Genomic DNA, 72,089 nt, shown 5'->3' with positions numbered 1-72,089 from the left:
AGGTTGGAAAAGACTTCTAGGATCATCGAGTCCAACCTATCACCTAACCCTTCTCATTAACTCACCCATGCCACTAGGTGCCTCAGCCAGCCTCCTCTTAAACACCTCCAGGGATGGTGACTCCACCACCATCCCAGGCAGCCCATTCCAATGCCAATCACCCTTGCTGTGAAGAATTTAATCCTAACATCCAGCCTAATCCTGCCCTGGCACATTTTGAGACTGTGTCCTCTTGTTCTGTGACTGGGTGCCTGGGATAAGAGACCAACCCCACCTGGCCATAACCTCCTTTCAGCACCACCATGGCTGTTAAATCATGTCCTGAAGTGCAACGTCCATGTTTCTTGAATGCTTCTGGGCGTGGTGGGGATGTTCTGCCAGCAACCTGGGCAGCCTGTGCCAATCTCTGACCACTCTTACAGTAAAGAAAACTTTCCTAATATCCAATCTAAACCTCCCCTGGCATCAATTTAGGTCATTTCCTCTCATTCTGTCATCTGATACTAGGGACATCAACACCTACCTAACTACAACCTCCCTTCAAGGGAGTTGTAGAGTGCAATGAGGTCTCCCCTCAGCTTCCTCTTCTCCAGACTAAACAGTCATAGAATAAGTCAGGGTTGGAAGGGACTGCAACGATCAGCCAGTTCCAAACCCCCTGCCATGGCCAGGGACACCTCACACTAGATCAGGCTGGCCACAGGCTCATCCAGCCTGGCCTTAAACACCTCCACCACCTCCCTGGGCAACCCATTCCAGGCTCTCACCACCCTCATGCTGAACAATTTCTTCCTAACATTCAGGCTGAATCTCCCCATTTCCATCTTTGTTCCATTCCCCCCAGTCCTATCACTACCTGACAGCCTAAAGACTCCAACCACCACTCCCTCATGTTGCTCCTCACAATGCCTCTTCTCCAGACCCTTTGTCAGCTATGTTAACCTTCTCTAGACATGCTCCAGCATCTCAATGTCCTTCTTGGAGCCCAAAACTGAGCCCAGCATTTGAGGTGTGGCCTCACCAGTGCCCAGAACAGTGGCACAATCACTTTTCTACTCCTGCTGGCTGCACTGTTGCTGATCCAGGTCAGGATGCTGTTGGCTTTCTTGGCCCCCTGAGCACTCTGCTGTAGTTACTACATGGCTATAGCAGTCTAAAATTACAACCTTCCTTCACCAACTTTACAATCAACTCCAACCCATTCCTCATGGTGGTTAACAGCTTTATGCTAATACAGAGATGAGAAAATAAACTGGGAACTAACATTTACAACAAGGTGTCATTACTCACAGGGCTAGGACCAGTGCTAAAACACAGGTGGCTGATCATACATATGGCACTGCTCTGAGGGCAATGAAACCCAAGGGCCTTGCTCTTTTAGAGCTGAGACACATCAGACACAGATATGTGACCCAAAGGGAGTGACTTCAGCTCTAGAGCCACGGCTTAAGTAGTCTTACACTAAATACATCTGCTCTGTGAGCTCATTATAGGTAAGATGGAAAACCTTTGGGGGGGGGGGTTGGTCTCTTTCGTTTTAAATCAAGTCAGTAATGACTTTGTCACTGCTAGGACTTGCTGCATATGCAGGATTCAAGCATGCAGTTGACATTCTGCCCCGGGTTCAGCCCTGCGATCCAGTCTGCCGCATGTCAGCCGAGCTGCAGTGACTGCTGCCAGCCCTTAGCAAGTGCAGACTGAAATGACTGAGGTGGGACAGGTTTTGTTTGAAGTGCAGTCATATTTCCTGCTCTTGCAGCTCAGAAAGCTAGCCACAGCCTGGGCTGCAGCAAGAGAAGTGTGGGCAGCAGAGTGAGGGAAGTGATCCTCCCCCTCTGCTCCCCTCTGGTGAGACCTCACCTGGAGTACTGTGTCCAGTTCTGGAGCCATTGTTACAAGAGGGCTATGGATGTGCTGGAAGGTGTCCAGAGAAGGGCCACAAGGATGAGCAAAGGGCTGAAGTTGTTCTGCTGTGAGGAGAGACTGAGGGAGTTGGGGCTGTGCAGTCTGGAGAGGAGAAGGTTTTGAGGTGACCTTATTGTGGCTTATTGTGTCGCCCTATGAGGAGAGGCTGAGGGAGCTGGGATTGTTTAGCCTGGAGAAGAGGAGGCTCAGGGGTGACCTTATTGCTGTCTACAACTACCTGAGGGGTAGTTGTGGCCAGGAGGAGGTTGCTCTCTTCTCTCAGGTGGCCAGCACCAGAACGAGAGGACACAGCCTCAGGCTGTGCCAGGGGAGATTTAGGCTGGAGGTGAGGAGAAAGTTCTTCACTGAGAGAGTCATTGGACACTGGAATGGGCTGCCCGGAGAGGTGGTGGAGTCGCTGTCCCTGGAGCTGTTCAAGGCAAGGTTGGATGTGGCACTTGGTGCCATGGTCTAGCCTTGAGCTCTGTGGTGGAGGGTTGGACTTGATGATCTGTGAGGTCTCTTCCAACCCTGATGATACTATGATATGATACTATGATACTCCCTGGGCAGCCCATTCCAATGCCAATCACTCCCTCTAAGCATGGTGTAGAACATCCTATAACACTCTGCTTGTCCTCATGAGCTGTTTTACACTAGAGAGCACTACGCAGACATGCTGAAAGCAGGAGAGTTTTGTCTGGCTACTGCTCATTAATGACACTAAGTGCTGTCAGGCAATACATTTGCTCACTGCTGTCAAGCTAATGTTAGCAGATGACCTCCCACCTACCTGGCTGGCTCTATCCTGTCTCTCAAAACTGTCTGCTTGCTGTTTACTTCCACCCAGGACAGCAGCAAATTGAACACTGTCACAAATAGAACAGAGATGCCTCCTCTTTTGCTCAGCTTCCCCCCCTCCAGAAATGCTGGTGGTATAAGGGTTAAGAGGCTGATAACAAAGTAGTGGTGCTGAATCCTTCAGTCACAAAAGTGTCCTTCGAGATCACCTATCTCCATAGGTTACACTGTCATTATAAGCAACTGCATTTACACAGTAGGGGAATTTAAGTGGGAAATGTGACACTGCTAGTAAAAACCTGAACTGGAACAAAAATTACCCAGGAAAGAAGCACCTTAAACCTTTCATTTCAAAGACTCTGTGCTAAGCCTGAAGAGAGCAAATAATGAGCAATGAAAGGAGTCTTTGTTATGCTGCGATTTCAAAGCTCTGCCAAAATGTCAAATAATCCATTTAATCAATCAGAAAATTAAAGAATGTGATAAATTCCCAAGGCAGCTCGAGGTTTTAGCTGTGCCAAGTAATTCAGCTACTGCATAAAGCTTATGTCACAATAGCAATTACTTAATAAGTCATTTTTGTCTAACAGTGTTGATGTAAAAGCACCATTTAGTTTTCAAATCATTTGCAGCTGGGCTCTTGCTGGAATAGAGCATGTGATACCTCAGGAGGTGTTTACATCTGTTGCTTCAAGCACTGCTTTAATTTAATTTTTATCACGCTATATCCCTCAGAAAAAAAAGTTCCTATTATCCCAACCACACTAAGGAACTGAAGGCTTAAAATGAGTGCTCATGAGATCAAGCGTGAAAAGGGAAATGCTGTCTGTTGATTCACATGCAAGACTCATTAGGTGCCTTGAACATCAAAAGCATTTCAAATAGACTTCTATACCTATCTATATCAATCTAGCTAGCTACCTACCTATCTATCTATTGATCTATCTACCTACCTACATACCTATCTACCTATGTATCTATCTACGTATCTATCTATCTACCTACCTTCCTATCTATCTATCTATCTATCTATCTATCTACCTACCTTCCTATCTATCTATCTACCTACCTACTTACTTATCTATCTACCTACCTATGTATCTATCTATCTACTTACCTATGTATCTATCTATCTACTTACCTATCTACCTACCTACGTATCTATCTGTCTACCTACCTACCTTCCTTCCTTCCTATCTACCTATCTATGTATCTACCTTCCTATTTACCTACCTACCTTCCTATCTATCTACCTACCCACCTACCTATCTATGTATCTACCTTCCTATTCACCTACCTACCTACCTATATACCTACTTTCCTATCTATCTATATATCTATCTACCTACCTTCCTATCTACCTACCTACCTTCCTACCTATCTATCTTTCTATCTACCTACCCACCTACCTATCTATCTATCTTTCTACCTACCCACCTACCTATCTATCTATCTATCTTGCTATCTACCTACCCACCTACCTATCTATCTATCTATCTACTTACCTATCTAATTGTGATGGTTTGAAAGTTACCTGCCCCTCCACTCTTATGAAATCACCCAGACTAGAGTCAGCCGAGCTGGAAGTTAAGGAATGAAGCTTTCTATTCACAGCTTAGCAAATTATAAGCAGATACTTACAACATTTACAGCTATGTACAGAAATATACAAGTTAAAAAGTAATACAGAAACACAACAGCCTTCCCAGAAATCAGAGTCCCCAGGAGGGGGCTGCTCCCAACCAGGCTTCCACCTTCTTTTCACCCTTCTACCTTATCCCAGAGTTTGCCTTATGGTCAAGGTGAGTTTGGAGGATGGGCAAGGAGGGTTAGAAGCAGAATTACTTGGGTTACACAGCAAAGACCTGGGGAGAAAAAGCAGAGACACTGACTCCAACAATTAGAGGCTCTCACACACACTCTCTTATGTATGTTTCTGTTCTTGTTTTCATACATCTCAGCAAGCCTATGAGTGAAGTAGTCATCACCACTGTTTTCTTTTCACAGCCTACAATCTAATTTTTCTCACTAAGATATTCCAGTTAGCCTGAAACTAGCACAATAAGGTTTACATTTTAAACTTAGTGATTTATTTCAGGATAGAATTTGACACTCTTGAGTGTCCTGGGTTACCATGAATCAAATTAAATAAATTGAAACCATGTTGCACTCAACATATTTTACATCACAGACTCTCTCCTATCCCTCTCAAAGGAGGAATTTGACAGACTGCTTACCAATGTGGGGCTTTCGCTTCCAACAAGCCTAAGAAAATTGCAGATCCATTTTGTTAATGTGAAATTAAATACAAATCTTTCATTAAATTAAGAAGTTGAGTGTTTACAGAATCATAGACTCAAACAGGTTGGAAGAGAACTCCAAGATCATCCAGTCCAATCTAGCACCCAGCCCTATCCAGTCAACTAGACCATGGCACTACATTCCTTGTCCAGTCTGTTCCTGAACACCTCCAGGCACAGTGACTCCACCACCTCCCTGGGCAGCCCATTCCAATGCCAATCACTCTCTCTGGCAACAACTTTCTCCTAACATCCAGCCAAGACCTCCCCCTGCACAACTTGAGACTGTGTCCCCTTGTTCTGTTGCTGATTGCTGGGAGTAGAGACTGACCCCCACCTGGCTTTAGCCTGCCTTTAGGTAGTTATAGACAGCAATGATGTCACCCTTGAGCCTTCTCTTCTCCAGGTTGCATACTCCCAGCTCCCTCAGCCTCTCATTTAGATGCACTCATTCAAAAAACTTGAGAATGTTCATGTCTGCCCAGATGATTCACAACTACTTAATAAAAACCACAGAATCACAGAAACATCCAGGCTAGAAAAGACTCTCAGGATCACTAAGTCCAAACTATAACCCTACTCTACAAGATTCATCCAGTCCAACCTATCCCCCAGCTCTATCCAGTCAACTAGACCATGGCACTAAGTGCCTCGTCCAGTCTGTTCTTGAACACCTCCAGGGACAGTGATTCACCACCTCTCTGGGCAGCCCATTCCAATGGCAAATCACCCTCTCTGTGAAGATCTTCCTCCTAACATCCAGCCTATGATTCTATGATTCACCTTAAAACCATATCCCTATGCACCACATCAAGTGGCACCACATTCAATGACAAAGCTCAGCTTAAATTTAATAGGCCTTGATTTTAAATCTATGTCTTTTAGATTCAGGTTTATTGTCCACACATTTGCATAGAGATTTCCAGGAATGTCTGCTGAGTTCAACTCCTGTGTCTGCTGGAAAAGTATGGACAATACCTTTAGGGGCTTTTCTTCCTTTTAAACCCTGAAATGCAAGAATCATAAACTCTATCAAATATACACCTACACTTCAGTTCTTAAAGAAGAAAAAAGAAAAAAAAGGCATTCAGCACAGCAAACAAAGCCTGACCTGCACTCATGACAGCAGGTGGTGAGTGTTTTTGTGATCCTGGAGCCTATTAGCATGATCTCCTTCAGTGGCTGGATGAATAGAGACTTTCAGAAGCCAATGCTGAGTTTCACAAAGGATTCTGTGCAGAGGAGGGCTGGAATGGTTCCAGAGCTATGTAGCTTTTACTAACCCACTGATATTTTCTTTGGCTCCTCATCACCGCTGCCTGCTTACTCCTCCCTGTCCCCCTGCATTGTATTCCTGGTTTGATCTCATTTCCTATGGACAAAGACTGCAATGAAACTGTCCTGCATAAAGCTAATGAAATCAGCCCTAAAGTGGAGAGCTCCTCACTGTGATTTGGTCTTGCACTTAACAGAAAATTCTGCAGAGAATTCAAGGACTTTGGCCAAAGAGTAAGGCCCAAATTTTTATCAGTTCTGAGTGCTTCTAGTGTCCACATTGTTTGACACCACAGCATGTCCTCACAGCTCCCTTTCTAATACCCTTCAGGAGCAGAGCTACTTCCAGGGATGAAGAACCAAGGAGACACCCTCCCTGTTGTGGGAATAAGTATCCTAGAAAGCAGGAAGCTTCTTTACTGAGCAGGTGGTCAGGCACTGGAAGGGGCTGCTCAGGGAGGTGCTGAAGTCTTTGTCCCTGGAGGTGTTTAAAAGGAGAGTGGATGTGGTGCTTGAGGCTATGGTCTGGTGACGAAGGATGCTGGGGTGAAAGTTGGACTGGCTGATCCTGGTGATCCTTTCCAGCCCTAGCGAATCACAGTGATTAGATGTGCTGAGGGATTTGGTTTAGACAAGGACTTGTCAGTGTGGTCTAGGCTGGATGTTAGGAGGAAGTTCTTCACAGAGAGAGCAATTTGCCATTGGAATGGGCTGCCCAGGCAGGTGGTGGAGGCACCGTCCCTGGAGGTGTTCGAGAAAAGACTGGATGAGCACTTAGTGCCATAGTCTAGCTGACTGGATAGGGATGAGTGATAGGTTGGACTGGATGAGCTTGGAGGTCTCTTTCAACCTGGTTGATTCTATAATCCAGTCCAACCTTCATCCCAGCATCCTTAATCACTAGACTGTAGCCTCACACACCACATCTCTCTCTCTCTGTGTACAGATCCTTCCATCCTCAATCCCCTCTCAAACTAAAAGAACACCTCAGCTTCTTGTTTCATAATGCAGTACTTATATCCACAACTCAAAGCAGGGTTGTGGATGATCCATTAACTGATTGTCACATCAGCAAGGCAATGGTAGTGCTAGAATCTTAGAATCACAGAATCAACCAGGTTGGAAGAGACCTCCAAGATCATCCAGTCCAACCTAGCACCCAGCCCTAGCCAGTCAACTACACAATAGCACCAAGTGCCTCACCCAGTCTTTTCTTGAACATTTCCAGGGACAGCCTCCAGAAACAGCCTTAGCAATTTTATATGTATACAGCTGTGCCAAACCTCTCTTATTCCTCCTGTGGTATGACCCATCCAACAGTTCATAGAATTATAGAATTGTCAGGGTTGGAAGGCATCTCAAGGATCATCCAGTTCCAACCCCCTCGCCATGGGCAGGGACACTTCACACTAGATCAGGCTGTCTAGAGCCTCATCCAGCCTGGCTTTAAACACCTCCAGGGATGAGGTTTCCACCATCTCCCTGAGCAACCTGTTTCAGTGTCTCACCACCCTCATGCTGATGAGCTTCTTCCTAATGTCCAATCTGAATATACTTACTTCTAGTATTCCTCCCAGTCCTATCACTACTGACACCCTAAAAAGTCCCTCACCAGCTTTTTTTGTAGCCCCCCTCCAGGTACTGGAAGGCCACAATAAGGTCTCCTTGGAGCCCTCTCTTCTTCAGACAAAGCCTTTCTTACACTCAGATCGAATTGCTATAATTTATTCTCCATGAAGCTACTCTTGAAGACTATTTTAGTACATTACCTCCAGCAGAAAATGGAATCAAAGAATCAACTAGATTGGAAGAGACCTCTAAGATCATCCAGGCCAACCTAGCACCCCGTCCTGCCCAATCTTGGGAAACATCACACTTGTTTTCAGAGATCTGCACTCTTTCACAGGTGACCTAAGTTGTTTGCACTCCCTTAGAAAGACTTACAACATCCTACTTGGATCTGAGACTGCCAAGAGGTTGCTTCTGCTGCAAGCTGCTGTGTACATTTGCTGGTTTGAGGCTAACTGGAATATCTTCATGAGAGAATTTAGATCATTTGCTGTGGAAAGAAAATAACAGTGATGTCTATATTACCCATTCATCCTGCTGGGACATATAAAAGCAAAGACACAAAGATAAGGCAGTCTCTGCCTGGCTGTTTGTTGCCATGTTAACTCTTTTGCCTGAACCTGCACATTTCCAGCTAATCATTCTGCTTCTGACACCCCTTGCTGACCTTTCCAGAACACCCTGCATGTAAGAGAGATTCTGAGATAAGGAAAAGGGTGGAAAAAAGGTGGAGGGGTGGTTGGGAGCCCCTTTTGGGCAGCCTGACTGCTGGAAGGGGTCTTGTATTTCTTTATTACTTTTACCTTGTATATTACAGTATCTAGTTGTAAATATCTGCAAGAGATTGTAAATCTATGCTTGTTAATTGTGCTAAGCTGTAAGCATAAAGCTTCATTCCTGAACTTCCAGCTGGCTAGGTTAGTCTGGTTAACCTAATCTGGGGGGGAGAACTCCAAAAGCACGGTACACTACCCGAGACAGCATTTTGAAGGCATGAGTAGGATATCATAGAATCAACCAGGTTGGAAGAGACCTCCAAGATCAGCCAGGCCAACCTAGCACCCAGCCCTAGCCAGTCAACTAGACCATGGCACTAAGTGCCTCATCCAGGCTTGTCTTGAACACCTCCGGGGATGGCAACTCCAGCACCTCCCTGGGCAGCCCATTCCAATGCCAATCACTCTCTCTGCCAGCAACTTCCTTCTAACATCCAGCCTAGACTTCCCTCAGCACAACTTGGGGCTGTGTCCCCTTGTTCTGTTGCTGGTTGTCTGAGAGAAGAGACCAACCCCCACCTGGCTACAGCCTCCCTTCAGGTAGTAGACTTGCTCTTGACTCAGGCTGTTAAGAAACCAACAATGCATACAGTGTGGATAGTTACAAAATATTAGTGGCACCTCTAACATTTCATGTCTGTGACAAGACCTTGCCTCTTCTTTCTCTGCTGACAAGTGACTAAACTTTGAGCACACATTCCCTTGCTTTTTGTTCCAATTGGCACTGACAAGTAAAATAGTCTCTTTTGACGTTGTGGCAAGGTGTCGCTTCAAATGGTGAGTGTCAAGTTCTCAGCACACATAATTCAAAGAGGTATTTCTGATGTCAGGTTGCAGGATTTAGAAGAAAGCAGACCAAAAGAAAAAATCAAAAGGGAAATAAACAGATCAGCTCCTCTCTGGAAGCAGAGGGAAAGAAAAATGACTAGGATAGAAATCATGGAATTGCAGGACCTTAGGGGTTGGAAGGGACCTCCAGAGATCATCAAGTCCAACCTCCCTGCCTAGGCAAAATCCCCTAGGGTAGTTGGCACAGGAACACATCCAGGTGGGTTTGGAAAGTCTCCAGGGAAGGAGATTCCACAACCACTGGGCAGCCTGCTTTAGGTCTCCGTCACCCTCACTGTGAAAGAGTTTCTCCTCATGTCGAGGTGAAACCTTTTCTATTCCTGTTTGTAGCTGTTGTTCCTTGGCTTATTGCTGCTGACCAGCAAGAAGAGATTGGCTCCAGCCACTTGACACCCACCCTCTGGAAGAGATGACTGAGATCTCCTCTGTCTTCTCCAGACTAAACAGCTCCAGGGCTCTCAGTCTCTTTCCATAGGGGAGATGCTCAAGTCCCCCAGTCATCCTCGTGGTTCTCCACTGGACTCTCTCCAGCAGGTCCCTATCTCTCCTGAACTAGGGAGTCCAAAACCAGTCACAATATTCCAAGTGTGGTCTCCCCAGGGCAGAGTAGAAGAGGAGAAGAACCTCCCTAGCCTTGCTGGCCACACTTTTCCTGATGCAGCCCAGGATGCCACAAGGGCACACTGCTGGTGCATGCAGAACTTGCTGTCCACCAGGCCTCCAAGTTCTTTCTCTACAGAGCTGCTTTCCAGCAGGGCAGCCCCAAAGCATTTTCTTTAGGAAAGGGACCTACCTACACCCTCTGCAGATGAATTACTACTACAAGGGGAAAAAAAATAACTAACAGTGTTTCCTCCAGTAACAAAAGCAAAAAGACATACATGTGTTTAAGGTGTGACCACTCCACGATGGGTCATTGCTCACTAACTCCTGGATTGAATGCTGATGGCACTTGGAGTTTACAAAGTGAGTGGAGTTCTATCAGCAGAGGTGATGTGAAGAAAGGTATCAAAGTGCAGCAGCTCTGTTAGGCTGTTCCAGTGCCTGGTGTACAGGGATGTATTTACTTCCCACGTCCTCTCAGGGGATTCTAACTCTCTCTATATACATTTCAGGACACCACTTTGTGACTTTGATTTGGAAAACCAGATCTAGGCAGTTTCAAAAAGCCACACTTAAAATGTCACTCTTACCTTGTATCTCATAAGGCAAATGAGACAAAGTTATCCAGATGAAAGCTCCTACAGGTTTGCTGACAGACCTTGGTGTGGCAGAGATGAACCTGACTCCACTCCAGGGTCTGCTCTCCACAGACGCGAAGCAATGCAGCTGTGTTAGCATGACACAGAGCCAAGTTGTAGAATCAACCAGGTTGGAAGAGACATCCAAGCTCTGCCAGGCCAACCTAGCACCCAGCTCTGTCCAACCAACCAGACCATGGCACTAAGTGCCTCATCCAGGCTTTGCTTCAATACCTCCAAGGACGGCAACTCCACCAGACACGACCTCTAGAGATCATCAACTCCAACCCCCCTGCCAGAGTGCGATCACCTAGGGCAGGCCAGGGCAGTGTCCAGTGGGTTTTGAAAGTCTCTAGAGAAGGAGATACCAAACTATTTTGTTAAAACATAAAGAAGAAAACACTTTGCTTTATAATGTATGACTTAGACTAGGCAAGCATTGGAATAGGTTGCCCAGAGAGGTGGTGGAATCATGATTTCTGCAGGTGTTCAAGAAAGGTGTGGGCATGGCACTTTGGGACATGGTTTAATGGCCATGGTGGGGTTGGGCTGATTGTTGGACTCAATGTTCTTAGAGACCTTTTCCAACCAAAGTAACTCTATCATTCTATAAGAGGAGCCTGAAATTATGCCAAAGAATCATAGAATCACAGAATCAACTAGCTTGGAAGAGACCTCCAAGATCATCCAGTCCAACCTAGCACCCAGCCCTAGCCAGTCAACTGGACCATGGCACTAAGTGCTTCATCCAGTCTTTTCTTGAACACCTCAAGGGATGGTGTCTCCATCATTGGACCAAGCCAGGATCTACCATATCTGTAAGAGCAACTAAGATTGAAATATTTGGCACACACAAAGTCTGTGAGTTGAATCAAAGTTAAACTCTCATTGTGCTGTTTGGTTGAATGCAGGAATTTTAAACTATAGTATAGAATAGAATAGAATCAACCAGGTTGGAAGAGACCTCCAAGATCATCCAGGCCAACCTAGCACCCAGCCCTGGCCAAGCAACCAGACCATGGTACTAGGTGCCTCATCGAGGCTTTGCTTCAACACCTCCAGGGATGGCAACTCCACCACCTCCCTGGGCAGCCCATTCCAATGCCAATCACTCTTCTCTCTGCCAACAACTTCCTCCTAACATCCAGCCTAGACCTCCCCTGGTGCGACTTGAGACTGTGTCCCCTTGTTCTGTTGCTGCTTGCCTGGCAGCAGAGACCAAACCCACCTGGCTACAACCTCCTTTCAGGTAGTTGTAGACAGCAATGAGGTCACTCCTGAGCCTCCTATGGGAGGCTCCTGCCTTGTTATTGCTGGGGCTTTTCACCAGAAGATGACTCCATTTGCAATACTGAGAAAACACTTTTTTTCAGTAGGCAAGAAAGAAACAAGACCTGAAAGAAATAATAAAGGAGTCAAAGTACTAAAGAACCAAGAGTGTTTTATTGACAGATGCTTCAGAGAAAGGATACAGAAATAAAACCATGAGTAGTTGCATCAGAGCTAATAACGATCCCCAAAATATTCCCAAAGGAAAACTGGTGCCCAAGAAAGAAGCAAAACAGAGCAGTAAGGCAATGTGTGGGAATGGCAGCATTGTAAGGAAATAGTCAGAACTTGTTTTCTGCCCCCCAACACTGCAACCTTTATCTCAGTTCCAGAGACAGAATAGAAATATTACTCACTTCCAAAAAGACACAGAAGCAGGGAGAAATATTCTCTTTTAATGCCCAGATCATCTCTCAGATTTGCTCTCAAGCATGGAAATAAAGAGTTCAGACCACTTGCTAACAGGGTAGGCCTTGCTTTGATGCCTTCTTAATGTTCAGGCAGCGAGAAGTTCGTTGGCTCTTTTATTAGTGCCTTTTGGCAGGTGTTTATTTGCTACATTCAATTCTCAGCTCAGCGTTTCATATACAGTGTTAATCTTTGGCAGCAAATGAAAGATGTATGAACGAGTGGGCCACTGACCATGGATGTAAAGATGGATGGGCTCGTTACCAGCTGATTTACTCTCATCAAACTACGTGGCAAGATGGGGGGGAGGGGGTGGGGGAGTGGGAAGGATGAAGAAACCAAACGCAAAAAGGTGGTGGCAATGTGGTGGTCAAGGTGGGGACACACTAAATCATCTTCCAAATCATTCTCAAGAACTCTACAACTACAGCATGCTATCCTGATGGCCCCATCTGAGTTGATGATTTTTCACAATGTATTTCATGGCTTCCATCCCTACATGAGACTTTATTACTATCACATAGGAATAAAAAGCCATAAAACACTAGAGTGAATTTATCTTGATCAGATGCAATACTTATTTTCTTCACATGATTTCACCACCATTCCAAAAAAAAGCTAACCAATGATTTCATGCTACATTACTGAACATTTGAAACTACATTTCAACGACAAGAAAGACACTGAAATGGTTACAGCACAAATTAACAGAGCTTTAGCCTTTAAACACATTCCTACCTAGGAGAATCGAGGAACAATCACGAGACAGAACCATTTAATTCACTGATAAAAAAAGACAGGACACCACAGAAAAAAATAGCACTTCCACATACATCTTTCAACACATAAGGCAAGACAAGAGACACGAAAGAAACTGGTCTAGATTAAAGCTGTGAAAGCACCATTACCAGCATCTCTTAAAAACTACCTGCCATAGGAGCTTCCTGCCACCCAGTATAAACATTTCAGACTCCCTAACTGAGACATCTGAGCTCCATTGGAGAACCAAAGCAAAATTCCCTGCTTATGCCACTGAAACAGCCCCTACCACAGAGGTGCTAGTTTACAGACTCACTCCTCCCTAGAACTTCACCTACAATGAATTTCCTATAGCTCCAAAGTCTCTGTTTCTCCTGATAGAAGATCAAATGAAACCACCCAAAATATAACCTCATAGCCAGCCTATGATACTGAGGTCCTGGTCTGAAAACAGGCATTGATTAATGTAATTGCTACTCATCTTATTATTACTACTAATTGTCCAAGTTGAAACACAAGTCTCTAGGGTCACTGAAAAGTCAATGTAGTAATTTAACTGCCATTTGAAGAGAATTTTGCTTGTCCACTTGCAAGCAAACTAAGCTGCATCAGGAATGTCTTGTTAAGCTAAAAGCCTCTGCTTTACCAGAAACAGCTCACATTTTCCCAGTCATCTAACTCCACTACCAGTGTTCATTCTGATCTACTGGTGACACTACAACTACAGAACTACCTCAGCTTTGTTACACACTACTGTACTTCCTCACCTACCAAATCCTGTTTCTTGCACCATCTAATGTTGATAGCATAGAAAAGAGCAAGAAATCATTAAATGAAAGGAAGTGCATAAAGAAATTCAATTATCATGCATAAAACATGCAAATGAATTAAAGACTGCATATGAAACCCTGCTTTAAATTCATTAATCTCACGTTGCACTTTTGAGGAAGAAAGAGACACTAAAAGAGGCCAGATTAATGCACTCCCAAACCTTCCCATCTGTTTTTAGGTTAGGTTAAATTAGATTTGGGGTTTTTTTCATACTTAGGAAGATAACTTTGTGCTGGAGACTCATCCAAAAACCACCCTCGTGACTTGAAATGGAAAGAACAGGGCAGGGAAGTGCCTGGCCTTGCCTAAATCCTGCCTGCTTTTTCTCCCTTTCTTGTTCTGAGGAATGCTGCAGATGGAGCATTTAAAGGGTGTGCAGTCACTCCTAAAAGGGGCTCAGTCAGAAGCTGGCACATCGCTGCCATGCTGTTTTGTTAGGTGGGAAAAGGGGATTTGGGAGAGAACTTGAGCGGCTGGGCTTTGCTCACTCAGCCAGCAGCAACACAAAACAATAACGGAGGCAAACGCCTCTGACCCACCTCCTGCTTCTGTTTTTGCTGCCCAGATGTTCCCCTTAGTCTCTGCTGAATTACCCAGGTGTAAAAATACCAGTCCTCTGCCTCCTCCTTCATTCTCCTGCTGGAGCTAGACAGTGGTCCCTGCCACTTGCCCTTGCGTGGGAAACGCCTGGGGACGAGACACTCAGGACAAGAGCAGCCCCTAGGACAGCAGATGTAGGGGCAAGAGCACTCCTGCCCCAGGAGACAAGGAAGCATGTGGGAAGGAAAATGGGATTTTGGCCCAGAAACAACACAGAAAGGAAGGACCTGTTCCTGTCCACGGCTAGAGGAAGGTTAAACAAAGAAACAAATAAAGAGCCCCAAACTAACTTTGCGTGGATGCCTATGAATTTGGATGAGAGGCCCCAAAGGGGAAAGGTTAGGACAAAACTTTTCTTCCCTGGAAATGAAACTCCTCCACCACAACAGGGAGACACTTTCTGCAGGTTGAGAGGCATTGCAAATCTGACATTTCTCTGATGGTTAGTTAGAGGTTACCCTCCTGAACTACAGACACAGAAAGCACAAAAACACATATATGTAGACTCAAACATAGATTCACACACATGGTTTCAGACACAGACCCAACTTCTGCTGACAGCCTGACTCTGCCAGGGTTTTATTACAACTAATTTCTGCACTGGCAGAGGCTAAATGAGTTGCAATAAATAACAACAACGAGGTTGAAATCTGTCAACATCTTGACGAATATTCAGAGGGCCTTTTAGTCAGGAAATATGCTTATGATATTCATTGCTCCTAAAAGAGAAAATGATTATACAGTAACTAAACCCTAAATAAGAGCTAAAGATATTCACCTCATGAAGCCATTTCTCAACTAGCCCCTTGGCACTTGCTGGAATTATTCGCAGCACGAACTCTGCTTTTACATTTTCTGCTGACTCCATGTGGGTAATTTCTTTCTCCTGATTAAAAGTGAGCTTGGCAATTCCTCCAAAGCATTTTCTTAGGTGTGGTTGGATGTGGAGCAGATCCTTTGTTTCAAAAAGGATTCCTGAGAGAACATTGCTGCATCAAGATAGAAAAAAAAAAAACCCAAACAAAACAAAACCAAACAAACCAAAACCTGGAAAATGATAAAATAAAAAAAGAGAGAAATGAACTTTAGAGGTATTTATATAAACATCTTTTACACCAACATCGATAGCAGACAGATGAAATGGACTGTTTACCTTGGAAAGAATAGCCTTTTCTTCACCAAATAATCATTCAAGGCCTTCCTGAATGTCATCCAAAAGCCATTCTGTCTCCTTCAACTTATCCAGCATCTGGGGCTGCAAGATAACCCTCGTGGCATTGGTCTCCTTCACTGACTCCTTCGTTATTAGCCTCCTGGTGGGTGAGATAGAATACAGTGGATGTAATAACCATACTTCACACAACAGGCTCGCTCTCTCTCTTTCAAATTGAAAATCCCTTTATTACAAAACAAGGGGTGTTCTTTTTCTTCCACCTTTAAGTAGGACTGCCACATTCATTGCCTTCTACAAAAACGCAGCTGCTTTTTAAGCTACAGATAAATAGAATCTGCTAGGCAGTAATTCTGCTCGCTCTGAATGCATTATTTTCCAAGTCACTTTGGCAAAGGACTTTTTGTTAGAAACTGGAATGAACAAGGAAAGTCCTTTTCTCAACTAATTACGACTAGACTTTGTTCCATGCTATTAACTTACAACGCTAGATGGATCGGCTGCTTTCTTTTTGCTTTTGTTTTTCTTTCCTTTCACCCAGTTCAATAAATTAACAAGTTTGGGTTGTTTTGTTTTGTTTTGTTTTGTTTTTTACCCTGGGAAATTAGAGAGCTAATTATTAAGACTTTGCAGACTAATGAGGATGACAATGAACAGAAGAATAAAGGAGGGGGTGTGGATAACGTTCACGCAGTCCCTTTGATGCGCACAATGCAATCTTCTGTTTTAACGGCGCTGATGCATGGACTGGGAGTTATTTTGACTCAATCTATACAGTTTCCTCCTCCTAAAGATTAGGCAAACTGGATGTTTGCTAAGAGGAAAAAGAGCAGAGCTGAAGCACTCTTTTTCACATACCTATCCCTCATACCCATTTTGTTTTCCTGTTGTGGGACTTTCAATTACTAGCAATCAGGAAGAACAAAGCCATAAAGATGTCAAAGCAGGCAAGCATCAGGACTTCTGTTGCCACTTTCCCCATATGCAGTGTGTTTAGTTTTGGTTTATTTTAGTCAGTTACTTTCATGGGTGAGTTAGTTTTCAAAGACAAGTTTGATTTTAGAATCAACCAGGGTGGAAGAGAACTCCAAGATCATCAAGTCCAACCTAGCACCCAGTCCTATCCGGTCATCTAGACCATGGAACTAAGTGCCTCATCCAGGCTTGGCTTCAATATCTCCAGGGACAGCAACTCCACCCTCCCTGGGCAGCCCATTCCAATGCCAATCACTCTCTCTGCCAACAACTTCCTCCTAACATCCAGCCTACACCTCCCCTGGCACGGCTTGAGACTGTGTCCCCTTGTTCTATTGCAGGTTGCCTGGGAGAAAAGACAAACACCCACCTGGCTACAATCTCCCTTCAGGTAGTTGTAGACAGCAATGAGGTCTGTACTGAGCCTCCTCCTCTGCAGGCTGCACACCCCCAGCTCCCTCAGCCTCTCCTCATAGGGTTTGTGTTCCAGGTTTGTCACCAGCTTTGTAGCCCTTCTCTGGACACTTCATGACACTGAAGGAATAACTGTGTATGCAAGAAGGCTTTCCTATATGTGGTACTGCTTTCCCTAAAATTAATTTCACCATTAATGATATTCTCAGACATTTGGCACCTGTCTTCCAGGCACACGAGTGGCCTTCAATTTATTGAGCATCCCTCCCTTAACAGTGCTAATATCAATGCTGCACAATGCATTTGGTTTAAAATTGAATGTGTTTTGCTTCAGCTGAATCAGTTAAAGACAATTAAAGAGTCAGATTGCTCCCTGTGCCCATGCTCTGCTGAGGGCTCGCTGGCAGCATTTCACTAGGTCAGGGTCATGGTGCAAAATGATTAAGTGACTCAAATGCCACGACCCTGCTTGAGTCCCATTAACATAGGATCATAGAATCAACCAGGTTGGAAGAGACCTCCAAGATCACCCAGGCCAACCTAGCACCCAGCCCTATCCAATCATCTAGACCATGGCACTAAATACCTCATCCAGTCTTTTCTTGAACACCTCCAGGGACTGTGACTCCACCACCTCCCTGGGCAGCCTATTCCAATGCCAATCACTCTCTCTGACAACAACTTCCTCCTAACATCCAGCCTTCCCCCAGCATAACTTGAGACTGTCCCCTTGTTCTATCGCTGCTTGCCTGGCAGAAGAGACCAACCTCCACCTGGCTACAGCTTCTTTACTTCATCCTTCTGATTATTTTTCCCTGCACTTCTGGAGGAGAAAATCAAAATGAAGATGAATTCACAGAGTCACAGAATTTCTTAGACTGGAAGAGACCTTCAAGATCCTCGAGTCCAATCATGAGTTTCACACTGCCAAGTCCTTGACCAAACCAAATCCCTCAGCACAACATCTAATCACTATGAATCGCTGTGGTTGGAAAGGACCACCAGGATCAGCCAGTCCAAAACTCAGGACAGAGAAAAAGCATCACACTACATATCTTTACCAAACTTCTTTGTAGCTACTGTGTTGCTTGTAACCATAGGTGAGTCAGCTGCATGTGTCTTCCAATATATGTATTGCATGCTTAAAAGCAAATGTTTTACAGGTGCTGTTTTGATCTGTGTGCACTGCCAACGTCCTGCAGGTCACCAGATAGAACTAAATGCAGACTTAATACTCTGAGGAAGCAACAGCAGCAAAGGCCAATGTTTATGAATTCCCCATGCATGAAATGAATCAACTTTTTAGGTTCTAACCATATGGTGAGTAAATTAACAGCCAAGAGCTTACCTTTTATATTGACAGCTCTCTTCTTCCTGCGCTGGAATTAGTTGTGAATCAGAACTCCAAGTCACTACTCCATAATACCCTGTATAAGCCACAAAAAAACCAAAACCAAGTATCCAAATGAGTTGAAAAGATTTTCTTCTAGATATAAAAATCATTGCCATCAAAATACTCCAAGCAAACATTCTGCTAAAACTGTTGTTTAACTGCTTCCAGTCTTACTTGCTGGAGAACAATGAGAATCAAGCCATGCACAAATGCTTGTTTGCCCTTCTCACTTGAATGATTCACTAACTGAACAGGGAGGCTGTGTCTCTATTGTTTCTGAGCTCACATCACAAAAAAAGAACCCCAAACAGAAATCACTTGAAGACAATGAACTTTAAATGTGATTTTCCTCCTCTCTGTTCTAAAGTGGCATGGCCAAGTCAGGAAAGTTTTAAATAATGAAAGTCACTGAAGCCTAAATCACATACAATAGTGAAAGCTCAGATGTGAGATGGAGATGAAATCTAAAAGCTAATTAAATTCAACAAGAGCCTCTCAAAGGCAACATACCAGCTTAGCCTCCCATGCTAATATTTCCTTTTGAAGGGGGCAGTAAATGGAAGGCCTTTCATGGCTGCAGATTTCACAATGTGAGCCACCAGCTAAACCTGAGAGGGGAGAGGGGAAAGGGAAAGAGAAAAAAGATTAGATGCATGGATTACTGTACTGAATAGATGCCAAGGCCAAGATAAAAAGAATAGATAAGTTAGGCTTTCCGAGGAGCTAAATTTGAAGCCAACCAGCAAAAGGGATTGAACCTTATTACCTCTAGTCACTGAGAAATTCCCTAGACAGTTGGATGTAATTTGAAAAGGTCAGGGAAAAAATTTCCTCCCCACTGTTATTGCTTCATGGTTTAAGGGTGTACGTTCGCGAGATGCCAGCTCTAATCACTTTTATTGACTTGCTCCAGAGACAGACAGATGCACAGGGAAGCAAGACAGATGGATAAGACACATCCTACCTTTGTTTCCTTGTTCTAAAACATGTCCCAGTGTCAGGTATGTTTTAATGTTAATCATTTCAGTTTTATCCTTTGCCATCTCTGAAGAAGAATGTGCCTCATTTCTCTCAGCTGGCCGCAAAGGAGGAGGGCAAATCCTGTGCATATCATTGGGACTTTGCTAGTGGCTTTCATATCTGATTTGAGCATTCCATGCCAAGGTGAAATATAGAACTGTAATTCAGTAAAGTGTAATAGGATTTTCCAGGTGATTTTAGACATTTTCAGTTGATTTTTTTTTCCTTTTCACCTAAAGGGGAGCATTTCTCACTGAACAGATGACAACTATGACCTTCAACATACTGACAGTACAAGCTTTGTTATAAGAGTGGCTGTCTTGGAATAGAAACTAAAAAGACCTGAACAATAAAAAACCCAAACCACATCAAACACCTCCCAGTAAAATAAAAACCCACATAATTACATGTTTCAACTGAGGTGGGTTCATTCATCTGACTTAAGATATACAAATGCCTGCAATTAAACATGAACATTTGTTAACATCATACTCAAGGTTGGTTTGGTTTGGCTTTTATGGGGGGAGGGGGTGTTGGTGGGGTTTTTTTGGTCATGCAATTAAAATCAAAGGAGACTGAACAGCTCAAAACATGTTCAGAGAAGGGTGACAAAGCTGGTGAAAGGCCTGGAACAAAAACTATGAGGCTGAGGGAGCTGGGGATGTGCAGCCTGCAGCAGAGGAGGCTCAGGGCAGACCTCATTGCTGTCTACAACTACCTGAAAGGAGACTGTAGCCAGGTGGGGTTGGTCTCTTCTGCCAGGCAACCAGCAACAGAACAAGGGGACACAGCCTTAAGTTGTGTTGGGGGAGGTCTAGGCTGGGTGTTAGGAGGAAGTTGTTGGCAGAGAGAGTGATTGGCATTGGAATGGGCTGCCCAGGGAGGTGGCGGAATCACTGTCCCTGGAGGTGTTGAAGCCAAGCCTGGCTGAGGCACTTAGTGCCATGGTCTAGCTGACTGGATAGGGCTGGGTGATAGATTGGACTGGAGGATCTTGGAGGTCTCTTCCAACCTGCTTGATTCTATGATTCTATGAAAACCAGAAATAGCCACTCCAACCCCCTGGAAATGTTTCATTATCATTAGATTTCTTTTTGCTCAGAAGGCATTTGTCTTCCACTCGAAATGCAAACATCAGAGCCAGGATACAGTGAATTCTAAGTGCACAACAGAGGCAATTTTAGTGGCCATTAAAGTACAGCTCTGTTGAGTTCCTCTACTTTATTATGTTTATGGAGCTCTTCTGAAAGGTGACTAAAACTGTTTCCACTTGGATAAGAAAGCCATTTCCATATGGTTGTGTTCCCTCTCCTCAAGCCCTGTACATTCAAAGAGCAACTAGAAATTGCAGCGGCAGAGTTGCACACATACATCTACATTCCCTCCTCCAGAACTTTACAGCTCTGAAATCACAAAGGCTTAGCTGTAGCAAGGAACAAAAGGAAAACCAAAAATGCACAGGGGATTGTTCCACTAATGGAAGCTGATACTTCCAATTGAAACAGGACTCTTCCCCAGTAGAAAAGATCTATGGAGCATTTAAACTCCAACAGTTTAGGAAGCACACCTACATATGCGGGAAGAGGGCTGGGGAAGAGATAATCACATACCAACAATTGGTTTAGAGTCTGCTACTCTTTCCTTCCACCTCACCCTTTTTATTTTTCAGACTCCCACTGGCAGCTTGAGGATGCAACTGAAACAGAAGAGGAATTTAGTTTAAGATCACAGATGTGTAACTACAGAGAAGCCTTCCAGTTTCTTTATTAAAATGACAACACTGTGGGGTTTATGCCTCCTTCTTTCCCCCCTTTTTTATCCAACAGAAGGAACAATAGAGAAGACAACCAGCAATAGAACAAGGGGACACAGGCTCAAGGTGTTCTGGGGGAAGTATAGGCTGGATGTTAGGAGGAAGTTCTTCACAGAGAGAGTGATTGGCATTGGAATGGGCTGCCCAGGGAGGTGGTGGAGTCACCATCCCTGGAGGTGTTCAAGAAGAGCCTGTATGAGGCACTTGGTGCCATGGTCTGGTTGACTGGCTAGGGCTGGGTGCTAGGTTGGCCTGGATGATCTTGGAGGTCTCTTCCAACCTGCTTGATTCTATGATTCTATAATTCTCCTAATCTAAGCTCAAAGATGTGGCTGAATAGCCACATTTGGAGGTGTTTAAAAGGCACAGAGGGACATGGGTTTGCACCAGACTTGGACCAGTTAGGTAATGCTTGGACTTGATCTTAAAGATCTTTTCCAACCAAAATCAATCTATGAGCATGAACTCATGGATCCTATAAATGTTTTTGCCCAAAGCCCCCTTATTCATCATGAAAATATGGAATGGTGAAGACACAAACATTTAACCTCAGATAATTAACTGTCCAAAGAATACCTCTCCAGCATACTTTGGTGCCACTTACATCACAGTGATGTGTGGCCACTTTGTTCCCTCTCTGCAAGACACTCAGCTCTCTTGTTTCCTTTCTTTTTGCTGTCTCCTCAAGATCAGCAGATGTTAATAGAGAAGTAACTTAACTCCTGCATCACTATACTGTGTGTAGAAGGGGAGGGTAGCAAAAGTGACAACATTTCTGGGGCACTATTGGTAGAATCCAGCATCTGGAGTGTCTGAGCAATACCAGTAAGGACATGCTGGCTTGGTCTGAGCGTGGGGAAAATACATTCTACCTTTTGGTGGCTTTGTTCTCCCCTTTCTGATGATTTCTTAACAGTGGCATGGGACATTCTATGTAGCTTCTTGGAATCAAATCCTCTTGAGCTTGTACATTGTCACCTTTCTCAAATCAGTCATGATTCAAAGATCACTTAAATAATGCTATGCCATCCTCTCACTCTGAGCCAAAAACTCATGTGAGTGAAACTGGGACTTTGACAAGGCAACCAGCTCATGATGTCCTAACCAAAGAGAGACAGGCTGATCCTATCTAACCTCTCCCTAAGTTGTTTGACTCTCATCTGTGGCTTTCATGCTGATGGCACAAGTATACAACACTCAAATTATTGCTCCTGCACTAACAATAAATTTAGCTAACCAGTGGAACAGATTGCATAGAAAGGTGAGAAATTTGCAGTTACTTCTAATCAGAGGCTATTTTTAAACAATATTCTCACAGCTCAACCACAAGTTGTTTAGTTAGGTGCAGAAATCACACTTCTCTTCTCCTTTCCAGCCTTGAAATCTAATGGGTTGCGACCCAAATGGAATGCCAGTTGGTGTGAGAGGATTGCACTACAGCAGGGATGTGGTAAGGTTTCTTTCTTTTTTGTTCTTGCTGGGGGTAACCAGAAATAAAGAAGGGTTGAAAAGAAACACCTTCCAGTCTTATGTCCTAGCAGTGACAGAAACTGTAGCTGCCTTTGTCTTCTGACCATTAACCCTAATGAAACCCATTCAGCACACGGCTTCAACCATAGCAAATTAAAAGATGACAATACAGACAATAAGTTGAGTTTTCTAATGGCAGAAACATGCTCCTGTAAGCTACAAGGCGAGTATTAGGTGTCAGCCTTTCATTAGCTGGCTTGAATGCATCACTCCCTTCATTTCAGATGCAAAGCTCCTCCTCCCCACATATCTGGTATCAAATGGAAATGCCATTTATCTGCTCTGACCAACAGCGAGCCTCCTCGTGGGACCTGAGGCAGGGCTGGAAGTTCCTTTGTGTTACACCAAGTTTAGAGGTTGCTCACATACTCTTCAACTTTGTTCTGATCACCAGAGATACTCAAGTCCTTGGAATCACAGAATGGTAGGAGTTGGAAGGGACCTCCAAAGATCATCTAAGTCTAACCCCTCTGCCAGAGCTCTCTTCTTCATAACAAAACAAACCCCACCAAACCACCAACCAAAGCTGGCTATAGAGCATATCCTAGACACAATCTTGCTTCCAGATGAGTCCCAGTGTCACTTTGACCTGCAGCAGGCCATGTTGCTCATCTGTGTAGTGTATGCAAAAGAAAATAACTCTTTTATAGATAAAGAGGAAAAGTGTGAGAGAAGAATGTGAGTATCATTACTAAGATTAATTCCAGACAGCTAAGCTTGTTTTGTATTCTTCAGAACATGAATTCTTCTGCCTGCTGTAAATGAGGGTCATGTTTGAGACCACCTAAAGAGTCTGAAGGGGCACAAGCCAATGGGATCAAACAGGATCCATCCACAGGTCCTGAGGTGCTGTGCCCATCTGGAGAACACAACATGGTGCTCCAGGGTTGAGAAGGGAAGAAGGAGATAGAAGTGTTAGAGCAGGTACAGAAAAGGGTCACAAAGATGATCAGAGAGCTGAATCACCTCTCCTATGAAGACAGGCTGAGGGAGCTGGGCTTGTTCAGCTTGGAGAATAGAAGGCTTCAGGGAGACCTTATAGCAACCTTCCAGTGCATGAAAGGGACCTTTTTACAGGATAGCTGGAGAGAGACCTTTAACTAAGGCACGTAGTGACAGGATGAGGGGCAAAGGCTTCCAACTGGACAAAGCCAGATTTAGATCAGACATTAGTAAGAAAATCTTCCCTGTAAGGGTTGTGAGGAACTGGAACAGGTTGTCCAGAGAAGCTGTGGAGGCTCCAACCCTGGAAGTGTTCCAAGACAGGTTGGATGGAGATTTGAGCAACCTGGTCTAGTGGAAGGTGTTCCTGCCCATGGGTTGCAACATGATGATCTTTAAGGTCCCTTCCCACCAAACTATTCTATGATTCTATATCCAAATATTGATGAACTTAAAGATCTTTTCCAACCTAAATGATTCCATGTCAGTTAAACACTTACTATTTGCTTTGTCTTAAAAGCCACTCAAATGGGTTGCATGGACTGTCTACAACTACCTGAAAGGAGACTGTAGCCAGGTGGGGTTGGGCTCTTCTCCCAGGCAACCAGCAACAGAACAAGGGGACACAGTCTCAAGTTATGGCAGGGGAGGTCTAGGCTGGATGTTAGGAGGAAGTTGTTGTCAGAGAGAGTGATTGGCATTGGAATGGGCTGCCCAGGGAGGTGGTGGAGTTGCCATCCCTGGAGGTGATCAAGAAAAGCCTGGATGAGGCACTTAGTGCCATGGTCTGGTTGACTGGATAGGGCTGGGTGCTAGGTTGGACTGGCTGAGCTTGGAGGTCTCTTCCAACCCGGCTGATTCTATGACCTGGCAATTTTTGCTATGCAGAATGAAAGCATTCTCAAAGAAGGCTGCAGTACACTTATTAGATACAATGTTCATGACCTACATACCAACTCATTCTTAAAATAAATTAGACCTTCTTAAAGACATCATGAAGAAAAAACCACCAACTACCCAACTTGTAAATTTGCTATGCATAAAAGTCCATCTTACCAAATCCTCTCATGTGAACATGGATTCAAGCTCCCTGCTGTAATATTGCTCAAATTAACTTCCAACAAATTAGGTTTGGGAACAATGAAAGGCAATTAAAAGACTGTATGTACTGCAGCAGAAACAGATAACACATTATGCATGTTCAGTGGGAAGAAAGAAAGTGGAAATCTCATCTTGTTATTAAAGACACTAAAGAAAGGATCTCTAAAAATATAGGTGAAGAACAGGAAGAATTTATAGGTGATTTTTTTCCCCTCAGCATTTCAGCTGGCAGCTCAATGCTGGCTGATGACATGAAGAATGCAAACTCGAATATTTGCACCATCAGCAGTTGCTAGCACAGGAATTCTGTCTTTCTGAGATGAGAAGTGAATATTCTACTCAGCAGTCAGTTTAAAAGCATTCTCTGACACACAGTCCGTAATGGTTTGGGAACTACACTTCAAACTTTAAGCCTTTCACTTATTTTTCAAGAATAATGTTTAAATCAAGAGGCAGAATGAATTTTTCTTCAGCATACTGGAGTATGTATGGAGAAGAGAAGGCTTCGAGAAGACCCTGGAGTAGCCTTCCAGCATCTGAAGGGGCTATAGGAGGGCTGGGGAGGGACTATTCACAAGGTCTTGTAATGACAGGATGAGGAGTCATGGGTTTAAACTGGAAGAGGGGAGGTTTAAACGGCATGTAAGGGTTCTTTGCAGTGAGGGTGGTGAGACACTGGCACAGGTTGCCCACGGAGGTTGTGGCTGCTCCCTCCCTGGATGTGTTCAAGGCCAGGTTGGATGAGGCTTCGAGCGACTTATTCTATTGGGAGGTGTCCCTGCCTATGGCAGGGGGTTGGAACTGGATGATCCTTGAGGTCCCTTCCAACCTAAACCATTCTATGATATTGTTGAATCCTTTCCCAGCTGTAGACAGTATAAATAAATAAACAAAATTGAATCTCCATTTTCCTACATTTGTTTCTTGTTATTGTAACTGATATTGGAACCCAGACCATTTGGGTGAGTAAACTGCTTGGCTACCCTACAAAGGCATAATGCTGATGCAGCCAAGGTTGGATAGGGTTGGAGGATAGGTTGGACTGGATGATCTTGGAGGTCTCTTCCAACATGGCTGATTCTATGATTCTGTGCTGTCCATTGTGCCATCAAGAAAATTAAAGTCTGTACAATGCAACACAGACACCACAAGTTCATTTAAATTTTATATGGCTAAAAGATTCTTTTTCTAGCCCTCAGACTTCACTTGGAGTAAACTTCAGCCTTTGTGTTCAAATAAAGAAAATAATTAAGTCATTTAAATCTATAGAATCAAGCAGGTTAGAAGAGACTTCCGAAATCATCCAGGCCAACCTAGCACCCAGCCCTATCCAGTCAACCAGACCATGGCACTAAGTGCCTCAGCCAGGCTTTACTTCAACACCTCCAGGGATGGCAACTTCACCACCTCCCTGGGCAGCCCATTCCAATGCCAATCACTCTCTCTGCCAACAACTTTCTCCTAATATCCAGCTTAGACCTCCCTCAACACAACTTGAGACTGTGTCCCCTTGTTTTATTGCTGGGTGCCTGGCAGAAGAGACCAACCCCACCTGGCTACAGCCTCCTTTCAGGTAGTTGTAGAAACAATGAGCTCTGCCCTGAGCCTCCTCTTCTGCAGGCTGCACACCCCCAGCTCCCTCAGCCTCTATCCATGGTAAGAGAGCTTCTATTTAAGGGCAGGCTTGCTTTAATGTCTACTGTTGGCTTCAAGCTGAGAGAACATTGATCCATCAAGATAGGGCTGGGTGCTAGGTTGGACTGGATGATCTTGGAGGTCTCTTCCAACCTGTCTGATTGTATTCTATACTATCTTTAGCCACACCAAAGCTAGACAGTAGTAATATCTGCTTCCTTTTTGCTGTATTCTCTTTTTCCATTGAGCAAACCCACCCTTTAAATCACATCTCTACATAAATAAGTAGAGCTCTATAAACACATCATATTTATATTAACAATAAAGTCCAGGACCAAGATGTTGCTGTATTTTCTACTCCCTGGTAGCTGCAATTTTGTACTCTCCAAGCAAGACTGGACATAGCTGTTGCCCTGAAGAGCCTGCTGTTAAGGTAAATAGCAGGGTGTTCTGATTAGTTTTGAACTGTCCACAACACAGTCTTGTGACCTTTCATTATTTGTTCACTTGCAGCACATATGCCATCGTCAAACCAGAATTGATAGTGGAGTCACCATCCTTGGAGGTGCCTAAAAGGAGACTGGATGAGGCATTTCATGCCATGGTTTAGTTAATTACAAGGTATTAGGTGATAGGTTGGACTGAATGCTCTTCAAGGTCTTTTCCAAGGTGCTTAGTTCTGTGATTCTGTGAAATATGAAAATGGTACTGTTGATATTTATGCCTCACCTCCATAAAATAACATTTCATGAGTCCATTACTGGTTTGCATTATTTGCACCAAAGGGCACGGAGCATCTCTCCAATGAAAAAGAGCCTGAGAACCCTGTGGCTGTTTAGGCTGGAGAAGAGAAGGCTGAGAGGGGATCTGATCAAGGTCATAGAATCAACCAGATTGGAAGAGACCTCTAAGCTCATCCAGTTCAACCTAGCACTCATCCCTAGCCAATGAACCAGACCATGGCACTAAGAGCCTCATCCAGTCTTATCTTGAACATCTCCAGGGATGGTGATTCCACCACCTCCCTGGGCAGCCCATTCCAGTGCCAATCACTCTCTCTCTCTTTGAAAAACAGAGGATAGAGGTTTGCCCTCTCAGAGACTTCACACTCAAACCTGATGGAAGAGAAGTTTGGGAATGAAAGAGAAATAAACTGAGTTGCCTAAAATTTTCCTTTTTTATCCCTCTTCTGCATGTTTATGTGTGATGGTTTGGGTGTTACCTGCCTACCCCCACCCCCACCCCCAACTTAAGAACATCACTCAGACTAGACTCAGAAGATGGAAATTAAAGAATGAAGCTACATTTACAGCTTAGCACAATATCCAAGCAGATATTTACAGAAACAGTCAAGTTAAAAAGTAATACAGAAACACAACAGCCCTCCCAGAAACCAGAGTCCCCAGGAGAGGCTCCCAACCATCCTTCCACCTTCCTCCCACCCTTCTACCTTATCCCAGACTTCACCTTACATTCAAGGTGAGTTTGGAGAATTGGGCAGAGGGGTTAGGAAGCAGAGATTAGTCACACAGACAGCAAGTCAGGGAGAGAAGGGAGGCAGCCAGAGCAAACTCTGTTATCTATATTTGTGTTCTTGTTTTAATACATCTCTGCAAGCCTATGAGTGCAGTAGACATCAGCATTGTTTCCTTTTCACAGCCTGTACTCTAATTCTTCTCACTAAAATATCTCAGCTAGGCTCAAACTAGCACAGTATGGACACACACCATTATTAAAGAGATAAATGAGCTCACAGAGGAACATGTTGTACAAAGTAAGGAACCAAAGTCTGGGCCCTAGTGGAAAAATATAAAGGAAAGCAACAATTTACAACACACTCACAGTGCTGAAGGCAGACTCGAGCTGCAAAGGTCCAAAAGGAAAATCATGGCAAAGCCATTCTGAAGGCAGACTCAGGTTGCAAAGGTCCAAAAGGAAAATCATGGCAAAGCCATTCTGAAGGCAGACTCGAGTTGCAAAGGTCCAAAAGGGAAAGGAAAGCCATGGCAAAGCCATTCTGAAGGCAGACTCGAGTTGCAAAGGTCCAAAAGGTAAAGGAAAGTCATGGCAAAACCACTTTAAAGCTGTGCAATCTAACTGAAAACAAGGTTAGGTCATGATAATACCAAGAATTCATTTTACCTATCTGAAAGCTCAAGTGTTTGGAAAGAAATGTTTGGTCTCACTGGGAATTCACCTGAGCCTTTTTCCTCCTCAAAACTGCAATTTCCATTCTGATATTTGGAGGGAAAAAGTAACATAAAAAATAAATAGTCTCTGATTTAAAGGAGAGGTGAGGAGAGCTCTTAGAAAGTTTCTGTGTGATCTTTGTGGCCATTCTGGTGGGCTGTGCACTTGTTCAAGCATACAGGTATGAACATCCCACATACACACAGAGCCACACTTGCTATACTATGCCAAGCACAACTTTTAGGACTCATCTGCTCACCAGTCTAAATATACCTAGAATCATAGAATCAACCAACCAGGTTGGAAGAGACCTCCAAGATCATGAAGATGAAGTTCAACAAGGACAAGTGCAGGGTCCTGCATCTGGGGAGGAATAACAAACTGCACCAGTCCAGGCTGGGAGGTGATCTGCTGGAGAGCAGCCCCAAGGAGAGGGAGCTGGGGCTGCTGGTGGCTAACAAGTTCCCCATGGCACAGCAATGTGCCCTGCTGGCCAAGAAGGCCAATGGGAGCCTGGGGTGTATTAGGAGGAGTGTGGCCAGCAGATCAAGGGAGGTTCTCCTCCCTCTCTACTCTGCTCTAGTGAGACCTCATCTTGAATGCTGTGTTCAGCTTTGGGCTCCCCAGTTGCAGAGGGACAGGGATCTGCTGGAGAGGGTCCAGCAGAGGGCTAGGAGGATGCTGAGGGGACTGGAGGGCATGGCTGATGAGGAGAGGCTGAGGGACCTGGGGCTGCTTAGTCTGGAGAAGAGAAGACTGAGAGGGGATTTGATAAATGTTTATAAGTATCTGAAGGCTGCAAGGAGGGGGGGGACAGGCTCTGCTCACTGCTGCCTGGGATAGGACAAGGAGCAATGGGTGTAAGCTGCAGCACAAGAGGTTCTGCCTCAACACAAGGGGGAACTTCTTTACTGTGAGGGTCCCAGAGCACTGGCATAGGCTGCCCTGAGAGGTTGTGGAGTCTCCTTCTCTGGAGACTTTCAAGGCCTGTCTGGATGTGTTCCTCTGTGATCTGTGTTAGATAGGATTGTCCTGCTGTGGCAGGGGGGTTGGACTGGATGACCTCTTTGGGTCCCTTCCAATCCCTAATATCCTGTGAGCCTGTGATCATCCAGTCCAACCTATCACCCAGCCCTCTCAATCAACTAGATCATGGCACTAAATGCCTCATCCAGCCTTCTCTTGAACACCTCCAAGCACAGCAACTCCACCACCTCCCTGGGCAGCCCATTCCAATGGCAACCACTTTCTCTGACAACAACTTCCTCCTAACATCCAGCCCAGACATCCCCTGACAGAACCCGAGACTGTGTCCCCTTGTTCTGTTCCTGGGTGCCTGGGAGAAGAGACATAGGCATAAAGACTTGAGCATCTCCTATATGAAAAGATTCTGAGAGCCCTGGGGCTGTTTAGTCTTGAGAAAAGACTGAAAGAGAATCTCATCAATATCCATAAATACCTGAGGGGTGGGGGTCAAGTGGCTGGGGCCAATCTCTTCTCAGTGGTCAGCAGCAATAAGCCAAGGAGCAACAGCTACAGACTGGAATAGAGAAAGTTTCACCTCAACACGAGGAGAAACTTTAGAGTGAGGGTGACAGAGCCCTGGTACAGGGTGCCCAGAGAGGTGGTGGTGCCACCTGGATGTGTTCCTGTGTGGACTACCTTAAGTGATCCTGCTTTGGCAAGGGGGTTGGACTCAATGACCTCTGGAGGTCCTTTCCAACCTCTGATGCTCTGCGATTCTCTGATTCTATGATATTTATTTAACCATGCAATTCTTCAGAGAGTTTGCAGCCTTGGAAAAGTCATTATTCAAAACTCAAGCCTCCTATAGCAGACATTGACCCAAATGAAATGTCCTACCTTTACAGCAACATAAAAATGCCACACACAGATTGGTTCACAATCAGGCAAGGGTCAGCACACAGATACCCACTCTGGAACTAAGCAACCTAAATGTAAGTATGCATACTGCTTATCCTACTGCTCACTTTGCACAGCTGACAATTCACAGGCTCACAGGATAGCAGGGCTTGGATGGTACCCAAAGAGATCAAGTCCAACCCCCCCCTGCCAAAGCAGGACCATACAATCGAGCTCAAGTCACAAAGCAACGCATCCAGAGAAGCCCTTGGAAGTCCCCAGAGGAGGAGACTCCACAACCGCTCTGGGGAGCCTGTTCCAGTGCTCAGTGACCCTTACAGTAAAAGAACTTCCCCCTTGTGTTGAGGTGGAACCTCCTGTGCTGCAGCTTACATCCATTGTTCCTTGAAGGGATCCTACAGGAAGGCTGGAGAGGGACTTTCCATAAGGGTGCTTAGCAATAGCATGAGGGGGAATGGTTTGAAGCTGAGGGAGAAGAGGTTTAGACTGCACTTAGGAAGAAGTTCTTCAGTACAAGGGTGGTGGAATAGGCTCCCCAGAGAGGTTGTGGATGCCTCCTCCCTGGGGGTGTTCATGGCCAGATTGGCTGAGGCCTTGAGTCTAGTTGAGAGGTGTCCCAGCCCATGGCAGAGAGGTAGATGACCTCTAAGGTGCGTTCCAATCTAAGCCATTCTATGATGCTCTCCTATGTTGAGCCTTTATTCATTTCATGACAAGAGGAGGCTCAGAGGTGATCTTATTACTGTCTACAACTACCTGAAGGGGCATTGTAGCCAGGTGGGGGGTGGCCTCTTCTCCCAGGCAACCAGCAATAGAACAAGGGGACACAGTCTCAAGTTGTGCCAGGGTAGGTATAGGCTGGATGTTAGGAAGAAGTTCTTCACAGAGAGAGTGATTGGCATTGGAATGGGCTGCCCAGGGAGGTGGTGGAGGCACTGTCCCTGGGGGTCTTCAAGAAAAGCCTGGCTGAGGCACTTAGTGCCATGGTCTGGTTGACTGGATAGGGCTGGGTGCTAGGTTGGCCTGGATGATCTTGGAGGTCTCTTCCAACCTGGTTGATTCTATGATTCTATGACAGTCATGTCTGAAACAGAAACTGGCCCAAAGTACCACCATCACAGGCTGCCACTCTCACAAAAACCCATACACACACAGACACTGCTTTGGCTAAAAGAGAAGGTTGCAGTAGAGTTGATTTAGCCATCAACAGCCAGCGTGGATGGAGGAAAGGCAGTAATACACAAGGGACTACTGACAAATGACTACAATAGAGTAAGAATGGAGCTATGCAAGGACCAAAAGAAGACAAAGCCTTTCCATTTGACATGACTGACAAATCCAATAGGGCTATCTATGAAAGGAATTTATTTACATAGCTTGAGACTTCCTTTCTGTGAGCATTCCTGCTGCACAGACATGGACAATGACACAAAAAGCAGAGGATCCCTAACCTGACAGAGAAGATGGCACTGACTCTATTTTTACTTCTCTTATGAGCCTATGCAGTGTTATAGAGTTGAAAATAATTTTAGACTAAAACCAGATTGGGCAGGGCTGGGTGCTAGGTTGGGCTGGATGAGCTTGGAGGTCTCTTCCAACCTGCTTGGTTCTGTGATTCTTGCTATATTTCTGTTCAGATAATAGAATCATAGAATCAAGCAGCTTGGAAGAGACCTCCAAGATCATCCAGCCCAACCTAGCACCCAGCCCTGGCCAATCAACCACACCATGGCACTAAGTGCCCCAGCCAGGCTTGGCTGCAACACCTCCAGGGACAGCAACTCCAGCACCTCCCTGGGCAGCCCATTCCAATGCCAATCACTCTCTCTGCCAACAACTTCCTCCTAACATCCAGCCTAGACCTCCCCTGGCACAGCTTGAGGCTGTGTTCCCTTATTCTGTTGCTGGTTGCCTGGTAGAAGAGCTCAACCCCACCTGGCTACAGCCTCCCTTCAGGTAGTCATGCCAGGGAGGGCTGTCCAGGGAGGCAATGGAGTTGCTTCTATGACTCTATGATCCATCAGAGAATAAATATAGCCACTCAGTTTAGTAAGAGGAAATTATGCAATGGATGTAGACTTAAAACAGCATTTAAAAAACTTTGTGTAACTACTTGAGCTTTAAGTGCTTTCCTGTAAGGAGACTGCAAGGTGTTTGAGCAAACTTAGAGCAAAAGGTAGCTGAGAACACAAGCAGAGCAGATCTCAATGCTCCAACATATCAAATTAGGAGAGATATGGAAAATGTAAAATACTATTTATAAGAATAGATGTGTTTTAACTTGCAGTCTAGAAAGAGAGCACCTCTCAAATGAAGGCAGGCAGAGAGAGTTGGGGATGTTCAGTCTGGAGAAGAGAAGGCTCTGAGGAGACCTTACTGTGGCCTTCCAAGATCTGAAGAAGGCTAAAAGAAAGTAGGTAGTGAAAGGACTAGGGAGAATGGAGCAAAGTGGGCAGATGCAGATTGGATGTTAGGAAGAATTTCTTCAGCATGAGGGTGGTGAGAGCCTGGAACAGGTTGCCCAGAGAGATTGTGGAAGCCTCATAGAATTATAGAATGGTTTAGGTTGGAAGGCACCCCAAAGATCATCCAGTTCCAAGCCTCTGCCATAGGCAGGGACACTTCCCACTAGAACAGGTCACTCAAGGTCTCATCCAACCTGGCCTTAAACACCTCCAGGGAGGTAGCATCCACAGCCTCCCTGGGCAACATGTGTCAGTGTCTCACCACCCTCACTGCAAAGAACCCTTTCCTAACAGCTAGTTTGAATCTCTCCTCTGCCTTTTTAAACCCATTGCTCCTCATCCTGCCATGACAAGGCTCAATAGTCCCTTCCCAGCCTTCCTGTAGCCCACTTCAGATACTGGAAGGCCACAGTAAGGTCTCCTCGAAGCATGGACATCTTTAAGGCCAGGCTGGATGGGGCTCTGAGCAACCTGACCTAGTATGGGGTGTCCCTGCCCATGGCAGGGAGGTTGGAACTAAACGATCCTTGAGATCCCTTCAGCCCTGACAATTCTGATTCACTTCTTCCCAATACAGCAGTAACATGCTCCTGGGCAAGTCAAAAAGAGAGCCAACAGAGTCAAACCAGACACATTAATTTCTTTGAAGACCAGAAATATTGCAGCAACAGAACCCTTGCATTCAGTGGAAATATCAGAACAGAAGGGAAGAAATACATATAGTCACTCAGCTCATTCACAGAGCAGTAAGCAACACAATACACTGCCTCATCTTTCCTTCCAAGTCAACTCTGCATGACAGGAATTACAATAACACAGACTGCATGTGACAAAAGAGAAGACAATATAAGCATTTAAGGAGAAGATGAAGAATGACTTCCTGCGTAAGCAACAGGCTGATCTTTCTGCTGCAGCAGAATGAAGTGAAATCCAACATGAATGGTTGAGTAAGGAGCAAGACAAACTGAAAACAAGGATACATATAATCAGTGCTAGAAACCATTTTTACTCTTAGATGGACTTCTCCCTAGCCAGAGTTGTAATGTCACTATATGATGCGGGGATGCAAGACCTATGAAGGTAATGAGAAGAGAGGAGGAGATTGAATTTCATTGATTTTCTTCTTCCTTCATCCACATCTGCAGTTTTTGTTAGACACATTGCACCAGAATCAAATCTCCTGTATACTTAGGCTGTTTTCATTATGGTTGGAAGAGAAGCCCAAGATCATCCAGGCCAACCTAGCACCCAGCCCTGGACAATCAACCAGACCATGACACTAAATGCCCCAGCCAGGCTTGGCTTCAACATCTCCAGGGATGGTGACTCCACCACCTCCCTGGGCAGCCCATTCCAATGCCAATCACTCTCTCTGCCAACAACTTCCTCCTAACAGCCAGCTTAGACCTACTTTAGCTCAACTTGAGACTGTGTCCTCTCCTTCTGTTGCTGGTTGCCTGGCAGAAGAGCCCAACCCCACCTGACTACAGCCTCCATTCAGGTAGTTGCAATGAGATCACTTCTGAGCCTCCTCTTCTGCAGGCTGCACACCCCCAGCTCCCTCAGCCTCTCCTCACAGGGCTGTGTTCCAGGGCCCTCACCAGCTTTGTTGTCCTTCTCTGGACACATTCCAGTACCTTAACATCTCTCTTGAACTGAAGAGCCCAGAACTGGACACAGCACTCAAGGTGTGGCCTGAGCAGTGCTGAGCACAGGCCAGGAAAAAATCCCTTGTCCTGCTGGCCACACTGCTCCTGATCCAGGCCAGGATGCCATTGGCTCTGCTGGCCAGCACTGGCTCATGTACTGGAAGATCATCACTTGCCTAGGTGACCTTACCTCCAGGTCACTTATTCCAGTATTTTGGTAGTGAAATCAAAGACCACATGCAATTTTTCATGAGGTTTTTCAAGCTTCACTTTAAAACTCATTTGGATTTGTGTGTCTGCCTCTTTCATTTTCCATGCTTCAGGAAGTGCTGATTCTCTTTCTCATTTACTCCTTCAGCTACCTCTTGCATAAAGAGATCTACTCCTATTGAGAGTGGTGGAGTACTTGTTAAATGGTCTAGTATAACACTTTGTGACTCCAAACTCCTGATAAATATGACTCATTCAGGATGAAAGTTCTTTTCTAGGCCAGCTGTCCAGACTGAAAAGACAGTTCATTACAGAGGATCACTCATATTGTGCAACTGGAATAGGAATGAAGTGATTCTTTTGTCATAGAGGTCCAAACCTGACTTGCATCACCGCTGTGCTCTTCTGTAGCCTGAGTTAATTGCCCACTGAACAATGCCTGTATCTGTGGCTGATTTATTTAGGAATAGGTTCCATCTGAAAAGCCTACACCAAATCAGTAGAAGACAGCATGACAGAGGACTCAGGTACAAAGCTTAGGAGCTTGGACAATTACTTGTTGAAAATATGATGAGCTCTAAGTGTCAACTTGCACAAAGCCAGAGCTAGCAAACCTTTGGAGGAAGGAGTGCTCCCAAAACTCAGTAACCAGGCCAAAATCTATTTAATCCTATTCACTATGACTGTGGATTAAAGGAGTCAATATAGTTCCACTGCAACTCAGACAAGAAAACAGATTCCAATCAACTTTGGCCAAAAGATCTGAAACTTGTTATAACTTATATAACTTACAACTTAGATAACTTCTTATAACCATGGCTACATTGAATTAGGACCACTACTGATATCTTGAACAAGTCCAGAGGAGGGCCATGAAGATGCTCAGAGGGCTGCAGCAGCTCTGCTATGAGCACAGGCTGAGAGAGTTGGGGCTCTTCAGCCTGGAGAAGAGAAGGCTTCAAGGAGAGCTTGGAGTGGCCTTTCAGTATCTGAAGGGGGATACAGGAGGGCTGGGGAGGGACTATTGACAAGGTCTTGTAATGACAGGACGAAGAGTAATGAGTTTAAACTTGAAGAGGGGAGATTCAAACTAGGTGTTAGGAAGAAGATCTTTGCAGTGAGGGTGGTAAGACACTGGAACAGGTAGCAGAGGGAGGTGGAGGCCTCCCTGCAGGTGTTCAAGGCCAGACTGGATGAGTCCTTGAGCAACCTGTTCTAGCGGGACATGTCCCTGCCTATGGCAGGGGGTTGGAACCGGATGATCTTTGAGGACCCTTCCAACCTAAACCATTCTATGATTTGATTTGTCATTGGAATGGGCTGCCCAGGGAGTTGGTGGAGTCATTGCCCCTGGAGGTGCTCAAGACAAAACTGGATGAGGCTCTTAGTGCCATGGTTTGGTTGATTGGCTAGGGCTGGGTGCTAGGTTGGCCTGGATGATCTTGGAGGTCTCTTCCAACCTAACTGATTCTATGATTTATGCAAGAACTGTTTGAATACAAAAATCAGACCATTACTAACTGTAACTGTTATTTTTGGTACAAATATTTGGGTGAGGTACCTATAATCCTTGTTTTGCATTTTGAAAAGCCATTGTGGGAAACCCTTCTGCTGGAAACACTGAGTTTCACACAGGAGCTGACCTCTGAATATTTAAGCTCTGAAAGAAAAGTAAGAATAAACAAAGACTGGGCATAAACAGTACAGCTGCTGATGTGCATTAAGAACACTTAAGGCCATGTATATGCTCTGGGTATTCTTTTTACACTACTTTAAAACTTTTACACAGCTTTTCATCTAGCAAAACTATTAAGAAAGATGAAGTGCATGACCTGAATATCTAAACCTGTCTTTCTCTAAATAAAATGGAGGAAATGATTTGTTATTTCTCAACACAGCTTAATGCAATTAAAGAAAAAAACACAACACACAAACCTCTCAATGACAATTTGAGTCACAAAGCCCAATCCTCCTTTCCTACCAAGAACTAGAATCTTTTTCTTACTGTCACAAGAGGACAAATATATATGTTGTTGGCAAAGGATCTCTCTGTTGCTGAGGCCTCTTTTACCATCCTGTGACTTGGTTTTATTACACTTATTATTGGCTTGATTAAGTTTGCAAGCTAGTTTGTTTATCATCATTCTGGTGCCTATAACTTGCAGACATTGGTGAGGGGCCTGGAACACAAACCCTATGAGGAGAGGCTGAGGGAGCTGGGGGTGTGCAGCCTGCAGCAGAGGAGGCTCAGAGGTGATCTCATTGCTGTCCACAACTACCTGAAGGGAGGCTGTAGCCAGGTGGGGTTGGGCTCTTCTCCCAGGCAAGCAGCAACAGAACAAGGGGACACAGTGTCAAGCTGTGCCAGGGGAAGTCTAGGCTGGATGTTAGGAGGAAGTTGTTCACAGAGAGAGTGACTGGCATTGGAATGAGCTGCCCAGGGAGGTGGTGGAGTCACCATCCCTGGGGGTGTTCAAGAAAAGCCTGGCTGGGGCACTTAGTGCCATAGTCTGGCTGACTGGATAGGGCTGGGTGCTAGGTTGGCCTGGATGATCTTGGACATCTCTTCCAACCTGGTCAATTCTTTGATTCTATGACACGTTGGTCAAAAATAGACCAGTACGATGTTCTTGGCTGGCATATTGTCAACACACACAATGAATTCCTCCCTCCCTTCTCTCTCTCTCTCTCACACACACACACACATTTCTTTCTCTCTCACATAAATACACTCCAAAACAAAAAAAATGTCTCCAGGAGAGCAAAATATTCCCATTAATAGCGGGAGCGATGGAGAAGAACCCTGGGCCGACATCCCATCTGTTCCCATGAATTAAATTTAGAAATCATATGTAATATAGACATTTCTGCCTGAGCATCAGAAAGCCCTGACACATCCAGGCTTTCATTAAAAAGCTCTGAGATGTGACTCGAATAACAATCTGTCTTAGCTAATTAGTATTTTCAGTTTAGCATATTCCCTTTCAGACGTATTGCTGTTTGCACATGGTAATTTAGGTAAACAGAGCCTATCCACAGCTGCATCAATTAACACTGCTAATCAAAACTGAATTCAGGTAATTAGGCACATTTATGCAAAAAGTGTGTAATTTGTGGGCAAAGCTAGATTCTTCAGTAATATTTCAATAAGTAGGAGTCTCTTCTTGCAAATAAGACAAGGAAATAGTGGTAAATCAGCTCCGACGTATATAGGATGCACGCTCAGCGACAAATACCTAAATTAAGTCTCACTAATTGGTCTGTGTTTGTCAGAAATTGGACTCTATTTTTTGGTTTTGCCATGTAAATGTTTTCCTCAGTGTTTCTATGTGGCAGAGAGCACTAATTTCTGACTGCAGGTTGAGTGATTAGCCAAACAGGACTTTAAAAGTTAATGTTTCCTCGAGTAGGTTTTGAGCTCTTGAGTGTTCTGATCCAACTCCTTCTCGCTGCTGGGCAGAGGAGTTTTAATGAGAATGCCCTCACTGCCTTTTCAATTTCATTGCTGCAAAGAAATAACACTTTCCTTTAAAGAAAAGCTTCTAGAAATTTCTCCTATCATCCATTCCAAGAATGTCAAGTAGTGCATGCTTCAAAAATATTCTGCCTTGACCTACAAAGTTCTACTGGAAGAGGGTTTTTCTTTTTACTTTCCTTCCTTTCTCCTTACCCCAAACCCAGAATCTGAAACCCTCCAAAAACTATCCAAAAAGATCCCACATAAAAACCAGTATAAGAAACTCTGCATTCATAACTGAGTTGTCATTTATGTTGAAAAGGAAAGAGAAGGAGAGAGGTTCATTGTGCCATTGTGCTCCACGAACAAGCAACAGAATAAGAAGACAGAGTATTCCAACCTGGTTGATTCTATGATTCTAACAGTCTTCATATGCAGCTACTCAAGGTACTCAAATTCTTTTCTTTCTTCATGAATTCGCTACCCAAGACCAATGGACAAAAATGCAGTTATCAGCTTACAGTCTATAGAAGATTAGCTGCAAAACTGACAACAACAAGAAGAACACAAAAAGAAAGCCTAGGCCACTGGAATGGGCTGCCCAAGGAGGTGGTGGAGTTGCCATCCCTGGAGGCATTCAAGCAAAGACTGGCTGAGGCACTTAGTGCCATGGTCTGGTTGACTGGATAGGGCTGGGTGCTAGGTTGGACTGGCTGATCTTGGAGGTCTCTTCCAACCTTGTTGATTCTATGATTCTAAGAGTTTTCATATGCAGCTATTCAAGGTACTCAAATTCACTTCTTTCTTCATGAATTCGCTACCCAAGACCAATGGACAAAAATACAGTTATCAGCTTACAGTCCGCAGAACATTAGCTGCAAAATTGACAAGAAGAACAACAACCAAAAAAAAAAGCCCATTGGAATGGGCTGCCCAGGGAAGTGGTGGAGTCACCATTCCTGGAGGTGTTCAAGCAAAGCCTGGATGAGGCACTTAGTGCCATGGCCTAGTTGACTGGATAAGGCTGGGGGATAGGTAGGACTGGATGAGCTTGGAGGTCTCTTCCAACCTGGCTGATTCAATGATACTGATTTTTAACAGAAGCCTCAAATTAATTTAGAGGTTTTGCTTACTTAGAGCTCCCCAAAACAAATAAGTAAGAAAAAAAATCATTTTGCTTCCAACATAATATAGTTCATTTATTCTGACTACTCAGTGTCTATCTTAAGCCTTGATTTCCAGGTGAACTTTGGGAGAGATAAGCAACAGATTTTCATCAAGTGTAGACCTGCAACATGGACTGTGGAGCTTTCACTGGAAGCATCAGTGTAAGGAAAAAGAAAATGCTTTGCAACTTGGGGGTCTTCAAGAAAAGACTGGATGAGGCACTCAGTGACATGGTCTAGTTGACTGGCTAGGGCTGGGTGATAGGTTGGACTCGATGATCTTGGAGGTCTCTTCCAACCTGGTTGATTCTATGATTCTATGATTCAAAGCCTAACTCTACATAGATGTTCATAGAATCATAGAATCAACCAGGTTGGAAGAGACCTCCAACATCATCCAGTCCAACCTAGCACCCAGCCCTAACCAATCAACTAGACCATGGCACTAAGTGCCTCATCCAGGCTTTTCTTGAAGACCCCCAGGGACGGTGCCTCCACCACCTCCCTGGGCAGCCCATTCCAATGGGAAATCACTCTCTCTGTGAAGAACTTCTTGAAACAGTCACACGCAGTATGCATCTGTACCAAAGTCATAGGCAGCACACTTCATATATCACTGCTCAGAAAGTTTCCTCCCTCCAGAAAAGTTTGATTTGTGCTCATGTGAAAGAAAATCACATGAAAAATGCTGAACATGCTGCAGTTCAGAGGGTGATAACCCTCCAATTTTCACTTAGCTATTGGAGTCAAAGAACATTGAGACAATGTCAAAGAGTTCAGAAGGAAGAAGAAAACCACAGGTGGAAGGAATGAAAAACTTGCAGTGTTTTCTATCTAGGTAATCACAACAAGCAATGAAATGTTAGGATGCTGGGCATGATAATTCCTAAGCAGTTATCATACCCACTTAGAGGTATATGCAGTTGCCAGTGCCATTCTTGCTGGGGGAGAACAGAAAACAATGGCATAACTTCTCTTTTTCCCCCCCATGTTTTGCAGTGCTTTCACATAAACACTCACCTATGTGTCATGCCACACACTGAGCAGCTGCCTCACCTCTCACATGGCTTATTAAGATCGACATACACTGAATACCATCCAAACAATCTTATGTGACCTGTCTCTGGAAGTACTTGTCCAGCTTGAGGAGAGCTTGGGAGAGCAAAACAGAAGGTGTTTATTTTAGGTGGTAATACTCTGAAGGGAGCACAGTGACAACATTCTGGCCTTCTCCCCAGCCCTGTAAGCATTTCTTTTTGCCTAAATCAGATGCAGTAAGTAATCCAACAGATTTCCTAGAAATATATCACTATAGAATGATAGAATCACAGAATCAACCAGGTTGGAAGAGATCTCCAAGATCACCCAGGCCAACCTAGCATCCAGTCATAGCCAGTCAACTAGACCATAGCACTAAGTGTCTCACTCAGGCTTTTCTTAAACACCTCCAGGGATGGTGACTCCACCACCTCCCTGGGCAGCCCATCCCAATGCCAATCACTCTCTCTGACAACAACTTCCTCCTGACATCCAGCCTAGACTTCCCCCGGCACAACACGGGACTGTGTCCCCTTGTTCTGTTGCTGCTTGCCTGGCAGAAGAGCCCAACCCCACCTGGCTACAGCCTCCCTTCAGGTAGTTGTAGACAGCAATGAGCTCTGCCCTGAGCTTTCTCTTTTCCAAACTGCACACCCCCAGCTCCCTCAGCCTCTCCTCACAGGGCTGTGCTCCAGGTCCCTCCCCAGCCTTGCTGCCCTTCTCTGGACACATTCCAGTATCTCAACAGCTCTCTTGCTTCATTAAAATGCTATTTTCCTCTTTCTTCTTCTCAGCCCTGCTGGCATGCTTTAAGCTTAAATGGAGTTTTTTTAATAATGTTTAATAATATTTAGACAAGTCCAGCTGGCATGAGTCACACTAAGGAAGGGAAAAAAAATAAATAGAACAGCTTTGATATAATTTGCTTAGATCCTGAGGTCCTAACACATGTGTGTAGACTCATAGAACCAACCAGGTTGAAAGAGACCTCCAACATCATCCAGTCCAACCTAGCACCCAGCCCTGGCCAAGCAACCAGACCATGGCACTAAGTGCCTCATCCAGGCTTTGCTTCAACACCTCCAGGGATGGACACTCCACCACCTCCCTGGGCAGCCCATTCCAATGCCAATCACTCTCTCTGACAACAACTTCCTCCTAACATCCAGCCTAGACTTCCCCTGGCACAACTGGAGCCTGTGTCCCCTTCTTCTGTTGCTGGTTGCCTGGCAGCATAGCCCAACCCCACCTAACTACAATCTCCCTTCAGGTAGTTGCAGACAGCAATGAGGTCCCCCCTGAGCCTCCTCTTCTCCAGGCTGCACACCCCCAGCTCCCTCAGCCTCTCCTCACAGGGCTGTGCTCCAGGCCCCTCCCCAGCCTTGCTGCCCTTCTCTGGACACCTTCCAGCACCTCAACATCTCTCTTGAATGGAGGAGCCCAGACCTGGACACAGCACTCAAGGTGTGGCCTGAGCAGTGTTTTGCCTGACTAAACTTAGGAGCCAAACTGAGGAACATCTCTTCACTGAACACATATAGAGCACATATTAATAGTTCATTGTGAACTGTAGTGATGTGCTACCCCTTTGGAAAGTTTCTATCATGCTAGAGGATCATTATTTTTTGCACTGTGGAATTCTTTTTGGTTTGGAGGTTTAATAAATGTATGGCAGCATTAATTTTTACATGGAAGTTGGCTGGCAGAGTAGGAATTTCTTAGCTATGCAGCTCCACTGTTGCATTCCTCTGCTATAAAATATGTAAAGGGATGGAGAGAACTAGCTACTAAAATTGTGTTTTGAAACAGAGTTTGGTGCTGCATAACTACTATTTTTAACTGAAATAGGATGGAGAAGTATGACAAAAGAAAACCCAACACCAACCAAACAAAAAAAAACCCCAACACCCTAAAATCCCACCAAAACCCCAACTTCTACATACTGTTTTCCTGATTTAAAGAAGCCTCCAACCATTCAAAAGCATTTTGGGATCATAAGCACCACAAGAGCTATGACAAAAAAAAAGAACCATATAAAACAATCAACAAGCAAACAAAAAAAACCACCCCAAAAATACACCTAACCCCCAACTCCTAAATGCTGTTTTCCTAATGCAAAGAAGCCTCCAAACATTCAAAAGCATTTTAGGATCATGAGCAACACAAGAGCTATGATAAAAAAAAAAAAGAACCACAAAAAACAACTAATGACCAAGCAAGCAAACAAAAAAACCACCCCAAAACCCCAACTTCTAAATACTGTTTTCCTAATTTAAAGAAGCCTCCAACCATTCAGACGCATTTTGGGATCATGAACACCACAAGAGCTATGTAAGGTCTGTGTTTGCTTTGTGTATAGAGCATACATCTTGTCAGCCATAACATTAAAGTTGTTGAAATGCTTCATGTTAGCATTTCTAAGGTTAAATCAATAAGGTGCAGAAATTACAGTCTGAGGAAAGCAAAAACAAGAGCTCAAAGACGACAATGACTGCTCCATACCTTACAGGAGGGGAAGGGGAAAAAAAAGAAGCTCAATAATTGACAAATGTTGAAGAGAGTGCTAGTTCCATAATTAAAAACCAGGCAGAGATCCTCTTGGCAAATGGATCTCTTTGTTAAACATCCTACTAATCCAAGCCTGAAGGTATAATTCAGTACCCTAGAGGATCCCCTCTATACTTTTGCCAGCTGTTCCATTCAGGTCACTCCACCACAAGTTGAAGCTTTTATCTATTCCTCACTTTCTTCACTGGGTCCCAGAAGCAGCAGCCCATCTCTCTGAAGGCTGTTTAAAGTGTAAATGAAAAGATGAGACAGAAGTGAGCTGCTACCTCAGGGTCCCTAATTTGTGAACTGCAATTCCTTGGACTTCCCTACCTTGACAGATGCAATATAAAGTCTTCCTTGATGAAAAGTGAGGAGGCAAACTGAATATGGAATGCATACAGCACAATCATTTTCATTTTAATGCTGTGCAGATGCATCAAGGAACAGAAAAATGTTACTAGGCAGAAAGTCCACTCAGGGCCAAACGGTTGCAGCAGTCCTTCTGCCCCGCTCCCAGCACTACTGCTGGTAGCATGCAAGAAAAAAGCCTTCAAAGAGTCATTTTATCTCTTTTCAGGTAGTCAGAGAGGTGGACTTGGATGAGGGGGGGAAAGAGAGAAAAAGAGATGGTGGTTTGATCCATTACACCATGCCAAGGACCAGAAAGAGCCCTGAATGCAGACCTGACCCAACTGCCTTCCCACCCTAGACCTTCAGGTGAAGGAAGGAGACAGTGCTGCTTCAAGAGCTTGTTTATGCAACCTGAACCAGTCTCCAGTGACTCCACTGCTTCTCATTTACCTTTGTTTTGGTGTGAAATGTGAAACAAATGCATCCTTTCTTACCAACAAAAAAAGAGATGTGCATTTCAAATGGATCCAATTATAATGGTTCTAGGCAGTGTCAAGATAAGCCACCATGCCAAGGACCAGAAAGAGCCCTGAAAGCAGACTTGACCCATCTGCCTTCCCACCCTAGACCTTCAGGTGAAGGAAGGAGACAGCGCTGCTTCAAGGGCTTGTTTATGCAACCTGAACCAGTCTCCAGTGACTCAACTGCTTCTCATTTACCCTTATTTTAGTGCAAAATGTGAAACAAATGCATCCTTTCTTACCAAAAGCAACAAAAAAGTTGTGCATTTCAAATGGATCCAATTATAGTGGTTCTAGGCAGTGTCAAGTTAAGCCCTCAGAGTCTCTATAGCCCTCCAGAGCTGCTTTTTGACAGTACACTGCTTTCTAAGAGCACACTGATCTCTTACTTGGGGAAAATTAAGCACAATTCATTCTGAAAGAAACCACTGCCCTGACATTCATTTGTCTGCCAAACCCAAGAACTAAAAATAAATAAATGGGAAAGAACAAGGCTGATACTCTGGAGGGAACCTCTAAGAGCTCAACTTTTAATAAAACATTCATAAAAAATGCAGCAAGTGTTAGCACTGAGGTCCTTCCAATTTAATATTCATTGATAAAGTTTGCAGAGACAGATATGAACTACAATGTGAAACAGAAAGACAAACCCAACTTTCTAGGTTTTCAAAGCTTCAGCAGCGTAGCCACAGGAACTTTGGTGAGAGGGAGGTGGGTTTGGACTTGATAGCCAAAGTTTCCTTCCAACCCCTACCATTCTGTGATGCTGTGACCACCTGCATGACTTTGCACACGCAAATAATCCCACGGGCTTCAGGCTACTGCTAAGATCATGTCCTGATCCTGCCAATCCAGCACAATATGCCACCTGACTCCTCGAAAGCCACTTGTGGAAGGGCTGGAATCACTGCGTGTCAGTGATTCGCACATCTGCACTTCGCCTGCTCTTGAGGCGCTGTCAGGCAAAAACTGCAGTTCTACAAGCTTGTGAATCTGACTTTTAAGGGTCAGGGAGAGTTAAAGCCACCAAACCACCACAAACAACATACATGCAGCTTTACATATTAGTCTTCAGTGGCTCACACAGGTAAGTGACCCAGCTCCAGCGAGCTGCTGTGTGAGCCTTGGGCAGGAATCCTCCCCTGTGCCATGCCGCCCAACTCCTGCAAGCATCACCCCGCTCGAGGTCCACACTAGCAGACAAAGCACATCCACAGTGATTTGGACTTCTTACCTCGCTGACACACTTCCACGTGCTCCTGCTGGCATTTCTGCATGTGAGGGCTCATTGCAGGCAGCTACTCCCAAGTTGGCTGCTCCCGTGGCACGGCGGCTTGGGCAGTCATGAGCAGAGCAAAGGGCAGGTTGCCACCGGGCGGTGTTAGCTGAGCCCGGTGCTGCGCCGGCTGCAATCACATCTCACTGAGTGCAAAAGGAAAATTAAAACACTGTATTTTTCTTCTCCCCTTTTTCTTCCCCCCCACCCCCCCTCACACTTGAATGGCACAGCCTACTATCCTGTGTTTGCATTTAAATTGGACAGAATAATTTACCACCGGCTTTTAATTTCAGGAGGGTTAATCACCTCAGCAAAGGTCAATAAAACTTTAATCTCCAATAAAATTGCAGCAGCTTCAGTCACCTGCAGGACATTTATTATATTCTTATTTCCATGCCAAAAGGACGCATCGCTAATCTTCTGACTCTTTACATTAGCACATTCACCATTAACAGTCCACTAAAATTATTAATTCCTCCAAAACTATTACAAGAGCTCATTTCTACACATCTCAGAAGATAATCCTGTTACAAACCAGCCACAGCCACTGTGACATTGCTTTAGTTGTCTGCTCTAATCCTCACAACCGTTTGATACTCCAACTGAGTCCTAACAATGCACTGGCTCAATTACACAAAATATTACAGGGTTTAGTTTAGAACAACAATATACTGTTTTAGTAACTTAATCTCCCCTATTGTCTGCAATCACAATGCTAATCTATTTTGCAGCCTTCTCTACTTGCATCAAAATATAGATTTTTCATTTTGCTTAGCAGCTCTTGCAAAACAGTAGATTTACAAGGATTAGTTAGAACCTAGAATACGTTGCTGACGATAGGGATTATTGTGCTGAAAGGAATCTTTCTCTGGCCTGGAAAAAAAAAATTATATATATAGATATATATAAAAAAAAGATTTCTTCACAAAACAGAAATTTCCTTTGAGGAACAAATAAAGAAAAAAAATAAATTTGGAGGAGGGTGTTCCATTTGTTCTACTACTTATCTGCTATTAAATTGACCAAAACCTGCAAAATCTCTCGGAGAAATTCAAGTCGGAATTAGACTGAAATTAGCATTGCAATAATATCAGCTCAAAACTAGAAACGATATCAGCTCAAAACTAGAAACGATATCAGCTCAAAACTAGAAACAATATCAGCTCAAAACTAGAAAATTATTTAACCTGTGAATTGTAAGATTAAAAAAAACAAGAGCACATCCCCAAAATCTACTGGTTTCAAACAAACATTAGCTACAGATAAATGCATTCCTTCAAAAGTCTATTATAAACTAATTGTAGCTAATCTGCTGGTTTCAAACAAACAGCAGCTATAGATAAATGCATTCCTTCAAAAGTCTACTGTAATTAATCTGCTGGTTTCAAACAAACAGCAGCTATAGAGAAATAGATGTCTATTATAAACTAATTGTAGCTAATCTGCTGGTTTCAAACAAACATCAGCTATAGAGAAATGCATTCCTTCCAAAGTCTATTGTAACTAATTGTAGCTAATCTGCTGGTTTCAAACAAACATCAGCTATAGAGAAATACATTCCTTCCAAAGTCTATCATAACTAATCTGCTGGTTTCAAACAAACAGCAGCTGTAGAGAAATGCATTCCTTCCAAAGTCTATTGGAAGGAATTCAGCTTCATCTGAATACTCAGAACTAGTTCACCTGTAAAGATACAGAGAAGAGCAGCAACAGAAAACCCAGGGTGAGCTCGTTACAGACCCAAAACACAGCGCAAACAATTCATTTCCCCCAAATCTTAAAAGCTGCTATCAAAAAGTCAAAATCACTTGGGCAGGGAAAAAAAAAAAACCCAACAAACCCACAAAGTAAAAAAATCCTAATAGCACCAAAATAAATGAGTCTCCCTTATTCTCCTAGCACGGTCGTATTAGCTCCTGTGAGAAAGAGAAGAAATCATCATATGCCATCTCATGTCTGTTTAAAATGGATTTCTTTTTAAGCCACAACAACATTTTGACATACCGTAATGTAAATAAACTGTTCTTTCCCATCCCAATATTTCCTTCTCTGTCTCTCTCTGTCTCTCTCTGTCTCCGTCTCTCTCCTCTTTTTGTTTTAATACACGGCACACAGACAGACACACGCCCCCGTCACTGTCAATATGCACACTCATTAGCAATATGTCAGGCTGGCATTTTCAACACATACTCCAGAGCATCACTGAGCTACCACGCAGCGCGCGCGCACCCAGACACAGACACACACGCACGCAGAGACGAGCGACACAAAAAACAGGCAACAGCGGAGAAGAGGAGCGCGGAGGAAGCATTTCTGAACTTGGGAAACTAAGGTAAATGTGCGAAAGGAATCGGTAGAGCTTCCCAGGCAAACGTTTCACGGAGGTGCTGCAAAGTGGCTCTCCAGCGAACGCCACCGGTGCTGCTCTCCTTCCGCACACACACACACAAATAAACATATACAACTGCCAATAATCCAGCGAGGTTTTGCAGCGCTCAATTATGAATTGCCCTCTTCTTGGTTTGTGTTCCCCCCCCCCCCCCCTTTTAAATTGCATTCTAACTTGAAGGCATAAATGAAAAGAAATACTAACAAACCAGAAACTCAAACTCCACTATGAATTCCTAGAATGTAAGGCTGTCACCGGTGTGTTTAGTTCCTCCAGCTGAGAAAAATCAGCTATGGAAACAACTGCATGCGTTGGGTTTGTTTTTTTCCCTGCAAGGAGCATCTTGGCAAGACAGCGGAGACCACTTAGAACAGGTGAGTAGCACTGAACTCTAGTTTCAATCATTCACCTTTTGAGGCGTTCATAAACCATAACTCTAGATCGCTATTGCGGCTGCTTTCAAAATCCAAGAGAATAGCTTCACGTGGCATTCCCTGAAATGAAAGGTCCCATCAAAGGACCATCTACTTCATTCCCACAAAAGAGCAACGCAGGCAGAAATGTATGGGGATAGAAACACACCTTTAGTGTTCCTACAAAAGAGCAACACGGGGAGAAATGTATGGGGATAGAAACGTACCTTTAGTGATCCCAGCGAATGACTCCTCAGCACATCCACACAGTTCTGCGGCTCCAGCGGTAGAAAAGTCGCCGCCACTGCAGTGCTTGTGATCTCTGTCACAATGGCATCATAGTGCCGGCAGTTCTTTCGATTAAACTTCCCAGACATGGTAGCAACTTTTGTTAATTATGATATTAGCCAGCTGGCGGGTACAATCAATCACCCACTGTAAGAAAGCCAGACAAAGAGACATCTAATCATTGCAACCAGAGCAGATAAATTTTGTTCCTTTTCTTATACGTGTCACAGATTCTATCCCTCCTGACCCTCTACGCAGCCATCGACTGTCAAATTTAGATTCAGCAAACTCCCAGCTTTTCTTTATCCCTGCCTTAGATCTCAAACTCCTGGTTATCAGCAAGACAAGCGTCACCAGCTGTCTCCGAACAGGAAGGCAATCAGGTGAATAGTACTTATTATCTCTCATTGCCTTCTGAGGAGCGACGAGATTGATTTTTTGGACCGACAACACATCCACATCTCAGGCGCAGCCACTACGGAGTCTAGTCTAGAATGGAGTGCATACGTAAAAGTGACCTCAACCTTTATTAATACTGCATGCCAGAATTTTGAGGATTGCTTTTTTGTTGTTGCTTACTGTTTTGAGTTGGGGTGGGTTTGGGTTTTTGGTTTTTTTTTTTTTTTTTTTTTTTTTTTTTTTGCCATTGTTGCGAGGTTTTTTGTAAGGTAACTCTTAAAAGGATGTTTTGTTTCTTGCACTGGATATTCCTTTATTCCAGGTCTCCTTCCCCCACACCCCCAAAAACCCAGGCAAGCCAACTGCACCATTACTCAGGGGACTGTGTTTCGCAGTTGAATAGTCTTAATTGGGCCCACAGAAGCAGTTAGCTACTATTAAAATCCTCTCTGTATACATCTTTCAACTAGTCTGATCACCTACAATTCCCCACTAGCGAAGCCTATGCTTTCAGAAGGCTAAACAAGCAAATAACATAAGCCCAAAACATAAAAGCACCTTAACAAGAGTGGAGTTGATAGTAAATTTCAACACCATTCTAGAGAACAGGAATAAGTTTGGGCTTTTCGTTGATGGCAGAATTGGACAACAATAAGAGCGTGAACAGACCTCTTCCGACAAACCAAATACGCCGCAAAGCGCTGGAAAGTTGATCATATAAAGAGGAAACAAAGGTTGCAACAGAATTAAAGCTATCACAGAAACACACTCTGGTGCACAGAAAAAAACCCACACCCCAAACAACCCCAACTTGGTACATTTTACAATGCCTGCTGGTGTGTCCATTTAGCTAATTAGAGTTAGTCAATTAATACAAATTTATAAGGACATGCACCAATTTTGATGGCCACTTTTAGACTCAATAGTTAACCAGCTGCTCTGGCACTTAGACCAAACCCATATCTCCCCAGACAATGTGATTTTATGTCTACTTCACCTTAATTTAAGGTTATTTCAGTATTAAAAGTGTCAATCTAGCAATACTCCCAGAATTTCAAACGAGAAGATTCCCTGGACTTTGCAGCATAAAATGATCCATTTTGAGACAATTAAATGGAAACAATAATTTTGTCTTCAGTTCTGGTATACAACTCAGATAAAATTGTTCACTTCCTCAAAGTTCAAGCAGGAAAATAGTGACAGTTAGAAAACAGCAGCTTGGGGGAGTAACAATTACATCTTGATCACACTTACAGCATTGCCAAACTCTGTTCAGCCTTCCAGGAGCTAAATCTTTCTTTCACATAGCTCATTTGGAAAGTTTATGAGGCCAAATAAAGGAATCATTATGATGCTCATTATTTGTCCAAACCCAACTAATTGCTTTCTGTTATTAGTTGGAAAAGAATGAAGGCAGGAAAATAAATGACACCCTTAAATGTAATGTCATCACTGCAGTCATTCTGGATGACTGATGAAGTTTGCTCTTAGCTTCTCAGGAAGGCGTTAGAGACCGCAACCTCTATTCTTAGTAAGTTGAGACCTAGCTCAAGTATTGCCACGCCACATTATCACCAATGCCATGGCAGAGACACTGCTGGAAAGCTCAGTCCTAGCCCAACTAAAATGACTGTTCCCTTGATTAAAATATCTGCTGCCAAGAGGATTTTACTCAGAAGTTAAGGAAGCCCTTTGTGTGCTACTCGTCCTCATTTCTGTTTCTACACTTGAATTGGATTTTGCTTGCATTAGACAGCCTTGGAATATGAAGAAGTATTCTTGATCCTAGCACGGAGCTTTAAGGCAGGAGGAAATAACCAAGTCTAACAAATGAACGAGGGACTCAGGAAAGACACAAAAATAGGACAGTGCTGTAATTACTGACTCATGTTTCTACACAGTGAACCAAATGTATCAGATACATCAGGCTACCCACCCATAGCAGCACAACCATCCATTCCCTAGCATAGATCCGACCAGATTCCTAAGCAGTCAGAAAAGGTCTGAGCTGGTGGAACTGGAAAACAAACATTGTGGTCTCTGGCACGTCCAGACTGAGAGTTATTTAAGAAGGACCAAACCTGGCACCCTAGAGGCACTTACTTGTGTCCATTTTCAATAAATACATCAGATTTTTCTCTCATCATTTTGTTCTTTTTTTGTTGCTTGAGAGTTCACTGCAGAAAAATATAGAATTGATCTCAGCTACCATAAATAAGGCAACTAAATTGGTCATCCTGGGCTGCAAGTAACCTGGGGCTTTGAGTAGCATGATCTAGGGGAAGGTCTCCCTGCCCATGGTAAGGGCTTCTATCTGTGTGATCTTTAAAGTTCTTCCCAACCCAAGCCAGTCTATGATTTTATGATCCACACTCTCCTCTGTCACTGCTAGGATGAAGGAGAGCATGACAGGGATCTGCTGAGCATGAATTATTACACTCACTTCCATAATTAGATGCCAGTGGAATGACTCCTCCACTGAATGTACAGCTCCATGGAGACTGCAAAACTGGCCTGAAGTCAGCTTTAAGCCTGCTTGGAGCAGGAGGTTGGACTAGTTGACCTCCTGAGGTCTTTTCTAATCTGAGTTATTCTATTAATCTATGAACTGGCTAAGGCAAAAGCAACATGAATAGCAAAAGTTATGAGGTGATCTAAATTACATGTAACTCTTTCAGGGTAGGGAGGGTAGGAGCTGGGGTTGTTTAGCCTGGATAAGAGGAGGCTCAGGGCAGACCTCATTGCCCTGAGCCAGGCACTGTAGTCAGGTAGGCTTGGTCTCTTCTGCCAGGCAAGCAACAACAGAACAAGAGGACACAGTCTCAAGTTGTGCCAGGGGAAGTATAGGCTGGATGTGATTGGCATTGGAATGGACTGCCCAGGGAGGTGGTGGAGTCACCATCCCTGGAGGTGTTCAAGAGAAGACTGGATGAGGCACTTAGTGCCATGGTCTAGTTGACTGGGTAGGCATAGGTTGGCCTGGATGATCTTGGAAGTCTCTTCCAACCTGGTTGATTCTATGATTCTTTGGTGCTCACCTTCCTCAAATCTTTTTGGAAAAAGCAGCCCTTCTTTTGCTTTTTCTTTTCCTGGCCACTGAGATAAAATAAAAATATGACAGTTACCACATTATCTCTGCAACAAGAGGTTCATAGTCATGGGAATGTAGCAAAGAAAATACACAAAGACCTCTATGGAAGCAGCTAGATAACATAGTCGGGATGGAAAGAGGGGGAAAAAAATGAATGGTAAAGAGAAAGTAAACTTGGAGTGAGGTAAAAGAAGATTTTCATTGTAAGGAGAGAAGTAGAGCAAAGGATATAATCATAGAATCAACCAGGTTGGAAGAGACCTCCAAGATCACTCAGGCCAACATATCAACCACCCCTGTCCAGGTAATTAGACCATGGCACTAAGTGCCTCATCCAGGCTTTTCTCGAACACCTCCAGGGACAGCGACTCCACCACCTCCCTGGGCAGCCCATTCCAATAGGCCACAGCTAACCTCAGAAACATGCAGTTTAAAACAACACAAGCCATGATTGTCACAACGGTCATGAAGGCTCAAAGGAGATATTTGTTCTGCTAAAGATTACTCCAGGACTTCATTGCCACAACACAGAAAACTGCCACCAATATACCACCCTCAGCAGGCTAGAAGGAAGTAAAGAGCAGGATCTGTGAGCTAAAGCAAGCAACAAGAAAAATGAAAGAATATACTAAAATATTTTGATCAATAATCACAATAGCATCTCACAACCCCACATTGACATAAACTCCTTTAGCTTTAAAGACATGTTCATTAGCTTAACCTTTAAAATGCCTGTTTAATAAAGCTTCTAGTTGTACTGTTGTAGGTCCTGTAAACCTTCCACTCAGTAGCTCCTTACAAAAACACTAAGTGAAATTAAGGCATAATGCATGTAAATTATACATTGAAAATAATGAGCAATGTAACAAAAGGAATACTTTTCACACTGCAACCCAATGGGCTTTTAAATTAACTTTGAATGGTCAATGGCTGTCAACTAATAAGTATCCCACAGACCTGGCTGTGGTATGATGCACAAACTAGGAGAAGGAAAGGGGCAGCACAAGAGCATAAAGTGAGCTCAGGATGATGCTCAGCTGATGGCCACCAGGTTTAGTGGTAGACCCCAGGTCTAAGAAATGTCTCTACAGCCTTTCCACACTCAGGAGTTTCAAAGGCTCAGTGACACACTGACCTTCTCACTTACTGATTCCTTCCCTCTTTCCAAGAAAGACCATATGTAGCTACAGACAGAGAGCTTATGGTATAGCTTCTTGCTTTGGCACATCATATGCAACAAAAACAGGCACAGATTTATTTCTGCCTGTTTTATTTGTAGGAGTGTAAATCAAGAGTCAGCCTGCTTCGTACACTTCCACTTACATGCAGAATCACAGAACTTGAGAGGTTGGAAGGGACCTCCAGATATCATCCAGTCCAACCTCCTCACCAAGGCAGGATCTCCTAAGGTAGTTCACAGAGGAATGCACCCAGGTGGGTTTTGAGAGTCTGCAGAGAAGGAGACTCCACAACCCCTCTGGGCAGCCTGCTCTGGTGCTCTGTTACCCTCACTGCAAAGAAGTTTCTCCTCACGTTGAGGTGAAACCTTTTGTGCTCCAGTTTGTATAGCACTGAACAGAACAAACCCACAACATTTCACAGCGCAGACTGATGTCTGCAGAGGTCATGCAGAGCTTCTCGAGGGGAGAGCATCAGGAGGCAGATATGAAGTGGCTACATACTGCATCAATACTTAGCATAGAATGAAAAGAGGTGAAATATCAATGCATTGCAAGAAGAAAACAGCCTTGCTTACAGCTTAGGAACTGATCAAGCCAGAAAAAGAGAAAACAGACCACTCCTCCACCTGCAATGTGCTAAGTCCAGTCTTACCCTGTTATATTTTCAGTATCTGTGATTTAAATGATGCTTACTTTGTTCTCCTGTGACCAGCTGCAAGAAAGCCTGAGCGTTGTGAACTTTTTTCTGCTGGCACCAATGTTCTGTTATTCTCTTACCAACAGTACTAAGTTCAGGCATATCTCTCTCAAAACTGACTGGTAAGAACATACACTAGCTGGGATGCCAGCATCCTACCAGCATTTTGAACACTATCAAAGCAATATCCGGGAAAGAAAAAGCAAAAAGGGGTAAGTATGGTCCAGTTTTCTCTGGTAGATGCTCCCAACATCTACCTACTCATGGTAAGGAAGTTGACTTAGCATATGAAATGGCAACATAGTTTAATGCAACACATTAGACGAGACCTCTATGCAGTTCTTTCATGTCATAAACTAGCAAAAAGCAGTAGCAAGAGTGCACAGTTAAATAACTGACAACCTAGCTCTGATACAGAAAGGTTGATGTGCAGAAAAACAATGACACTGAGCTGAAAACTACAATTAATAATAATGAGTGAAGTAGACATCATCATTGTTGTCCTTTTCACAGCCTGTGATCTAATTCTTCTCACCAAAACATTCTAGCTAGCTTCAAACTAGCACACAATAACAACGACACCACCGCTAAATGTACTGTGTAGTGTATATAATGATATCAGAAAAAATTACATTATATTATGTGCATTATGTGTCTAATAATAAATTTATCATCAAATAATCTAGAATATAATTGTATTATGTGTATAATAACAGCAACAATTAACTTATCATCAAATAATCTGGAACATAATTGTATTAGATGTATTTTGCCTTAGGAGTATAATAACAACTTAGCATCAAATAATCTGGGACATAGTTGTATTGGGTGCATTTTGTGTTATGTGTATAATAATAATAATAATAACAATAAACTTATCAAATAATCTAGAACATAATTGTATTATGTGTTATGTGTATAATAACAACAACAATTAACTTATCATCAAATGCTCTGGAACATAATTGTATTAGGTGTATTTTGCATTAGGTGTATAATAATCACAACAATTAACTTATCATCAAATAATCTAGAACATAATTGCATTATATGTATAATAATAACAACAATTAACTTATCAAATAACCTAGAACATAATTGAATTATATGTATTTTGTATTAGGAGTATCATAACAATTAACTTACCATCAAATAATCTAGAACATAATTGAATTAGGTGTGTTTTATATCATAAGTATCTGTATTAGATGTATTTTGTATTAGGAGTATCATAACACTTAACTTATCAAATACTCTAGAACATAATTGTATTAGGTATATTTTGTATCATAAGTATAAAAATAGTAAAAATAAACCTATCATGTAACAATCTAGAGCATAATTGTATTGGGTGCATTTTGTGTTATGTGTATAATAATAACAGCAACAATAAACTTATCATCAAATAATCTAGAACATAATTGCATTAGGTGTATAATAATCACAACTATTAACTTATAATCAAATAATCTAGAACATAATCTAGAACGTAATTGTATTATGTATATAATAATAAGAACAACAATTAACTTATCAAATAATCTAGAACATAACTGTATTGGATGTATTTTGCATTAGGAGTATCATAACAATTAACTTGCCATCAAATAATCTAAAACATAATTGAATTAGGTGTATTTTGTATCATAAGTATAATAATAGTAACAATAAACTTATCATCTAATAATCTAGAGCATAATTGTATTGGGGGTATTTTGTATTATGTGTATAATAATAATAACAATAAACTTATCATCAAATAATCTAAAACATAATTGTATTAGGTGTATTTTGCACTAGGTGTATAATAATAACAACAATTAACTTATCATCAAATAATCTAGAACATAATTGTGTTGGATGCATTTTGTATTATGTGTATAATAATAATAAACTTATTATCAAATAATCTAACCCATAATTGTATTAGGTGTATAATGTGCATAATCATAATAAAGTAATTAATCTAGAACATAATACACACAATATAATGTAATCTTTTTATTACATCATAATGTACACTACACAGTTATTATTGGTGGTGGTGTTATTATTATCACAGTACATTTGCTGTTGTTGTTGTTGTTATTATCATGATTATCATCATCATTAGCATTATCATTACCCAAAAAAGGCAAGTCATTTGTTCACATTCACTCTACAAGCAATTCTAGATTAAGCTTAGAGCTCTGTTTGCATCATTCTGCAAGGAAGAGACAATAAAGACCTTGAATTGTCTAACTGAAAACGATACTTTTCACATATGAAGCACCTTTGCTGACACCCCTCATTAAGTCAAGGGAGACATCTCAGCTCCACAAGTTGGCAAAAGCTCATCCCTCCAGGCATGGTTGGCATCACTTTACAAGAAACTCATCCCTTTTTTATTTGGTTTAAAAGTCTTTCCTAAAACCTGAAAGCTTGTGGAACTGAGATGGCAGACAGACAGACATACAGCCAGAATGAAACAACAACGGACTCAAATGATCGCTCCAGAGAAAATGAACACAAAATCAGCTGCTGTGTCACAGCAACACAATCTCTTTAGAATCATAGAATCAAGCAGGTTGGAAGAGACCTCCAACCTCATCCAGTCCAACCTAGCACTCAGCCCTACCCAGTCAACCAGACCATGGCATCAAGTGCCTCATCCAGGCTTTGCTTGAACACCGCCAGGGACAGTGACTCCACCACCTCCCTGGGCAGCCCATTCCAATGCCAATCACTCTCTCTGACAACAACTTCCTCCTAACATCCAACCTAGACCTGCCCAGCACAACTTGGGACTGTGTCCCCTTGTTCTGTTGCTGGGTGCCTGGCAGCATAGCCCAACCCCACCTGGCTACAGCCTCCCTTCAGGTAGTTGTAGACAGCAATGAGGTCATTTTATCTTTCCCCCCCCCAAAAATTAAAAACAATAAATACACTTAACAGCTGACTGAGCCTCATACATGAACCCGTTTTGTCTGAATGAACCTGAAGCATGTAAAACCCCAATAATGTGGCAGAAACAAACATAATCCATTAGAAAGGCTGCATGAGGAGAGCTGGAGTTGTTTAGCCTAGAGAAGATAAGGCTCAGGGGTGATTTCATTGCTGTCTACCCAGCCACAACTACCTGAAGGGAGGTTGTGGCCAGGTGGGGGTTGGTCTCTTCTCCCAGGCAACCAGCAATAGAACAAGGGGACACAGTCCTAAGTTCTTTCAGGGCAGGTCTAGGCTGGATGTTAGGAGGAAGTTGTTGGCAGAGAGAGTGATTGGCATTGGAATGGGCTGCCCAGGGAGGTGGTGGAGTCACCGTCCCTGGAGATGTTAAAGCCAATCCTGGCTGGGGCACTTAGTGCCATAGTCTGGTTGACTGGATAGGGCTGGGTGCTAGGTTGGCCTGAATGATCTTGGAGGTCTCTTCCAACCTGGTTGATTCTATGATTCTATGTGCAGTGATCCCATCAAAGTGACACAACCAAACCAACAGACTTGTAGGAAATTTAAAAACACAACCCACACCAGTGGAATTGTCTCTTTGTTATTCATTTATAAATTAAAAGTAGTGAGAAAAGTTATTGTAGGCACATCTTGGGGTTGAATTCTCCAAGGATAGGTCTCAAACTGTAAAATTGCCTGACATGGGCATTCAGCATTCTAATAATTTTCTAGAGTAACTTAATGAGCTTCTACCAATACAATTAGTTGATTTCCTGACAGATAATACTTTACACCTGATTAATTTCTGAGCAGTTAAAAGGCAATAGCTTTAAAGACAACTTAAAAAGAAAAAAAGAGAGTAAGACAGTCAAGTTGATAATAGGTCCTTTCTAAAGGCCTAAATTCTAAATTCCTTTCTTATATGCTCTAAAACTGAGCTTTACATTGATAGCTGTTACCTATTCCTTTCAGTATCAGAGGAAAGAAAGCTCTTATGGAATATTATGTCTAGTAGTGCCTAAAAGAAGAAGGTCTAACAGTAAAAGAAGTATAGTTTCTGTTTAGGGAGTGGTGTTGTTTTCAGGAGGAGATCACAGAATTAACCAGATTGGAAGAGACCTCCAAGATCATCCAGGCCAATGTAGCACCCAGCCCTATCCAGTCAACCAGACCATGGCACTAAGTGCCTCATCCAGGCTTGGCTTCAACACCTCCAGGGATGGAGACTCCACCACCTCCCTGGGCAGCCCATTCCAATGCCAATCACTCTCTCTGACAACAACTTCCTCCTAACATCCAGCCTAGACCTCCCCTGGCACAGCTTGAGGCTGTGTCCCCTTGTTCTGTTGCTGGTTGTCTGGGAGAAGAGACCAACCCCACCTGGCTACAACCTCCCTTCAGGTAGTTGTAGACAGCAATGAAGTCACCCCTAAGCCTCTTCCTTCTGCAGGCTGCACACCCCCAGCTCCCTCAGCCTCTCCTCATAGGGTTTGTGTTCCAGGCCTTCCACCAGATACTTATTATACCATGCAAAAAGATCATCAGATTCTCTTTTTGTTGACTAGCAGCAATTGTGTTGTACCAAAGGTTGGACTGGATGATCTTGGAGATCTCTTCCAACTTAGTTGATTCTATATCAAGATGTTTTTACTCTTTCATGGCAGAAATTGTTAGGAGCAGAGTTCTCTACGTGCACCACAGTGCACTCAAGCCCAACAGGTTATTTTGTGAGACCAGTTTCAAATATGCACCTTACAAAACCTTGCAACAAGGAACTGGAAATAAGGAAACTGCAATAAGGAGCTGGAAATAAGGAAACTGCAATAAGGAGCTGGAAATAAGGAAATTGCAATAAGGAGCTGGAAATAAGGAAACTGCAATAAGGAGCTGGAAATAAGGACACTGCAATAAGGAGCTGGAAATAAGGAAACTGCAATAAGGAGCTGGAAATAAGGAAACTGCAATAAGGAGCTGGAAATAAGGACACTGCAATAAGGAGCTGGAAATAAGGACACTGCAATAAGGAGCTGGAAATAAGGAAACTGCAATAAGGAATTGGAAATGAGGAAACTGCAATAAGGAATTGGAAATGAGGAAACTGCAATAAGGAGCTGGAAATGAGGAAACTGCAATAAGGAGCTGGAAATGAGGAAACTGCAATAAGGAGCTGGAAATGAGGAAACTGCAATAAGGAGCTGGAAATGAGGAAATTGCAATAAGGAGCTGGAAATGAGGAAATTGCAATAAGGAGCTGGAAATGAGGAAATTGCAATAAGGAGCTGGAAATGAGGAAATTGCAATAAGGAGCTGGAAATGAGGAAATTGCAATAAGGAGCTGGAAATGAGGAAACAGCAACAAGGAATTGGAAATGAGGAAATTGCAACAAGGAATTGGAAATAAGGAAATTGCAACAAGGAGTTGGAAATAAGGAAATTGCAGCAAGGAGCTGGAAATGAGGAAAAAAAAGGTTGTGTTAGGTGGCACTGAACTTTTCCAAGCTGCCAAAGGGTAAAGATGTTCAAACCTTCCAGATGTTCAAGTCCATTCTGCACAGTGCTGTCTTCATTTTCACAGAGTCACAGAACTTGAGAGGTGGGAAGGGACCTCCAGGGATCACCGAGTCTAACCTCCCTGCCAAGGCAGGATCCCCTAGGGTAGTTCACAGTGGAGTGCATCCAGGCAGGTTTTGAAAGTCTGCAGAGAAGGAGACTCCACAACTCCTCTGGGCAGCCTGCTCCAGATCTCTGTCACCCTCACTGTAAAGAAGTTTCTCCTCATGTTGAGGTGAGACTTTCTATGTTCTGCTCCTTGGCTTATTGTTGCTGACCATTGAAAAGAGATTGGCCCCAGCCAATAAATAAATCTAAGCTGCTGTCCCCAGAGTTGTGTGTGTTGTGTTTTTAAAATGCACTCTATAAAGAAGATATGGAAAGATTCCCAAGGAATGTGGTCTTATGTAGCTGACCAAAGAGGTATCACTGAAGAATCTCTCTCCAGGTGTAAATGGAGTATTCCACACCATGCAACAATCAACAGCCCTAGGTCTCACCCTGCTGAAAAGGAAGTTCTGCATAAGGATCTCTCAGCAACAACAAAAAACACTCCAAAAAAATACAGTGCCCAGATGTTGCCTGGTCACAAAAGGCTTCTAGGACAAAACAGTCCCTCTCTGGAGATACTCAAAACCCACCTGGACGTGTTCCTGTGTGATCTGGTATAGGTGATCCTGTTCTCACAGGGGGGTTGGACTGGATGAGCTTTCAAGGTCCCTTCCAACCCATGACGTTCTGTGATTCTGTGATAGAATCAACATATGGAGCAAAATAGCTCTGAGCATGTCATGTATGTAAAATGCTGGACTGCAGTGAAGTCAATCAAACCTCTCATGAGCAAAGATTCCTGAAGATTTTAACTGTTGGGATGTGCTAGTTTGAAGCAAGCTAGAATGTTTTGGTAAAAGAACTAGATAACGGGCAGTGAAATGAAAAACAATTGTGTCTCCTTCGCTCACAGTCACTCTGAGAGCTCTGGGAAGAAGAAGTAAACATTCTCCATTTTGTCTTTCATTTCTGCCTTTGCCTTCAGACCTGGTCACATCTCATTAACCTTGCTCCCACTAACCCTGCTCCCTAACCTCTTGGCTGCACCTCTCTTCTTCCTGAGAACTGGGGTAAGGTTAAGAGGGTAAGGGGAGGTGTTGGGGTGGTTTGAGAGCCCCTCCTGGGGACTCAGGTTTCTGGGAGGGGAGTTGTGCTTCTGTATTGTTTATCCTTTGTATATTTCTGTATATAACTGTATATATTGTAAATAGCTGCCTGTATATTTGCTGCTGTAAAATAAAAAGCTTCATTTATACTCCCAGAGGCCGTCTGAGTTAGCTGGGGCAAATACAAAAAGTGTGGGGGGGGGCAGGTAAGAGCCCAAACCATCACATGGGAGACTCACTGAAATATTTTACTGAGAGCAATTAAATCCTTAGCTGTGAGAAGAAAGATAAAACACCACAATGTGTGCCCTTTATCACCCATTCCTCTGCTGAGAAAGGCAACTAGTCAAAATTGAGATAAGACAGGCACTTCTCACGCACTTGCTCAGCTCCCACTTTGGGCTGTGCCTGCTTTCTGGTGCTCTGGTCCCTGTGGCTGCCTCTGCCTTAACTCTAATCCGATCCAACCCTTTTTCCTCTAACCTCCTTGCTGTCTTTTTGACATGTCACCTCAGATCTCCAGGTTTATCACATGAGATATACAAGGGTTGATCTGGTTATTTCTGAAGGGAGGCAAAGAAGGAAGGGGAATTGGGTCAGGAGCCCTCCTGGGGACTGACTGTTTCTGGGAGGGCTGTTGTGTTTCTGTATTACCTTCAACTCCCAACCCAAAAGCTCTTTCCTCACTTGAAAATGTTCTTGCCACTCCAGTATTAATGACCACTAGAAAAATACAACTTCTTGCTTCAACTGAAACTGAACACTGATTGAAATATTTTGGAGATGGAATTTCAACTCTATTGTATAAGCACAGGAATCAAATATCCCATTATAAATGCTGTGTTAAAAGTGCAAGTTTCAACTAAAAAGTGTAACCAAATAGTTCCTTTGCAAAAATAAAAGAGTAAACATTTGCTGGCTGTCATATTTAAATAACATGAGAGGGGAAAAAGGAAATCCAAAACCTAACTCACCATTTCACTGAGCTAGAACTCAGTGAACTTCAAATAGCTTTGAAGCAAAACAGCCTGGAGCAGAATAAACTCAATGTTAAGGAAAAGTATCACAGCTTAGCAGTACCTAAGGAGCTGCTTTACTTTGAACAGGCATTTGGAAAGGATAAGCTTAAATGTATGCTCATTTATTAGGCTGTTAAGGTACTGTACCTCAAGAAACGTTGCTTTATACCAGCTCTGCAGAGCAGTGCTAAATGCTGGTTTAGCTCAGGTGTCCATACCCAGTGGCAGTGCTCTGCAGAGCAGTGCTAAATGCTGGTTTAGCGCAGGTGTCCATACCCAGTGGCAGTGCTCTGCAGAGCAGTGCTAAATGCTGGTTTAGCTCAGGTGTCCATACCCAGCGGCAGTGCTCTGCAGAGCAGTGCTAAATGCTGGTTTAGCTCAGGTGTCCATACCCAGTGGCAGTGCTCTGCAGAGCAGTGCTAAATGCTGGTTTAGCTCAGGTGTCCATACCCAGCAGCAGTGCTCTGCAGAGCAGTGCTAAATGCTGGTTTAGCTTAAGTATCCATACCCACTAGCAGTGCTCTGCAGAGCAGTGCTAAATGCTGGTTTAGCTCAGGTGTCCATACCCAGTGGCAGTGCTCTGCAGAACAGTGCTAAATGCTGGTTTAGCTCAGGTGTCCATACCCAGCGGCAGTGCTCTGCAGAGCAGTGCTAAATGCTGGTTTAGCTCAGGTGTCCATACCCAGTGGCAGTGCTCTGCAGAGCAGTGCTAAATGCTGGTTTAGCTTAAGTATCCATACCCAGTAGCAGTGCTCTGCAGAGCAGTGCTAAATGCTGGTTTAGCTCAGGTGTCCATACCCAGTGGCAGTGCTCTGCAGAGCAGTGCTAAATGCTGGTTTAGCTCAGGTGTCCATACCCAGTGGCAGTGCTCTGCAGAGCAGTGCTAAATGCTGGTTTAGCTTAAGTATCCATACCCAGTAGCAGTGCTCTGCAGAGCAGTGCTAAATGCTGGTTTAGCTCAGGTGTCCATACCCAGTGGCAGTGCTCTGCAGAGCAGTGCTAAATGCTGGTTTAGCTCAGGTGTCCATACCCAGCGGCAGTGCTCTGCAGAGCAGTGCTAAATGCTGGTTTAGCTCAGGTGTCCATACCCAGTGGCAGTGCTCTGCAGAGCAGTGCTAAATGCTGGTTTAGCTCAGGTGTCCATACCCAGTGGCAGTGCTCTGCAGAGCAGTGCTAAATGCTGGTTTAGCTCAGGTGTCCATACCCAGTGGCAGTGCTCTGCAGAGCAGTGCTAAATGCTGGTTTAGCTCAGGCGTCCATACCCAGTGGCAGTGCTCTGCAGAGCAGTGCTAAATGCTGGTTTAGCTTAAGTATCCATACCCAGTAGCAGTGCTCTGCAGAGCAGTGCTAAATGCTGGTTTAGCTTAAGTATCCATACCCAGTGGCAGTGCTCTGCAGAGCAGTGCTAAATGCTGGTTTAGCTCAGGTGTCCATACCCAGCGGCAGTGCTCTGCAGAGCAGTGCTAAATGCTGGTTTAGTTCAGGTGTCCATACCCAGTGGCAGGATTACTCCAGACTTACGTACTGTCACATCCTATTATTGGTGTTTCCACTCTTTATTACAAACACCAGCTGCAGTAATCTGCAGGTTTTAAAGGAATTGCATGACTCTCCTTTAAGGATTCTGACCAAGGCTCTAAGACACAAAGTTCTAACCCTAAACAGTCACAGGTCTATGAGCCTTTGCCTGCACTTCTAAACATCCCTTACCAATTTAATTATCATTAAGCTCAAGTTGTGCAATCAGGTTCACTGCACATAAAAAGGCAATGCCCAAAAAAAAGAAAGAGAGAAGCAAGTAGAACTGAGGGATTCAAGTGAGAGAAAAGAAACTAAAAAAAGAAAAGACAATTAAAATAAATAAAGCTCCACCTAGGAGTTACGGAGATCCTGTGTTAAGATGAAAGATGAAGCAGATGCAATACACAGCAAAGATCAAAGAGCTCCATCAATTCATTCTGAGAGTCAAAATCCAGCTGAGCATGGGAGCCCAGGTCTGAATAATAAGAAAGGTTGACTAAAACATAAGGATAAAACAGATGAGCTGTCTCCAGTGAATGCACGGCACAGGAGGACCTGCTGAGCCACTTGTAAAGACACTTTGGAACTGTACACCTGCTACTCCACAGTGAAACCTCCAGCAAGCCAGCCTGGAAGGGGAAAGGAAACCACCAGTGGACTAAATAGCTGTCTTGGAGAGGAAAAAAGAAAAGAGTCAATATGAGAAAGCAGTAACTCACAGATTGCTCCTTCTCCTCCACTTAGTTTATTTACCAAATACTTCTAACATGGAATATTATAAATTTATTACTCCCTTGAAACCAAAGTAAAAAGCTTAGCATGACTTCAGCTGTGGAAACAATCACCCACACGAGCAGGGTCAGAATAGGATCCTCAATGACAATACCACAAAGAATGTTAGAGGTTGGAAGGGACTTCTGGGGATCTTAGAATCATAGAATCAGGCAGGGTTGGAAGGGACCACAAGGAGCAGCCAGTTCCAAACCCCCTGCCATGCCCAGGGACACCCTACCCTAGAGCAGGCTGCACACAGCCTCAGCCAGCCTGGCCTCAAACACCTCCAGCCATGGGGCCTCAACCACCTCCCTGGGCAACCCATTCCAGCCTCTCACCACTCTCCTGCTCAACAACTTCCTCCTCACCTCCAGCCTGAAGCTCCCCACCTCCAGCTTTGTCCATTCCCCCCAGTCCTGTCACTCCCTCAGAGCCTAAAAAGTCCCTCCCCAGCTTTTTTGTAGGCTCCCTTCAGATACCAAAAGGCCACAATGAGGTCACCTGGGAGCCTCCTCTTCTCCAGCCTGCACAGCCCCAACTCTTTCAGGCTGTGCTCACAGCAGAGCTGCTGCAGAACACATTGGTGGGTTGGTTCCTATCTTTTCACTTCCATTTTCACACTTCATCCTCCCAATTCTGCTTGCACTGAAGCAGCACCTGGCTTTTTCAAAGCACTCACACCTACCATTCGAGTTCCAGTATCTGTCATGCTATTAGTGGTTTGGGATCTCTTTTTGTGCTTCAGCACTTATGCAAGATAGCCAAAACGCTAAGAATTTTGGTGCAGAAGATAGGCAAAACTCTAACAATTTTGGGGCAGAAGATAGCCAAAACGCTAACAATTTTGGGGCAGAAGATAGCCAAAACTCTAACAATTTTGGGGCAGAAGATAGCCAAAACTCTAACAATTTTGGGGCAGAAGACAGCCAAAACTCTAACAATTTTGGGGCAGAAGACAGCCAAAACTCTAACAATTTTGGGGCAGAAGATAGCCAAAACTCTAACAATTTTTGTCCATAAGATAGCCAAAACGCTAACAATTTTGGTGCAGAAGATAGCCAAAACTCTAACAATTTTTGTCCATAAGATAGCCAAAACTCTAACAATTTTTGTCCATAAGATAGCCAAAACTCTAACAATTTTGGTGCAGAAGATAGCCAAAACTCTAACAATTTTGGGGCAGAAGATAGCCAAAACTCTAACAATTTTGGGGCAGAAGATAGCCAAAACTCTAACAATTTTGGGGCAGAAGATAGCCAAAACTCTAACAATTTTTGTCCATAAGATAGCCAAAACTCTAACAATTTTTGTCCATAAGATAGCCAAAACTCTAACAATTTTGGTGCAGAAGATAGCCAAAACTCTAACAATTTTGGTGCAGAAGATAGCCAAAACTCTAACAATTTTTGCCCATAAGATAACCAAAACTCTAACAATTTTGGTGCAGAAGATAGCCAAAACTCTAACAATTTTGGTGCAGAAGATAGCCAAAACTCTAACAATTTTGGTGCAGAAGACAGCCAAAGCTCTAACAATTTTGGTGCTGTGTGATGAAGCAAGCTTAAGTCACTAAAATTTGTATCACTCCCAATACTGATGGCATTTTAAACAGTGTTATATATAAATCTTCACTTATCTTGTCACCTCATTAGAGAGGGAGAGATTTCAACAATCAAAAATTATAGGTAATGATTAGTTCCTTTTCTCTTCTTATCATGGGTAATGGGAAACAAATCTAGGGGGGGAAAGAAGAGGCTGTTAATAACAGGTATGGAACAGTGCTCCACTGAATCAATTAATTAAATTATTCCTCATGCATTTAGTCTTTCAGAGGGGGGGGGAAACCAAACCCAATATGTAGAGCTAGCAATCACTCAGGTACCTAAAACCTCTGGATCAGTGTTCTTGCAAGGAACAGATAAAGGAAGCCCTTGCATGAGGAGGTGGCAAACCACAGCTCCCAACAATCAGAGAACAAAGCCAATGAGGATATCCAAGCGTGCAAGTCTCTCAAGGCATTGCTTTCCGCTTGCTGCTCAGTTCATGTCAGCTGCCTGCTACAGGTGGCTCCTTATTTACTTTTCGAACCAACATTACTAATCTGCTTTGTCCCACGGATGTTATTTACCATCACATCTTTTATTCTTGTTTTAGTTGACAGGACAATCTCTTTGAGTGATCTGGGCAGAGCTGATGTATTTGATTTTCGTGTTATCTACTGCCTGCAGATACGAGCGGTGTGGTCGTTTACAATGCAGCAGTAATTGGTAACTGTTAAATAACTCCAGAGACTGATTTAAGAGTTCTTCACCTACTGCATGGAAGCAGAGCTTCATGCCACAGCCCTTAATCTGGCTAAATACTTCAACGTTTCACCACAAATCCAGGATGTTAAAACCATCATTTAAATCATCAATCGGACATAAGCATTATGCTCAGTGACTTCAAACTAATCCAGATTTCTAAGTGGGAATTCATAGAATCATAGAATCAAGCAGGTTGGAGGAGAGCTCCAAACTCATCCAGCCCAACCTAGCACCCAGCCCTAGCCAGTCAACCAGACCATGGCACTAAGTGCCCCAGCCAGGCTTGGCTTCAAGACCTCCAGGCACAGAGACTCCACCACCTCCCTGGGCAGCCCATTCCAATGCCAATCACTCTCTCTGCCAACAACTTCCTCCTAACATCCAGCCTAGATCTGCCCTGGCACAACTTGACACTCTATCCCCTTGTTGCTGATTCCCTGGCAGAAGAGCCCAATCCCACCTGGCTACAGCCTCCCTTCAGGTAGTTGTAGACAGCAATGAGCTCTGCCCTGAGCCTCCTCTTCTGCAGGCTGCACACCCCCAGCTCCCTCAGCCTCTCCTCATAGGGTTTGTGTTCCAGGCCCCTCACCAGATTTGTCGCCCTCTCTGGACACCTTCCAGCACCTCAACATCTCTCTTGAATTGAGGGGCCCAGAACTGGACACAGTACTCAAGGTGTGACCTGACCAGTGCTGAGTACAGGAGAAGAATAACCTCCCTCATCCTACTGGCCACACTGTTCCTGATCCAGGCCAGGATGCCATTTGCTCTCCTGGCCACCTGGGCACACTGCTGGCTCATCTTTAGCCTACTATCTATAAGTACCCCCAGGTCCCTGTCTTCCTGGCTGCTCTCAGCCATTCTGGCCCCAGCCTGTAGCACTGCTTGGGGTTGTTGTAGCCAAAGTGCAGAACCCTGCACTTGGCCTTGTTCAATCTCATCACAATTCAAACGAGAAGGAAGAGTTTTCAGATCCTCCTGTTACATGCTCCCAAGCCAGTTGCAAACACGAATTTGCACAGCACAGTTTTCAGCAGAATTTCCACCCTGCTTCTTTCAGCATGCCAAGCCAAAATGAGAGAGGTAAAGCATAATCTGGCAAGTATTCCTGAGAGGGGCTTTATGTGCTGTTTCACTGGTAATATATTGCTTCCTACTTATTTGAACTAAGTTCTCAAAACATTTCCCTAGCCCTGAGCAGTCAGAGAGAATTGCTGTGCTACAAACAAATCAGGCTAATTTTCTCTTTCAGCAGAAAGCCACAGAGTGCTTTTGAACTTTAATGTTTCTGGTGCCTTTTTTATGGCCACTGAACTTCGCTGCTTCACACAAAAGTGGTTTGGAAACGCTGTTATGAGCATGCTGATTGCTGATGGAACTCCTCTGAACTTTGCATTTTGTACCTGAAAGCAGTAATGAAATACATGGTTGAAGATGAACACTTTCAGGCAGAGCTGCCATGGATGTTGTTTAAATCAGATGCTAAAGCAGATTGCATAAAGTCACCAGGTTAGAACAGCAGAGAGGTCATCACAGAATCCACATTCATAGAATTAACCAGGTTGCAAGATATCTCCAAGATTCACCTTGGTTTAAGGAGCAAGGCTGAGGGATGCAGCAAGACACAAGGTATTTAGGCTGTCAGGTAGTGATTGGACTAGGGGGAATGGAACAAAGCTAGAAATGGATGCATTCAGACTGGTTGTTAGGAAGAAGTTCTTCAACATGAGAGTGGTGAGAGCCTGGAAGGGGTTGCCCAGGGAGGTGGTGGAAGCCACATCCCTGGAGATGCTTAAGGCCAGGCTGGATGAGGCTCTAGACAGTCTGATCTAGTGTGAGGTGTCCCTGCCCATGTCAGGGGAGCTGAAACTGGATGATCCTTGTGGTCCCTTCCAACTCTGACTAATTCTATAATTCTGTTATTCCTGGTCCTTCTCTGCCCCTGCAGCTCCTCTGCACAAAGACTTATCCACTACTCCTACAGAAAACTCATTTGAGTCCTAAAGGGCTGAAGTGCAGCCACATCCCACAAATGCTCTTCCACCTGTTCATGGGACCAAAGGAGACACAAGTGGCAGAGCATGCACACCTGTGCAGCACTGTGGCTGTGAGGGACCAAAGGAGACACAAGTGGCAGAGCATGCACACCTGTGCAGCACTGTGGCTGTGAGGGACCAAAGGAGACACAAGTGGCAGAGCATGCACACCTGTGCAGCACTGTGGCTGCATGGGACCAAAGGAGACACAAGTGGCAGAGCATGCACACCTGTGCAGCACTGTGGCTGTGAGGGACCAAAGGAGACACAAGTGGCAGAGCATGCACACCTGTGCAGCACTGTGGCTGTGAGGGACCAAAGGAGACACAAGTGGCAGAGCATGCACACCTGTGCAGCACTGTGGCTGTGAGGGACCAAAGGAGACACAAGTGGCAGAGCATGCACACTTGTGCAGCACTGTGGCTACTCAAAGGACTCACAGGATCCTTGCCTGCTCCATGGTAGCCTAACTGCAGCCTTTCAATCCCACCTGGACAAAGTTCTCTTTTCAAGAAGGAGAAAACTTAGGGAAAGGGAAGGTTGCTCCTAAATCTTTAACAGTGCCAACTGCCTGACCTCTTGGGGCATAAACATGCTTGTTAGCACACCGTAAATCAGTCCAGAGGAAGCCCAGCATGCTACAATTTATGGCTAACAGCAAATGACACCAGGGCTCCTGCAAATCCCAGGTGGGCATTCTGCAAAATTCATGTTAGGTGTGAAAGCAGAGGCTGAGCTGACTGCTCTTCAAAGTCACCTGGTGGGTATACCCTCAGTAAAAGTTTACTCCTCCTAGGAAAAAATCAGCATACCCTCTAACCAAATCACAGCCATTTTCATACAGAGGTTGCAAAGATATTTCCTTTGAGATAGAGCTGCTACCTTGAAAAACTTCAACCTGTTTTCCCAGTTAGAATCACAGAATCAACCAGGTTGGAAGAGACCTCCAAATTCATCCAGCCCAACCTAGCATCCAGTCAACCAGACCACTGCACTAAGTGCCTCATCCAGGCTTTGCTTCAACACCTCCAGAGATGGTGAGTCCACCACCTCCCTGGGCAGCCCATTCCAATGCCAATCACTCTCTCTGTTTTGGTACAACAGCTCTTATTTTAAAGGCCATTCTTTCTTATAATGAAGGCATTGTTTTATTCTTCTCTCCCTTTAAGCACTGCTGGACAGCTTTAGATGCACTCTCAAAATAACTTTTGCACTGGAATTATGCCACAGAAAATTCTAGAGCAGCATTTGAACCGTTCAGAAGCTCACTGCAACTCAGATGGAGGAGTTGCCTTCATTGTTGGTTTAACCATTAAGCTCTAAGCAAGTTCCACGGTGAGATGAATGCACCTGTTTTGCTTTTCATATTACTACATCCTCAGCTCTCACTGCTTTGTCCTTCATGTTTTTTTCAGGCATGTATGCATACAGATGCAGCAGAAGGAAAACAATGCATTACCTTTTCTTTCAAGTAAAGCAAACAAACAGACAGCAACAACAAAATCACAAATTCCTTTTAAGCTTTATAGTTCACCTGGAATTTAAAGGCAAAAAATAAAATCAGCCAAATGGACTAAACATAGCAAAAAAAAACCAAAACAGAAATGCTTTATGCTTTATGCTTTTCTCTCAGGTGGCCAGCACCAGAACGAGAGGACACAGCCTCAGGCTGTGACAGGGGAAATTTAGGCTTGAGGTGAGGAGAAAGCTCTTCACTGAGAGAGTCATTGGACACTGGAATGGGCTGCCCGGGGAGGTGGTGGAGTCGCCCTCCCTGGAGCTGTTCAAGGCAGGATTGGATGTGGCACTTGGTGCCATGGTCTAGCCTTGAGCTCTGTGGTAAAGGGATGGATTTGATGATCTATGAGGTCTATTCCAATCTTGGTGATACTGTGATGGTCTACTTGACTGGATAGGGCTGGGGGAATAGGTTGGACTGGATGATCTTGGAGGTCTCTTCCAATCTGGTTCATTCTATGATATCCAATTCTGAAGTATTTCTTTCTGTTCAGCCTCAAACCAGGCTTGGTTTTGGCTCCACACTAGGAACTATGATTATTTACAACTTATTTTTTGGGAGAGGGGAAACAGAGCTAAAACTTCCCAAGCTCCACTGACACATTGTGCATGCAAGAGATGCACAGCTGCATCCTTCTGCATGCTACTCTGGCTTGTCTCTGTAAACTTCCTCAGCTGGGTTTCATTTCCTAACCTAAAAACATTGCTCTTCATATTTCTTGATGGAGCAGAGCAGGGAATAACCCAAAATTTACTGCCACTTTAGGGACTATGGCTATCAAGTGTCATCTTTTTCTTCACTGTTGTAGCTTCCAGTTTGCCTGAAAGCAAATCTGACAACCATCGCGCTCTAACCTTGCTTGTTCAACTTTACATCCATCAGGAAAACACATTTTTTTCCAAAGGGCAAAAGAGAAGGATTAAAACTGATACCAGGGTCATTGAATGAGGAGAATTTTACAGTCATATCACACAGACACAGACAATCCCTGCTTCTGTGAAAGAGGATTTAAGCCAACATATAAAACACCAAACCGCACACAAATCGCCAATGCCATTTTGCCCAGAAGCAGTTCTGGTGTGGGGATCATTAATGAATCAGCTAACTGCAGCCCAAGTTCCACTATTCAGTCTCAACTTGAAACCTCACTGTTTTCGAATCATAGAATCAGTCAGGGTTGGAAGGGAACACAAGAATCAGCCAGTTTCAACCCCCCTGCCATGCCCAGGGACACCCTACCCTAGAGCAGGCTGCACACAGCCTCAGCCAGGCTGGCCTTAAACACCTCCAGCCATGGGGCCTCAACCACCTCCCTGGGCAACCCATTCCAGCCTCTCACCACTCTCCTGCTCAACAGCTTCCTCCTCATGGCCAGGCTGGCTCTCCCCACCTCCAGCTTAGCTCCATTCCCCCCAGCTTTTTTGCAGCCCACTTCAGATACCAAAAGGCCACAAGAAGGTCCCCTGGGAGCCTCCTCTGCTCCAGCCTGCACAGCCCCAACTCTCTCACTCTGTGCTCACAGCAGAGCTGCTGCAGCCTCTGAGCATCCTCCTGGCCCTGCTCTGCACACACTCCAGCATCTCCACAGCCCTCTTGTAATGGGGGCTCCAGAACTGGATGCAGAACTCCAGGTGGGGTCTCAGCAGAGCACAGTAGAGGGAGAGAATCACTTAAAAGCTGGAGAAGGTGGGAGAACATGCATAAAAGAGTTTGACCTACCGTTTGAATCCCCTCAAAGGAAGAGAGAACATGAAAATTAACCAAAAACCCCAAAACTGAATGACAACTTATTTCTTATTAGATGCAAAATAAATGTCCCCATAAAAGCTAACAATGTTTCCCTAGACTTTCAGGTTGAACAACTACTGATCAAGGTAGCACTGCAGTATTCACTCATATGTGCTCGTGCATCCCTACATCTGTAGGGCAAAAAAAGAGGCTTTCTAAAGAGCTCAGAGACTGCATTAGCAGCATTTCTCCAAGACTCCTGATGCTATAGAATCATAGAAACAACCAGGTTGGAAGAGACCTCCAAGATCACCCAGGCCAACCTAGCATCTAGCCCTGGCCAATCAACCAGACTATGGCACTAAGTGCCCCAGCCAGGCTTGGATTCAACACCTCCAGGGATGGTGACTCCACCACCTCCCTGGGCAGCCCATTCCAATGCCAATCACTCTCTCTGCCAACAACTTCATCCTAACATCCAGCCTAGACCTCCCCTGGCACAACTTGAGACTGTGTCCCCTTCTTCTGTTGCTGGCTGCCTGGCAGCAGAGCCCAACCCCACCTGGCTACAGCCTCCCTGCAGGCAGCTGCAGACAGCAATGAGCTCTGCCCTGAGCCTCCTCTGCTGCAGGCTGCACACCCCCAGCTCCCTCAGCCTCTCCTCACAGGGCTCTGCTCCAGGCCCCTCCCCAGCCTTGC

General features: G+C 44.1%; 1 long non-coding RNA gene across 1 annotated transcript; it reads right to left on the bottom strand.

Annotated features, from left to right (window-relative positions):
- Positions 1–15,800: 15,800 nt before the first annotated feature.
- On the bottom strand, positions 15,801–45,500 carry LOC135181528 (uncharacterized). Its single transcript, XR_010304909.1, has 4 exons — positions 45,353–45,500; positions 19,107–19,204; positions 18,552–18,630; positions 15,801–15,956 (listed from the first exon to the last, which is right to left on the bottom strand). It is a non-coding gene; the product is annotated as an uncharacterized LOC135181528 (long non-coding RNA).
- Positions 45,501–72,089: the final 26,589 nt, after the last annotated feature.

The sequence above is a fragment of the Pogoniulus pusillus genome, chromosome 15, assembly GCF_015220805.1.
Source record: "Pogoniulus pusillus isolate bPogPus1 chromosome 15, bPogPus1.pri, whole genome shotgun sequence".
NCBI classification, from domain to species: domain Eukaryota; kingdom Metazoa; phylum Chordata; class Aves; order Piciformes; family Lybiidae; genus Pogoniulus; species Pogoniulus pusillus.
Note: the sequence above shows the minus strand (reverse complement) of the source record. Positions and strands in the feature narration are given on the sequence as shown.